The sequence below is a fragment of the Miscanthus floridulus genome, chromosome 2, assembly GCF_019320115.1.
Source record: "Miscanthus floridulus cultivar M001 chromosome 2, ASM1932011v1, whole genome shotgun sequence".
NCBI classification, from domain to species: Eukaryota; Viridiplantae; Streptophyta; class Magnoliopsida; order Poales; family Poaceae; genus Miscanthus; species Miscanthus floridulus.
Window position 1 is genome coordinate 167,448,464 of NC_089581.1, and position 71,223 is coordinate 167,519,686.

Consider the following 71,223-nt stretch of genomic DNA (forward strand, 5'->3'; position numbering starts at 1 on the left):
TTAGTCAGAGGCCCAGTGTCCGGTCGCAAGACCGACGCCAGGTTATCACTGCCATGCCTGACCGGATGCACCGGTCCCCCTGAGACCAGTGTCTGGTCAGTTGTAAAACAGCGAGACTAACCCTCTTTCATTACTATCTCCTTCACCCTTGCTTAAATGTGTCAATCACCAAATATATCACCTTGTGCACATGTGTTAGCATATTTTCACAAATATTTTTAAGGGTGTTAGCACTCCACTAGATCCTAAATGCATGTGCAATGAATTAGAGTATCTAGTGGCACTTTGATACCGCATTTCGATACGAGTTTCACTCCTCTTAATAGTATGGCTATCTATCCTAAATATAATCACACTCACTAAGTGTCTTGATCACTAAAACAAAATGGCTCCTTCATTTTATACCTTTGCCTTGAGCCTTTTATTTTTCTCTTTCTTCTTTTCCAAGTTCAAGCCTTTGATCATAACCATGCCATCACCATTGTCATGATCTTCGTCATTGCTTCATCACTTGGAGTACTGCTACCTATCTCATGATCACTTTGATAGACTAGGTTAGCACTTAGGGTTTCATCAATTAACCAAAACCAAACTAGAGCTTTCACCCACGCCTCAGATGCCTCCGCCGCCTGTTCTTGGGACTCACGGTGGGTGGACTCCAGCTGGTGTTCAAACTTGGCCATCTGGGCGTGCTCCATCTGAAGGAAATAGGACTTGCGGCATGACATCTCCTGCAGACCCTACAAAAACAAGAAGCAAATATGCTGAGGCAACCAATGAGAGACCAAGGGGTCAAGGACAAGCGCAGGAAACTCACCTCCGCGGCATGGCATAGGTTGACCATGACCAACCGCTGGATGGACTTAACCCGCTCCTGGGCATCCTCAAGCTTCACTGACAGCTTGGCAAGATTGAACTCTATGGCAAGTCCTCTCCCCCCAAGGATGTCCCAGAAGTGACACTCCTACGAATCCTGAAGGATGAACCAAACCTTGGCTGGATCCTCGGGGTAGGGCCACACTAGGTCGGTCTCCTCTAGCCCACTGGAGGGCCCAGCCTCCGACTAGACCATCGCCAGCTCCTGCGACAGCACCGGTGGCTCCACCTCGTCATCTGCTTCGTCATCCGAGGTGATCTCCACCACCTCGGTTTCATGAGCCACCGATGGGTGTTCTGGCTCCATCCCGGCTGCATCTCCCCTGGCACCTCCAACGCTAACTAGTAAGGTGAGCTGTGCAGCCCTCCGCCTAGCGAGGCAGGGAGCCCGGTCTCCCTCTCCTCTTCCACCATAGCCGATGGAGGAGGGGCCACAAGGGACACCTCTGACATGGCCTCCACCATCACCACCAGGATTGCCACCAACACTATCACCACCGCTGCCGCCATACTAGTGACTGACCCAGGGGGCGTCGCCCCCGAAAGGGGAGGATCTGCCGCCACCACCCTACTCTCTCCGCCGCTCACCGCAGTGCGCTGCAAGGTGGGCCTCCAAACCTCCTTCATAGGAGTTGGAGCGATGCTCAGCCCCGTCAGCATCCGGCCGCTGTCGAAAAAGTATAGGTTAGTCACACTCCAAAAAACTAACAGCAAGATCAAAAAGAAACAAAAAGGGGCATACCAGGATGAAAGCGGTATAACTCTAAAACCCTAACCCAATGATGACGGGCCCATAGGGCAAGGACCGCTCCTAGGCCATGACCCACGCCCCCTCGCTTTAACTAGGGGAGTCGACTCAACCGCCAGCTGCTCGGCCTACGAATCACCATGACCATCGGCTCAAGGCAAGCCGACTGGAGCAGCTGGTGAGGCATCCTCCCACTGTGAGTCACGTGCCGGCGCCGGCCCCAACAACACGCGGGTGCAAGCCCACTCCTCTGACCGCCTAGCTTGCTCCGTTGCGCCCACGCCAGGCGGGGATGAGACCGACAACGCCACCAAAGGGGCACAGTGACTGTGTTCGCTTCGCCTCCCGTTTGTCGACGGCATCCACGCTCACGGCATGCTTCCTCGATGTGGGAACATCGCCGCGCCTCTCTGCCTCCTGCTCATCGCTAGCAGACACAGCCATAGGATTGCGATGCTCCACCGAGGTCGCAATGACCTCCCGGCTTTCCTTCTCCTCAGAGAAGATCATGTTATACCCCACCCCTATGGGGTCCTCCAACTCGAGCTCTGACTCGACGTCGCTCCTATTTTCCCCGGTCCGCACGTGCCGGGTGATCTCCTTCTCCTTCTCATGCTTCCGCTGAGCGTCCTTAGCTTTTTTCTTCTTCCTGGCATCCGCTGCCTCCTTCTGGGCGGCCTACTGAGCCAGCCCTCTAACCCCTTCGGAAGGTGCGGCCGGGACTTGTAAACTCCAAGTCCCTACAAAATAGGTGACTCAATCAAAAATAGGAAAACAAAGGGGGAAAGAACATGGAGTAAAGAAAGGGGAGCATACTAGTTTGGACACCACCGAGGAGTTGAGAGGTCTGGGCTTTCCATCGATGTTCTCCTTGGGCTTCAGCTACAGCACCCAGTCGAGGCAACTCCAGACCTCGTTGTTCGGTAGCTCCTTCGGCAACGCGCGGTCGGGGTCCATCGGGCCGCTATACTTCCACATCGGCCGTGTCCTCTCCACCAATAGAGCAACCCGATGGCGGAAGAGGGTGTGGAACACCTGTACCCCATCAAGGCCGCGTCGCACAAGCTTCTTAAGCTTCGCCTCGATAATCTCCACCTTATGCTTCTATAGGTTGGAGAGGCCCCACGACCAGCTATCCAGCCTCTCCGGCCTCCTACTGATGAAAGGAGGGAACGGCGCCTCCGTTGGGTTTCTAATGTAGAACCATTCCTCGTGCCACCCCCGATTGAAATCACAGGGGATATACACAGGGTACGAGCCCCCCACGCTCGGTTTCTTCTGTAGGGCAAAGCCCTCCACCGGCATGGCCTCGAGCGGATTCCCCACCGACAAAGTTCGCCCAGAGAACATCCACCGAAAGAAGTCCACGTGTGGCTCCATCCCAAGGAAGGCCTCGCACACGGTGACGAAGCTAGCAATATGCAGCACCCCAGTCGGATTGAGGTGCTGCAGCTCCAAACCCCACTCGTTGAGAAGCCCGCACAGGAACCAGTGCGTGAGGTATCCTAGCCCATGCTCATGGAAGGCAAGGAAGGAAACCACTTCGTCGAGCCAAGGTTGCGGGAAATCCTCCCTCTCGGGAGCCCTCCAGTGCGCCACCTCCTTTAGTGGCAGAAACCCCATCTTGGTGAAGGCCTCCAACACCGGCTCCCTCACAACAGATGACCTCTAGTCCGACATTTTGCTCTAGGTTCATGAATGGATTTGTGAGTTTTCTCCTCTCCCTCACTCTCTCCCTTTTCTCTCCTAGGAACCGCCACGGCATTCAGACGCTCTTGGCGAGAAGGAAGAAAGAGAAGAGACAATAGATGAGGAATAGGCGAAGGAACGGGGTGAAAGCCCTCTCCCTTCTCCTACTTAAAGAAAAGGGCGCAGCAGTTGGGGAAGGCACGACGATCGGAGAAAGGCAAAACAACGGGGGCAAAAAACCCTCTCCCTTCTCCATTTAATGCAGATGGGATACGATGGGATGTGCCCTGACCGATGAGACGCACCCTACCCAATGGAACGACGCTTGATCAGACAAGACATGACTTGGGTATGGCCCACCACTACCGCATGACCGGGCACGAAAAACAAAGCGCCACCATGCACAGGCGCCCCTCCGCCTTCCCAGGCGGGACTTGGAAAGACCCAACTATGGGATCTCCGCCCAAGAGAGACCATCGGGCTCCCTAAAGTCAATCGAATGGCTCAAGAAAATGCCAAGAGATAGGTAAGGAGCAAAAGGATGTCCCATGTGGGCCATGCCGACTCCGTGACAAACGACGAGCATGGATCCCGGTCGGACATTTTTGATTGAAGCTCTTCAAACCCCATCACTCGAGTCATCAAGGTAACATTACCAAACCCCACTATTTCTTTATATAATCATTCATACATCCATACACGCATTCATTCCATACGCCCGCCCCCCCCGGACGATTCTACCCAAATTGCCCAGGGGCTCAGGAACTAAAGGCATCGCACATGTGGCTAAATGCATCACAACGCTCCATGTTGCGTCACGAAGCGGTAGTTGCCTCATTCGACATGAGCAATGACCGACTAGGGTTTGAAGGTCAGCCCACGAAGGGCTCGAGACTGTCTCGCATCAAACAGAGCCAGGGAAGAAAATGTAGATGAGCCCATGCGGCCCTCGCCCAGTCTGCCCCAAAGCGGACAGGGTCATCTCAACCTTCTTATTTAATCCTAAACCTCTACCAAGCTCACATAATCTCCTATTAAGGGGAGGCCAATGGGCCACCCAGGTCGGTCTCCAGAACAACCCAGGCATCTACCGAGTTACAGGTAAAGGAGCAGTGGAATGTCACAAGAGGGCTATGCCGACCCCGTCACGAATGATGGACTCGAATTCCACTCGATCATATCTGTTAGCGAGCTTCATCGAGTGCATCACTCGAACTCGAGCCATCGAGGCAAGTGATAAAGCTTAGCCCCTTCGGTTGTGAGAAACCGAGGATAGGGTAACGCACAAAACTCAAAGCGACCCCTACCAAGCCCAACAGGGCTCAGGGGCTCAAGACACCTAAAACTAACTGCCTCGGCTACGCGGGCCACACCGACGCCAGGATCCGTGAGCTCCGCCTCGCTCGATCCCAAAACTAACTGCCTTGGCTGAGCAGATGGCACCGACGCCAGGATCCGTGAGCTCTGCCTTGCCCGATCCCAAAACTAACTGCCTCGACTGCGCGGCTGCACCGACACCAGGATCCACGAGCTCTGTCTCGCTCGATCCCTAAACCAACTACCTCGGCTATGTGGGCTGCACCGACGCCAGGATCCACAAGCTCAACATCGCCCGATCCCTAAACTAACTACCTCAGCTACGTGGGCTGCACCGACGTCAGGATCTATGAGCTTCATCTTGCCTGATCCCTAAACTAACTGCCTTGGCTGTGCGGGCTGCACCGATGCCAAGATCTGCGAGCTCTGCCTCGCCCAATCCCTAAACTAACCGCCTCGGCTGCGTGGGCTGCACCGACGCTAGGATTCACGAGCTCCAGTCTCGCTCAATCCCTAACTAACTGCCTCGGCTGCGCAGGCTGCACCGATGCTAGGATCCACGAGCTCCGCCTCGTCCAATCCCTAAACTAACCAGTCATGACTAAAATGCACGCATACACGCCCACTAACAAAACCCCCTAGAGACGATTCTGCTCGAATCGTCTGGGGGCTCGGGGGCTACATCCGCTGGTGCGCTCGCGCGCACCCGCTGACAAAATGAAAACTTCCCCCGCCGGCAACACGAAAACTCTCCCAGACAATTCTGCCTGAATTGCTCGGGGGCTCAGGGGCTACACCTGCGAGTGCGCTCACGCGCACCCACCGTCGAGACAAAAATCTCCTAGACGATTCTACCTAAATCGCCTAGGGGCTCGGGGGCTCCTATCGGATTCATAAACCCGTGGTCCCTCGTGGACCGACTTTCCCAGCAAAGGCTCGGCCCGATAGACAAATGCTGCGAACAACGCGTAGCTATTAGGCTGGCCCAAGTACCTAAAATGAATAGGCCTAGAAGGGACGATCCAATCTTCGACCGGAAGGCCTGACCGAGGAGGAACGGTGCCCGCTTCCGACTCCGGCCCGCCTCTCCGACCGAAGCGCTCGCTTCGGTCTCCAGCCCGCCTCCGGACGGCCTCTCTGATTGGAAGGCCTAGCCAAAAAACTACTTTCGACTCTGACCCGCTTCTTCGATCGGGAATGCACCAAATCCCTGCTTACAGCTCCTCTTCGGGTGGCGCAATCATAGCCGACTGGGACCTAAACCGATCGGTAAGGACCAGGAAACAGGACGGAAGAAAGTAAGGACAATACCCTGCAACCTCCTCGACATTTTCCTCTATAGTATTGTGGGCACCATCAACTCCTATACCAGACAAATACGGTAAGGCTCCCCCACGTGCCTCTGAGGCATCGACAGTGTTGTGGGCACCGGCATTTACCGTACCAGGTGAATATGGTAAAACCCCTTATATGCCTCTGGTATCAATAGTGTGGCGGGCACCGACATCTGTCATACCTGAAGAAAAAGACGTAACCTCCCACATACATCTGACATTAAACAGTATTGTGGACGCCTACCATCATCTTGTATCCGCCGGCGTGGGCAGCAGGACTTAGCAGCATACGTACTCTCTCCTTCTCATTTGTAAGGCCACCCTCTTTATCTATAAAAGGGGATGCGCTTTCTCCCAAAAGACAGTTGATTTAGATCGATCAAGTTCACTAGGACACAACAACAGAATCACCAGGTTCAAACCGCGAACACACGCTCGAACATAGCGCATAACTGGAGCTCCCGTTACTCTCGGCCCCTCTGACCAGAGTCCGACCGGACCTCTTGTATCCCTCATTTTTCTCCTTCTCATTTGTAACTCCACTGCAAACTTCGAACATCTGGGCTCAGGAATAAAGTCACCGACCGACTCAAACCGGACGTAGGGCACATTGTTTGAACCAGTATAAACCTTGTGTCATTGAGTGCTATACCACCTCCGATCATAACATATGACAAAACTATAAATATTTACGTGTTGGTCATTTTCTACATCGACACGATGCAATGCCTCAACAGGCACCGACAAATTTCAGTCCTCGCATAACATAGGGGTCGTGTACGTGAGCGTTGTGTTTGTAACCGGATCTCGCAAAAAAAAGTGAAGTGCAAATAGAGTTGGTGCTGATTAGCATATAAAAATAAAAATAAAAACAAAATACGAAACTTGTGCATCTGTGGGCACCTGTGGGCTCGCTGGTGCTCCATCGGTTGACGGCCCAATTCCGAATCGAGCGGGCTCGTGTGATGGCCCCCACGCTGTCAAAACCCAGGTCGGACCCGGATCCCCATCGAAGAGAAATAGTCGGGCCCGGGCCCGAACGGGCTATCTTCTCTTCTTCTTGCGGAATAAGAAGAGGAAGTCGCGGCGGCGTGTATATTCGTGTGCCCGAGGTCCCCGAAGCGCACAGCACACACAAGCCTTGCTCGCGCACCACGCCCAGCTCCGGCGAGATCTTCCGGCGGCCGGCGAGATGAGCCGCGGAACGGGCGCGGGCTACGACCGCCACATCACCATCTTCTCCCCCGAGGGACGCCTGTACCAAGTGGGTGAGTGCCTCCCCCCAAAACCCTAGCCTTTTATTTCCCTCCTCCTCCTCGTCGCTCCTTAGATCTGGGGCAGACTGGTAGTCCATCTGACCTGTGCCGTTCCGTGTGCGCAGAGTACGCGTTCAAGGCGGTGAAGTCGGCGGGGGTCACGTCGATCGGCGTCCGCGGCGCGGACGCCGTCTGCGTCGTCACCCAGAAGAAAGTGCCGGTGAGTTGCTCGCGGACGCTCGCCTCCATCGATCGGGGCGGCGCGACTGACCCCGATGCGGGGTGCTGCACTGAAAAAGATTGTAGCTTTCTGTGTGTTATTGGTTGGATGGCTGTTTTGTGTGGCCTGACCTTGACGTGTTGTGCGTGCAGGATAAATTGCTGGATCAGACGAGCGTGACACACCTGTTCCCGATCACCAAGTTTGTCGGATTGCTTGCCACTGGCCTTACAGGTATTGTGCTATTTTGCTTTGGTGCACATCATTATTTAGTCAGTAGTGATATTATGGTATGGAGCTTGTTGTAGATGCCGTAGGCTATGAAAACTTGGCCCCATTTTGTTGAATTGTGGGTTCGATATCAATTTTGTGATAGATCAGTGGAAATTGACTAATCATATTGCTGGCACTAAATAGAATAGGACAACATAAGTTGGGATTTATAGTGGAAGTTTCGCCCATCATTGATTTTTGTTTGATTGAATTAAGCTGGATCTCTGGTGGCTTATTGTCAAAATCTCAAGTATATAGAGCTTCATTCAACATGAATCATATGTTTGAACTTTTAACAAAGGAGTTCAAGGCTTTTCAGTTTCATAATAGGATACTGCTAGTTTCAGATTTTGGACAAGAGTTTGTGTTATGATTTCGTAATATTCAGTCACGTGCTAATAACACCGGATGTCATGCCACTTTTGTTTATTCTTCCCCAAGGGATGTGACAATAAGTAGCGCTCTTCCTTGAAATCTCAATTGGTCTGTTAATGTGTATTTACCCTTGAGGATGCCCATTAATTCACGTTGGGCACTGGTTACCACCTTGCTTTCACGTATTGCACTATTTAATTACGCAATAATACATCTTGATCTTTACCAGTAATGGATATGTTGTTATATTATTCACAGCTGATGCAAGGTCATTGGTTTCCCAAGCAAGGAACGAAGCAGCTGAGTTTCGTTTCAAATGGGGCTACGAGATGCCAGTTGATGTGTTAGCAAAATGGTATTGAGCATTTTGTTGTTCAGGCTCCCAATTTGTTAATGGTGCTTTGTGCATACTAAGTAGTAACAAGCATATATATACATTACATATCTTATTTATGTTTCAGGATTGCTGACAAAGCTCAAGTTTACACGCAGCATGCATACATGAGACCCCTTGGAGTAGGTTAGTATCATCACACAATACACGTTTGCTATTCCATTAAGCTTCTGTCATTCTACTATGATGTTCTAGCATTAAGTTAGCTTATGGCTTATTGCCATCATTTTCATCTTCTTTGCTGGCATTCTTCAGTTGCTATGGTCTTGGGCTACGACGAAGAGAAAAATGCCCAACTATTCAAATGCGACCCTGCTGGTCACTTCTTTGGACATAAGGTATATGCCTATTTTGTTATGCTCCAGACGCCACCTTTCTCCTTGATGAATTTCTGCTGAATGTCTAGTTTGTCTGTCTCTGCTGAATACTCCTATTTGTTAAGAATTAAATAATTTACTGATATTTTATTTCAGGCAACTAGTGCCGGGCTCAAGGAGCAGGAAGCAATAAATTTTCTGGAGAAGAAAATGAAGGATGATCAGAAATTCACCTATGACGAAACTGTTCAGGTAAATGTTGCATGGCTTTTGCTTCAAACAGGCACAAAGCTCTAATTGCTCTCGATATTATACTGCTGCGCCAAGCTAGTAATCGAAAAAGCTTATATGTTTTCTCAATATGGTCAGAGTAATGTAGCCGTGCCATAGTTTCTGCAGCTACATTCACTTCTCATCAATTACTAAATACCCCCTCCATTCGAAATTATAAGATGTTTAGACTTTTCTAGATACATAGTTAAACTATACACTAAAAGCAATGTATCAAGAAAAGTCAAAACATCTTATAATTTGAAATGGAGTATGTAGAAGTTGAGGTATTTACTAACTTCTGCCTAATGTTTTCAGATTGCAATATCTGCATTGCAATCAGTTCTCCAGGAAGATTTCAAGGCCACTGAGATCGAGGTTGGTGTTGTGAGAAAAGAAGACCGTGTTTTCAGAGCTCTCACAACAGAGGAGATCGATCAGCACCTGACGGCAATTAGTGAACGGGACTGAGGTCATATGTTCATGTCAGCGCTCCACACACTGGGCCGTGCCATTGTGCTTCGGCACTGTCATTTAGTTTCATAGTCATCAAAGGAACTGAGTGTACCATTTCATGCCTAACACTGAAAACAAGCCCCCCTCGATGTACTCGTTTCATCTCTTTCTGTGGTTGATTGAATTTGGTACGTTTTGGTTTTGCGTTGCTAACTATATTTGCATGTCTGAGCGATTGGTAGTTCATGTCGCCAATACTTCTAACCGTTATATAACGGTGTTTGTCTGATACCTTAACCATCCAATCCTACGAAAGTCATTTTCCTGTAATATAGCCCATAATATTTAGCTCCACCTCCATACTTGAGAATTTGAGATTGGGAGCAAGCATAACGGCATTACGCACAATTTGAATCCGCCAGTAGCAAAGGTTGTGAATAACTTATGCATCCACCAGGCATTACGCACAATTTGAATCCACCAGCAGCAAAGGTTGTGAATAACTTATGCATCCACCAGGCATTACGCACAATTTGAATCCACCAGCAGCAAAGGTTGTGAATAACTTATGCATCCACCAGGCATTACGCACAATTTGAACCCGCCAGCAGCGAAGATATGCATCCATCGGCACCAAAGATTATGAACGAGAATATGATTGTGAAGATGCTATCCCCTTATGCATCCACCAGCACCAAAGACTGAACGAGAATATTCCCTAACTCCGCAAATGCTAACATGTACACATTTGCTGACAAAAAGCCTGATATATGAATGTTACATGAGCTATCTTAACGCTTCTATCCTGCTAGCCATCTCTGCCATATACAAAAAGTACAAGTCAACTTTTTTTCCCTCTTTTCATCTGATCCAGTTGCGAACAACAGCTAGGTTGGTTCCATAGCTAGAGCAGGACGCGGAAGAGGCCTGGTTGCACCTGGGTGTACTGAAGGCCATGTTCCATGAGGTACTGCTCGACGGTGTTAGTCAGCCTTGCTGGGGTGCAGGCGCTTGATATTATCATAGCCTGGAGTCGGCGACCAGTGGATCTCACGATCTTTCTTCGGTTGTTGAGCTCATAGTTCAGGACGTGTATCGCCTCGCTGACGTGAAGACCACAGAGATCGATTGGGGGATTTTGCTCCTGGATGAGGCCTTGCAACTCTGGCATTTGGAATCTGTTGGGAACAGACAATGTATTAGCTTTCGTGCAGTACTAACATCTCATGTGGATAAATGAAATCATGTTGCAGGGCCTTCGGCCTTCCTCCCATCACAAATTTTAAGTCAACATAGGTTGTCCTAAGTCAAAAAAAAAAGTCTTTGTATATGTATTAGCATTACGACATCCATATTTAAAGAACTTTTATAACAAATAGCTTTTTCATTTAAGATAATGTATTTTTATTAATATATTGCAAGTCAAAGTGTCGTATTAGAGACCGTGTCCATGTTCCTAACGAACTTATATTTGTGATGAGGGGAAGTAGCAGTTACCACGGTTGGACCCTCATAGAACATGACAACTGCTGATCACTATGGTCTACAAGAAAGTCACAATTCAATAGACACGTCTGGCTTGGCCAGTGTGCTAACAACCTCCTAACATGAAAGCTGCAATACCATCCACACATTCTTGCAAATTATGCTGAATATGAAAACTATATATGACAACCATCATCGTCCTATTGTGTATTATCATTGGAATTGAAAAATAAAAAAAGGGCGTACCCAGTGCAGAGAGCTCCCGCTCTGTGCGGGGTCTGGGAAATGGTGTCAGTGGCAAGCCGTATCCTCGCCTGTGCAATGCGAGGAGACCGCGACTCGAACCCAGGGACCTTCCGGTCACAGGCGGTAAGACTTTACCGCCTGCACCAGGCCCGCCCTTCATTGGAATTCAAAAATAAACACAACAAAATGGTTCGCAACCAAATAGATACCATTTACTACAAAATCTTTGTATCAAACTATCGATCACTGGCTACTGGGACTGAGTTACATGCTCATTTGCCACCAATTAAGCCCAATTCAATATTTGGACACCCAAAGAAAAAAGCATTATAAAGCCATAGTTAGCGTTCCAACTTCCAAGCAGAAATAGCACCTAATTGGAAGCCATACCATATATTTATCATATACTCCCTCCGTTCCAAATTATAAGTCGTTTTGACTTTTTTGGTACATCTATTTTGCTATGCATCTAGATATAATATATGTCTAGATACATAACAAAATGGATGTACCAAAAAAGTCAAAGCGAGTTATAATTTGGAACGGAGGAAGTATATGGCATCAAGGAAAATTTATATCTGACCTTTGTCGATATGTTGTTTCTCTAGCCTTCTCCTGAACCAACCTGGTTTGTATACTGTATAGCTCCTTCAATGTTAGATCCTTTGTTAAAGGGTTGTTGCCCGTCAGAAAAGCCTGTCTATCCTGCTAAAATTTTCGGCATATAGAAAACAGTTCTAAATGATTGGATAAAGAATGCTCATAACTGAGGACATACTTTTAGAAGCATGCTATAGATTGTGAAAAAATATAATCAAAATCACTTAATTAATAATATACTAAGCTAGGTGGTATCTGAGAATTATCCTTCCATCACCATAAAAAAAGAGAGAACTCCTTATCCGCCATCGGAAGATGACTTGGTGCTCTATTTGCCACTGAATAATTTTTGGTTCCTTATCCGTCATCCAGTTTAACTTCTATTCCTTATATGCCACTTCTGTTGCTTTCTGTCAGTTTACGTCAAAATGTGTCCCCTTTGAGACCTTACAAATTTGAGTGTTTGTATGATTTGACCAGAATGCCCCCATGGGACTACCCATCCACAAGACGGCAACCTGCACTGCCGTCATAATCTCACACCGCCCGTCCCCAGCCTGTCTGCGCTGGCCGCACCGCTCGTCCCCAGCCAATTATCACCACCCAAGCCCCTCCCCAAGTGACGGAGCTCCCCCTCAGGATGTCACAGATCTAGTCCAGGCCGACGCTCGCAGCCGATGCCGACAGCTCCCCACCAAGCTGGCGCCATCCGCATACCGCATCTGTTCCATACCGAGGACCCCCTCCATGCCGCCGGTGCAGGTGAGACCTGGATCGCAGATCTAGTTCAGGCCGACGCTGTCTGCAGCCGATGCTGGCAGCTCCCCTCCAAGCTGGCCCCGTCCGCATGCCGCATCTGGTCCATACCGAGGACCCTCTCCATGCCGCCAGTGCAGGTGAGACCTTGGATTCCCTCTTTCTCTCTCTCTCTCTCCCCCTTGGATCTGAAAGACCTAGTAAATTTCCTTCTTTGAGAATAGTTTGGGCTCCAGTCAGTTTCTTGTTTTATAATAATAGCTTGGTCCAAAATGCATTCTTGGTTGAGAATATAACATGTTGGAGATGAACAATTATTCAGACTGAGTTGTTTGAGCATGAAAAAGTCATTTTTCTTAACTGCACGGAACAAATACCATTTACTTATTCAGAAGTATGCTTGGTCTGGACAAATGCTTTGATACCTATACTTGTGAAGCTATCTATTTTTGCACCGAACATTGCTTGTACTGATGTATGCACTTCATTAAAAATGATGTGAGAGACCACATTTTAGCTTCTGTGCATGGCATCATACAAAGTCCAAAATAGCCATATATTTACATTATCAGTGGTAAGGAAGGAAACCAGGACAAATTTTACTACATGATGTACACAGGGAAGTGGCAAAAGTGTAACCAGGGCAAATTTTAGTCCAGTACCACTTAACAGCAATTAACTGAGAAATTGATGGACGTAGCGGATAAGGAATGAAAGCTAGAGTGGATGGCCGATAACCAAAAACTTTTAGCTACAAATAAGGCACAAGTTATCTTCCGATGGCAAATAAGGGATGCTGTCTAAAAAAATCAGATATACATGTGGACCATACCAAATCAGTCCAAAATTGTAGCTACAGATCACAATGCCAAGTATGTTTATATTGTCTAACATACAATCGAAGGTGATCACAATTGTAATGATAAAAGATGAGCAACACTGTCGGTTGATCTGTTCTATTTACCACGAACCATTAGTCAACTCTAGTTCTCCTGTAATTCATAATGTTACTATGTCGCAACAAATATCACTGTTTTCAGCAGTAGAACCATTTTCTATTGGATCCTTGGAATTGAATTCATTTTAATAATCATAATTTAGACACAGATTAATTAAGCTAATATGGTTGTATATGGAATATATTTATATATTATTGTGGGCCATACGAGAGATACTTATGCGTTGCATTTGTACCGGAGGGGAGCGAGTTGAAGAGCGTGTTATAAGTTGCAAAGTAGAAACATCTATAGAATCAATTTCCATCTCCCACCCTATGAATTTGAGATAGGCTTATATGTGAACTTTGGAAAGTAGAAAGTTGTGGAATGTCAAATTCCAAGCCAAATAGCCTTGTGTATTAAGTAGATTCCAATTCCACCAAAATGAAAGGATCCAAACGGCCCATAACAGAAAAGGGGCTGATCATAATTGAACTGAGAGTAAGAATTTGTGATATCAAAGCAATTAAAAGTTAATGTTAAACAGAATGTGGATCAACTACCAGCCTCAATTATCTGCAAAATTTAAAATGCCTGCTCCTATTGACATAGGATGATTGCATTCACTTACAGTTACAGAGCAGTGATACTAAAAACAGCACATACAATATTTTTGCTTGAAATGTTTTGAATAGTTCAGTATCTCACAGTGGTTTATCTACCTGTTCAAGAACTGCATGTCGCAGGCTTGCAAAATCATGAACTTCATCCTTTGATTCCAAATAAGCGCTTGCTGTCATCACAAACAAGTTCAAACCATAAGGAAATACGCATGCCACGCACATTTACTAGCATATCATAAAAAGTATATTGTAATTCAAGAGCACTACCCGCAGCATCACTTTCAAGCCAAGCTGGTCCTGTCTGAATTCCAGCCATGTTTTGTAGGGTATTGGTTGAGATCATGTCATGATTTCCATTATATGAGCCACCCAACAGCTGAGAACCTCTGCTTGAACCAAGACCAGGAACAGGCAAACTAGTCATCTTGTACCTTCCTCTAGGAACATCGAGGGATATGTGTTCACGTCCAGCTGAAAGTGAAACAATATCATCTGCGAGTATAGCTGAATGAGATCTATATGGACTGTTTGGCAGACCAAAAGATTCATTACTATAGTTTCCAAGACCATTTTGGGCATATGATGCTGGTGATGGAGGACTTGAATTTCCAAATGACAGTGACCTGAGGTTCTGACTGAGTCGTCCATCAACTTTACTCTGCTATTAGGCATACAACAATACTTAGCAAATATATGTAGAAGAATTCATGCAGTAAACAAATACAATAGCCATTTCCATGAAGCATGCTCAAAAGTAAAATAAAATCTTGTGCAAGCATGGCGCATGCAATTTTGTTAGCAGAAGGAAGATTTGTTTCATTATTGCTCAAAAGTAGAATAAAATCAGAGTATATGGAGTCACAGTGAATAGATTGACCTGGAGTGAGAGGGGGGGGGGGGGGGGGGGGGGGGGGGGGGGGGGAGTTCAGCGCCTTCTAGAGGTAAGCAATTTCCTACATTTAATAATCTACTAGTACACTATGGCCGAACATAGATCCGACAGTATGAATGTATGTACAATCAATCTGCACTAAAATAAGCCAGTTTACAGTGTTCTTGGAAATTTAAAATAAAAAAGTCATATTTTAAGCAATGCTTTGAATTTCAGAACAAATCATCCAATATAGAACTGGATAGTGAGACTGATACATTAGGTGCACAGTAGCTTCTCTTTAAGCTGATCTTTCGCATAGATAGTTAAGTTATAAGCTGTCAGCGGCATGACAGTTTCAGGACAGTAGGTGTGCAACTTTTGAAAAGAGAATTTGATACAAACAGCATAGTGGATACCAAGAAACATGGCCACATGGGACAAAACAACTTTAGACGAATAGCATACTTATAATTTAGATGCATAGCAAAATGGATATACCAAAAAAGTCGCTTTGACATTTTTGGTTCATTCATTTTGCTATGTATCTAGACATACTATTATATCTAGATGCAAAGCAAAATGGATATACCAAAAAAGTCAAAGCGACTTATAATTTAGAACGGATGGAGTATAAATTAGGACACTGAGGACAGACCTCCAGCTGACTCATGATATCCATAGTCGAGCTTAAGCTGCGCCTGCTTCCATGATACACATCAGTAAGGTTGTGCAATGAAGCTCCTGAAATTTTAAGGAAAAATCTTAGGCCTAAAGGACCACACCCTCATGAAAGAAAAAAATTACAAACCATCACCATACCAATGCTAGAATCTCCATTGTAGTGACTGGCATCCCTTCTGCTTGTGTTATAATGTCCCCCATTCCTCGTAGTCTTCACCCATGGAGCAGCATTTGGACTCATGGAACCTGCAGTTGGACTCAAAATTGTGGCTTGGGACCGTTCATCCATATAAGTTGGGCCAGACAAGTTAATCTTTGGGCGTGTACTCAGTTTGTCCCTGATAAAAGGCGAAGCACGGTGCTGCACGCTCAGTGTCTGATTTGGAGAAAATATTGATGTGCCAATGCCATCATTTATGGACAGGCCTGTGAGTGATAGACTGTCAGGTCCAGTACTTTCATCTTGTCCCAGGACTTTGAAATCAGGGGTAATGTCGTCAGGGAGCTGTTGCTGCCAGTACTGATGTGCTTCTTCATCAGAGTTACTTCGTAAAATGGACTCTGGCTTGTCTGTGCTGGATTCTTTAGATGGCCCTGAGACAACCATAGTTGCATCTGATCTCTTGGAGGAATCATTGACAGATCTAAGGGATGAAGGAACAAATTCCTCTGCATTTGGATTTAGCGCAGTGCTCTTGCTTATCATACTTATCTTCCTCTCTTCTATGGACATTGCTGACGGACAGATGTACCTCTTCTCAAGAATGGTAAGATTGCTACAAAGAGTATGACACACGAAGGAGTACGAGTCTTCTAGAGTGATTGTTCGTCGTGCCTATTAGACATAATTGGGCATGGTAGTAAAAGTTAGATTTCTGCAAATAGAAACTTAACAGAAGCACAGACCGCTCCTAACTCCTAAGAATGAAGCTACTGGCCTAGATCATGATATATTTAAGCGGAACTAACTTAGAAAAATAACGACAAAGAAAACTCAAAATCACTGACCTCTCACGGCCATGCTACCACAGATACTACATCCTTCAACACGACTAAACAATCAGGTCAAAAGGAAATTACAGCAAGATAATGTCATAAATCCAAATCACTAAGAAGAAATTGGGGGACAGTATGGATGAAAAAGGTCTCATGCCAAATAGAAATTGGCTTTATGCTGAAAGTGGGAAAAAGGTAACCTAAAGATTCAGATTTATGCAGAAGAAATGGACAAAAGACACCAAACATGTACAAAGCGGAACTATGGTACTGAGCTGAACATCCCTACGACACTAATCACTCCTGGATTGGATTTCAAACTAGAGCAAGCACAGTGTCATTCATATTTCACACTTGAACAAAAGTAGAAGATTAAGAACTCCTATTGCTTGGGGGATCCAATTATGAGCAAATGACTTTTATTGTAGCATTGGTACATCAGATATCTAGAGAACACAATCAAAAGGCTGTTGTATTCCAACATAAAGTATTTAAAATGTAATATTCTGATCCCAAAACAACTCCATGATAGAAGAAAACATGTGCCGCTAAATTCCTCATTGTTCTTTGTTGACCAAGCAGAACGATTCTACAATCATCACCGTGCACCGGATAATAATAATTGAACTATATGCTCGCCAGTACCTATTCTAAAAGTATTTGACACCAGCTACTGCACCATTAACCATCCATAAGCAAAAAAACATGGAGAATTGGAAATTTGGAAGAAGACAGAACATTCAAAACCAGCATCTTTACTATATTACTATAAAAAAGCAAGCTCAGGTGCGACCCAACAGTAACACGCCCCTCAGGAAGCAGGGACGGGCTTCACGTGAGCCCCAAAATTTTGGAAAACAAGCTGCACCAACACCTTGATTAGGTAACAAGAAAGCAAGAATTCGTACACTGTCAACTCATGTCGATCTTGCCCGTTTTCAAGAAGAACAAGAATCTAGACAGACCACGGATTGATGTGTTGGATTAGCAGGACATCAGGCAGCACACAAATCTACAACCAACTGAACGAAGCAGAAGAAGTATTTTAGGGTTCGATTGCCAACAAAGCCCTTTGGACTAGGGAATCCAAGCATCCAAGCAAGCTCGGATATGATTGCTTACCAAAACGAAGGCGAGACTACCGCGCCCGGATGGATCTCTACCCCGCTAGACCGAGAGAGGACTGAGAAGCGGCGGGCTGAGGACAGGCGGGGGGAGGGAGGGAGGGAGGGACCGGCGGCGATGCGCTCGGCGGCGTCGCGTATAGCGGCGTGTGCGTGGAGTGAGTGCGGAGGCGGATTGCAGCCACACGTTGACACTTCACCTGTTGCCTTCGCCCTACGCCCACATTGATTTTCTGTGGCACCACTTTCTTTCCTACTCCAACCTTGTAATCACGGTGTGGTACGCAAATGCGGCTACTACTCCGTACCAATTTTTACCCGATCGGGTGTTTTTAGTTTGTCTTAGGTTGATTTTTTTTTCTAATTTTATTGCATAAGTTTGTAGACAAAAAAAAAATTGTTTCGCTGAAATTTAGTTTGCTTATGCTGATTTGTTGTGAGAGAAAAATATTGTTCGTTCACTGAAAAATATTGCTGAAGTAGCTCAAGCAAACAAGGGCATTTGTTATTAAATTAGTCTTAAAATATATATCTTAATAGTGTATTTATTTGGTGTTATGGATGTTAATATATTCTTCAATTTATTTTATCAAAGTTAGCAAAGGTTTACCTATGAAAAAAATTAAAAAGACCTACCATTTAGAACAAAAGAGTACTAGATGGCATTTGCTGTTTGTAGTTATCACTCTAATGTTAGACACAGGGTGGATCTAGCATCAGGTAGGGATGAGCTTGAGCCCACACTACTCCTACTCGGAGCACGAAGCCCATTCTACAAATTCGCTCCTATAAAAGCTTTAAAGTAGAAGTTTAGAGATGGAAGATAATAAAAGAAGCCTCTCGTACAAATTTGTTCCTATAAAAAAATTAAAGAGAAACTAGTGATGGAAGAGAATGAAAGAAATTCCTCTTGACTTGTTTTTCTAGATTTACCACTAGCACCGGCTATAATAGAGTATACACAATACCACATTAGCATTAAAAAGGTTAGCACACTACATTTTAGCAGCTAAAGTTTTTCAAGTTACTATAATGATTGGAATACCTGCATAGCGGCTGCTATTCGGTCCTAATAGCAGTGCATTATTGGCATATCGTTAATATCTATTTCTTTATTTTAAATTGTCATCTTATTATAATATTGCATATATGTGTTGTCATCTTATCATGTTGTACGAGTTATGCTCCTAAAATCTAACTATTTTGCAACCAAATTGGCACCACATGCCATCTTATAGAGAAAAATAGCATCATAAGAATATGATGTTAACATATGTCCTTAAATTTAAATTTTATCAAGATGTATATGGAATGACCTTTTCTAAATGTGATGTCTTACCCTACTCATGTTTGCCAGGATCTCAGTATGTACGGGATTTTATGGCCTTATAGAGCTGATATCACATGAATCGGTATACACACTTTTGTAAAATCATAATATGTCGAGGATAGAAAAATGATACTATTGGTGGGATCGTATCCAATAACATTTCGAACACCTAAATCGTGTCAAAGATATGATTAGTTTGGATTTCATTGGTCAATTTGATTTTTTTATTACTCCTTTACATGTCCTATGTTAAATAATGTTCATAATTTGTGTATGAGACCTTTTAAATGGTTGATCATGATTACATAATGTCACTAATCTTCCTGAAAAAAATGATAACGCCATACCTATTTGGATGGGCCAAGGTTGAATTTAACTAATACCTTACGTAGCTCATCTCTTTTAGCCCATCCAAATAGGTCTTATGAATTTGTGGTGCTAAGAAAAAGACAAATGACTCTAACCCCGGAAATCTTGCTTTTGGGGCCATGTCTATTTGATTTTATATTCTTTTAGTTAATTATGTATATATATAGTCAAATCTAATCAAAATATTTTGAATGAAATATAAGTGTGTGTGTGTGTGTGTGTTTGGCACGAGACATGGAGGAAGGAGAGAGTGTGTGTTTTCTTTTGACTTGCTTTGTTTGTATCGTGAAGACAGCCGCGGGCCCACCTCGTGCCCGTGTCCGTGTGGCCACGGACCCGGGACCACCTCGGGGGGTTGTTGAGCTATAGGAACTGGCACGTGGGGCCCACCGGAAGTGGTGCCGGGGCTGCGAGATGCGTTGCCCTACTTTTTATCTCCTTGTTCCGTGGGCCGAATCATCCACACCCAATCCTGCTGCACCTTTGTAATTGTACCCCGAATGAAAATCTGATTCTTCGTTGCAAGCCATTTTATGGTCCTCGGTACAACCGTGACTAGTGTATATTAATCAAGGACAGTGCAAACAAAAACAAAAACAAAACACAGAGATACTGTATCGAAGTGTATACGGTTTGCGACTTTGTGCCCTTCGATAGTTCGATCTGATGGCTTCTTTTTAAATTCCAAAATATATATTGCCTTGCTTGCATTTATTGGATACGCGTAAATAAAAAAATTGGGGGCATATTTGCGTGTTGCTTTCTGCTCAAGAGACGAGCTGGCAGTTTTGTTTAATTATACAGTGACAGTACCGCTAGCATAATCGAGCTATCACACTCGTCCTTAATAAATCGCACACACTCAAAGGTACTATTCTTCTGTATGTGGACCCATGAGGAAAACGTCGATCACCTCTCTGTTGACTGTTGATGCCTTATTTCTTTGTGCTGCTATTATTTTCCGACACAGAACTGAAAAGTGTTTGTTTATTCAACGCCCTTAGTTTACTTTGGCTCAAACCTCAAATTTGTCCTAGCTACTGCTCTCCAATTTCCAAATTATAGGTCATTTTAGTTTTATCCTATATCCTATATCAAACTTCTTTAATTTTAACTAAAAGACTTGTTTGGATCATATAAGATCAACAATTAGTAAGGTTCTATTTGGATCTCAACTAATAAACCAGAACGAGCTAATGTCTTCCATACCACCCAACTAACAATTAGCTATTAGCTAGTTTTGCCGACTAACACATCTAATAGTTAGGTGGATTCATGCGGGGTAAGCTTATAGAAAATGCAATAACATCTAAAACATTAAATTGGTTTTATTAGTTCTTTATAAAATATGTCTTGACAGTGCATTTATTTAAATATATATATAAATTACAATATATTTTTAAAAAAAACTTTAGTCAAAATTAGAGATTTTTTTACAAAGGAAAAACCAAAATAAGGTACTCCATATGTTTTTAAGAAAGTATTTTTAGCTAAATTAAACTATACTAGTTTGGAACACAAAGGATAGTACAATTTAGAATTTAGAACAGAGCTAGTAGCATAATACTCCCTATATCTGAGTAGTCACTCGTCAAACTGGTGCATTGGCTAGCCGATCGAACACAGTTGAGCAACTATTTATGCCACTACATACCGATACATTTGGAGTCAGGCGAGTTCCCATTTGTTATGCTATATAATCTTTAAAAAAACTGCACAGAAAATCACTTGACGAGAGCATGAAAAAGGCAAGTGAGGCGTGGCATCGACAAGTAGGCCCAAACCTGTCCAGACAGGCACCGGTACGTGGTACCACAGTGCTGTGGTGGAGCATATATGTGTCCAGTGCTGGCATCTAAGACTAGCCACCACAGTGTTGCCGGTTCTAGAAGATTTCTCTCTCTTCCACCTCATACAGATGCTAAGATTTTAAATATAGCCACAGCGTGGGCACCGGTGCTTGGGTTGACTGTGGACCCTGCCAAAAAAAAAATCCTGTCCTTCTCCTCATCCATCCCCTCCATTCCAGCGGACGGCGTGCTCCTCTCACCTTCCTCGTAGTTCGGGATTGAATTTTTTATGTTTCAGGCACCGTGGAACGAACATGTCCCGATGCTAAGATTTTTTGAAACTGGGCACCGGCCACCGCGTTAAGCACCGGTGCTTGAACGCTCTCTCTCCTTCCTTGGCACCGGCAAAAGCCCACATTGTGGCCAGTCTAATGCCAAGTTATCCCCTGACGTGGCGGCACCAACTGGTGTTCCCATCATAGGTCCTCTTTCTTTCTTGGTTGATGGAATAGCACCGTGTGGAGCCATTGAATCATGCGTTGGATCCTAAACGTATTGTTTGTTTGATGTAGGGAACAACCCGTCCATCGTCACACCATCCCCCAGCATAATCATGTCATCTACTCGTTCCTCCAAAAATAGTTGGTTGAACCCATATAGGACGTGTTGATGTCGGATGGAGACTCCCCAAACCAAATAACCTTCGAGATGTTCGTACTTAACAAAAATAAAACATGTTATGACGTGGTGCTATGGTAGCATGACAAGACACCAAGTCCGTTGGGTGTTCTTTTTTCAAGAAAAAAAACTCGGACTATGGGGAATAGCATGCGTACCCAGAGCATTTCGCATTAAAGTAGAGAACTTGATGAGTACAGGCCCGATCTTCCGAGAGGTAGCCGGTAAGTTCGATTTGTGGAGATCTCGACGTTGGCGATCCGGCTTCAAATCAGACACGATTCGAACCCTGCAACCGTTACACCACTGCTCCGTTGGATATCAACCAAGCACAACTTGATTGACCTCGCCAAGAAGGCTTTTCCTGCAAGCGAATCGAAGAGCACAAGCAAGAAGGTAAAACACGCAATCTGAAATTGCAAATATGAATGACGCGAATATCAATAGAGGATTCAAGAACTCGGTTCCAAAGGACTAATCGACACAGTGGAGGAGATCAAGAACGGGGCCCTGGATCACTGTAAAAGGATTTGTCACCACAATTACAATGAACAATTCAGTTTCTCGATGGAAAACTAAACTCTAAACAAAACCCAATTGTGTAGCAGCGGCGGCGGCTGTGTTTATAGTCTAAGACTCGACCTAGGGTTGGGGACGGCCAGGGGTTGGGCGCCCACAACTTGGGCTTAAGGCCCGACACGATACATGGCCAAGTTGGCCCAAATAGGTGACGTAGCACCTTGCCGTGGTCACACAGAATGATCCACAGACCTTCTGGAGCTAGGACCAGATCCAAAACGACGGCGTCGTCGTCCCCTTTCCAACGCATCCAAGAACGGCCCGTTTCGATGTCGCATGAGGAAGTTATGACCGAAACAGTGACGACGTGTCTGCTGAATCTGAGGGTGACGTGGCAGCTGAGTTTGGAACGAATTGGAACTTGGGGAAGACCATGGCGTCGGTGTGTCCAGCGTGGCGATGTCCTCATCATCCTCCCCTTCTCGAATTGGAGTCGTCCTCGACTCCATCTTGGCGATGTCCTCATCAGAACTTATCACTGAGTTCGAGAAAAATCTCCGAACCTCGTACCCCGTCCGCACATAGGAGCTCGTTACCTTGCCGGTGGGCTGGTGCCACAAACCTATGCTTTGGGTAACACGGGGCAGATGAGGGTCTTTTTTTACCTCCGGCACTACAATTTGTCCCCGTGGGGGATCGAACCCAGACCGCAAGGGTGCCACTGGTGTCGGTGTTTCGAGTAAACACCAACGAGTAAATTTGTATTATTGCGCGTTTGGCTCGGATGGTATGCTAAGAGGACACAAGGTTTATACTGGTTCGGGCAGAATATCCTTACGTCTAGTTCGTTGCTGCTGCTCATGTTACTAGCACTGGAAAGTTCGTAGTAGGGGTTACAAACGAGCGAGAGAGGGACAGGTCCCAAGTCTCTGGTGGAAAGAACGAATGGGTACTGAGAGCTCGGTCGCTACTCGGCTATGTGTTCGAGGTTTAATGCTAGTGGTCTTGATATGATGTAGTGCGATATGCGATGCCCCTTAGTGGAACGTCCTGTTTTCTCTTTTATAGGCCAAGGAAAAACACGAGTTACATTGGGAGAAAAAAGGAGAACGAAAGGTAGAGGGAGTCTTTCAGGGTCATCGGGCCTCCCTTTTTCTCTATGCGGGCCCTGCTGACACGACAGGGGGTGACAGGGACAGCTCCATGTCGGGTGCCTGTCCGCTGACAATGCCATGCCCTGGCATTGTCAGCAGGTCATCACGTCCCACTCCGCCCCCCGCGGGTGGCGCGATGAACCAGCATGCTGATCAGCGTTCGTACATGGAGTAGGCAGCATAGTGACCATATGCCCATCACTGTAGGCAATGTGAGTTCCCTGGAATGATATGTCGTGGGGACGGGTTGTGCTGAGACATGACCGCTCCGTGCACGATGCTAGAAGTTTGACCTTGGCTTGTACTTTTCTAGCCCGTAGTGGTTGACGGCGACGCGAGCTTCCATTAGGAACCGTGTTCGAGGGATCGAGCGAAGCGGAGCCAGCCCTCTAACGTCGGTCGAGGTGGAGCCTATCCTCGAGGGTCGGCCAAGGTGGAGCCCACCCTTAGACGTGGGTTGAGGCGGAGCCAACCCTCGAGGGTCGTCCGAGGCGAAGCCTATCCTCAAGAGTCAGCCAAAGCGGAGCCAACCTTTAGACGTCGAGCGAGGCAGAGCCAGCCCTCAGACGTCGGGCGAGGCAGAGCCAACCCTTGGGGGTCGGGCGAGGTGGAGCCAACCCTCAGGAGTCAGCCGAGGCGGAGCCAACCCTTGGGGGTTGGACGAGGCGGAGCCCGCGACCTCAGCGTCCACCGAGGCAGAGCCAACCCTCGGGGGTCGGACGTGGTAGAGCCCGTGGCCTCAGCATCCACTAAGGCGGAGCCAACCATCGGGGGTCGGACGAGGAGGAGCCCATGGCCTCAGTGGTCGGACGAGTCAGAGCCCAGCAAGAGGTGTAGTCACGCTCTTGACCACTCGAATGAATCAACGTTGATTGTTATTAGCTTCTTCTCTTCTGGTACCCTAGTATTGGTCCCTGACAACTAGGCTTCTTGACTAGCCGGTCTAGCATCCATTGCCTTTTTTCAAGAAACATATAAATAGTTATGATTTGGTATTATTTGGCACTATCACACTAAAAGAGCAAGTAAACCATTCTAGGAGAAGGTAGCTGGATAGCCCAGAAAAATAGTCTGAAAGTTTAGGCTCCAATTGATAGTGCTTCTAGAGGCATCCATGCGTAGCTCCGCAACTCTGCTCACCAAATGGGTCGAGGGTCCCCACTTCACACCGCTCCAGCCACTGATTCATGCTATCTAGAGCCAGGAGCATCCCCCTGATGACTCCTTCGTCCAAGCATATAGGGCTCCCCAAAATGCCTCGGCTCCATGCGAGTGAGATGCAGAGCGTACGAAAATGCCAAGGCAAAAGCGAATGGGGCATCGACTCTAGGTGGGCGTGGCGCAGGAGGAAGGGTGGGGTCTCCATGGGAGACTTGATGGGAGGCGCCGCAAGTGGATAAGGAAGAGAGGGAGGGAGGGCAAAACAAAAGATCGGAGAGGAGAAAAAATAAAGAAAGAAAGATAAAGAAATGACAAACATTTCATCTTTTCTTTTTCCTATCACGAGGAACTATTTTGTTAAAGATTTTACCAAAGTGTTTCAACTCCACCAATAAAGCTGTCGGTGTTTTGGGTCTGGTGGATACCCAACCAACTAGTGAAAGTGTACTACGTGCCCTAATCCCGGATGGTGATGCAAAGAGACACAAGGTTTATACTGGTTCAGGCAATAGGTGCCCTACGTCCAGTCTAAGAGTGCGATCTTGTATTCCTTACACCGAAGTGCTTGTAGTAGGGGGTTACAAGCTGAGCGAGAGAGGGAGCTAGTCCTAGGTCTCTACGTGAAGTGGTATGGGTTGCTTGAGATGTTGATCTCTTGCAGTCAGGGAGCGCGTGCGTGTTACGGAGCGTTGTGCGTTGCTTGCCCGTCTATGTGTCTCCGTTCTCTAAAAGCGGCCCTGGTCACTCTCTTTTATAGTCGAAGGGAGGCACGGGGGCGATACATGGATTTGCTACGTGATGTTTTTGTGAGCAGAGGTGGCATGTCTGAGCCCTGTAGCTCGTCACTATGGTGGTATGGTCGGCGAAGCGACCTTGTCCTCGGTGCACTGGAGCGACGCGCCGATCACGCCTGATCATGTGCGACGTGGGAGCTCCTGTGGTGGCATACGTGCCTTCTTCTGTTGGCGGTGTGCTGGTCACTGTATGTTTGACCGGCGCAGAGAGCCGAGGCTGGGTAGAGGCGACGACACGGGTGTGCTGACTCCGAGGATACAGGAGCTTGGCCCTGTGCACGACGTGGGAGCTCCTGCGGCTTGGCGCAGGGTATGGTGCGTACTGCGGACGACGTGCCGGTCGCTGTAAGTTAACAATGTAGAGAGCCGAGGCCCAGCCGGTGCAGAGGCTGAACCATTATGTGGGGCTCAGCGGGTGCGAATCCCGAGGCTATAGGGACCCCGAAGCGGATAGCCGAGGCTCGGAGGGAGCAGTTGGTCTTTGTATGTCGATTCCGAGGCTACAGGGACCTGGACATGACTCTCCATGCCGCGCTGTCCTTGGAGCAGGGGTTAGGCAGCACAGTGCAGCATGGGTGTCAGTCGCGGGCACAGTGCTAAGCACAGCGGCCGGTAACCACTGCCCCGTCCTATCTCGGACGGCATGGCGTCGATGTGACTCACGTCTTGTCGGCCACTCCGCTGTATCGAGCCGTCGTTCGGCTGACGTCGCGGGAGTGGTTGAACGCGTTAGTTGGACGTGACGTCCTGTCAGAGAAGTCGGTCAAGGCGGAGGCGACGGGGTTGTTGCCGAGCTGGCCTCGGGCGAGGCAGAGAATCGGTACCTCGTCCGAGGCCTCGTGGTTTTATTTTGGGCCGAGCCCGCTTCGGGTGAGTCCAGATATTGTTCGAGGTGGGCAGGGTGGTCCAGCCGAGCCTCGAATGAGGTGGGGGTTTGCCGGTGGTTGTCTCTTAGCTTTGATTTTTATAAGGTCTAAGCGATTTTTTCGGTTCTTGCTTAGGGGACCCCTGTAACAGAATCGACCAATTATACAAAATTAAGTAAGAAAATCATCCGCCAGAGCAGACAATTTAGCAAACTTAAGCCTATATAACCCGGTAGTCCGTGAAATCACGAAGGATTTCAAATCAACTTCCATTCCAGCCAAGATCATAATAAGTTTAGCGGTCACCATCACATATTACATAAAAGTTTGCATCTTAGATACATCAGAGTTTAAACATAGTTATTACAAAACAAGTTCAAATAAAAGTAGCGGAAGCCATTTGTTCAAACCACACACACTCACACGGAGTTCAAATACAGTGCCAGCTAATGATCATCTCCAATAAAAGCATCATACGAGACGTAAGAAATAACCATGCCCATGGTCCTAAGCATCACCCATCGCAGGATAAAGGCAGTTGATACATTAGCCGTAATACATCTGTCCATCTACAACAAGTGGGAATAAAACTCTGAGTACGAGAATATACTCAGCTAGACTTACTCGACGTAACCAAAAATAAGTGACACCAAGGATTATGAAGGCTTTATAGTAGGGTAGCTGACTCATTTGCAAAAAAAGCATTTTTAGCATTTCAAGAACCTTTCCAAAAGCATTATTGTCAAGTTAATTATTATTAACCTGTCGACTAGATTTGCACCTATACTAGAGCAAACATGTGATTAAGCCAATAAGGATAACCAATGATCATTAACAACTTCCATATTGTCATATTCATTATAACTGTCCAAGTGTTCCATTAACATTATTACGATGAAGTAACTCAAGTCAAGTGCTCACTATCCAGGAGCGATGGCGATTCGAATCGATTCCTAACCAGCCGATGATTTATTCCTTACATAAACCTCCTTTTTATGGTACCCGACAAAAGCTATTCGTAGAGTAAAAAGAATGGCTCCACAAGTAAAACGGAGTTGCACCAAACAAGACCTTGATATCCTTGCTTAGTTGAAATTTTGGGGGGGCTTCATCAATTTAACACCTACCAAATGACAACAATAAGCATACATCATGTTCGTTTGGCTGGGCTTGTTTGTTGCTGGATCGTAAAAAAGTAATGCTGGCTGGTTTAGTGTAAAAAAAATATTGTTTTAACTAAAAATTTACGATAATTTACGATTGAATAATTCCAGCTGAACAGGCCTGGTAGCTGTCGCTGCCAGCTCAGCAGCCGCAGTTTCATCAAACCCCCCAACACCAAGCAATTCCCACCTCAATCATTTGCGATGCGGGCCCCATGCGAACCCCCTCACCACACCCTTCTCCTTCCTCCCGCCATTTTAACCGACGCTGCCGGCCTCACTGACTCCCCCCGTTCCATTCCAGCTCGTCTCCTCAAATACAAAAGCCGCACACCCACAGAGCGACCAGCTCCACCAATCGCAGCACCGCTGCCCTCCAGGCCTCCACCTCCTCCTCCATGGACGAACCGCCGCTCCATCCACCACTCCTGCCCCACGCCCTCACCACCGGCGAGTAGCACCTCTTTGCTGCTGCCCTTGCCTTGACGGATTCGAATTCGGGGAGCAGAAGCTTTGTTTCCCCTGCCTTCAGCCGTACCGCGCCGGCCGATTCTCTAGGCTTCTCCCCGATGTCCGCGGCGGCGGCGGTGGCCGGGCAGGAGGTGGCGCCGGCCATCGTGGCCGTGGCCGAGGCGGAGGAGTGGGAGGTGTGCGCGTGCTGCGGGCTCAGGGAGGAGTGCACGCCGGCGTACGCGGCCGGCGTGCGCGCGCGGTACGGCGGGCGCTGGCTGTGCGGGCTCTGCGGCGACGCCGTGGGCGAGGAGGTCGCCGCCGGGGGCGGATCGGTGCTGGAGGTCGAGACGGCGATCGCGGGGCACGCCGCCTTCTGCCGCGCGCTCGGTGGGGGGACGCCGGCCGCGGCCGAGCGGCTCATCGCGGCGGTGCGGCGGCTGCTCCGCAACGCCGACGCGGGCGGCAAGCAGAAGGACAAGGCCGTGGTGGTGGTGGAGTTCCAGGAGGCCGCCTCTTGACCGCCTGAATCTGAATGGGACGGATCAAAGATTTGTTCTTGCAGGCGGCGCTAGTCCTCTTTTCGTAATTTACATTTTTATTAGTTCTGAATATTTGTATGCTTAAATTCGGACATGAGCGCTGAAATTTCTCCAGCCCTTGTACAAGCCCTTAGGAGATGTGGAACATCAGAAATTTTGGAGAAAAGGGGCCGTGAGAGATTTGAAGTATATATAAAAGCTAGTACAGGATGGGAGAATCCCATCTTTCGTGTCATTTAGTTCAAATTCATCCAATCTGTACATTTATGATTTAACAGTGCTGAAAGTTGAAGATGCCAATCATTTCTGGCTGAGGATTGAAGATGCCATTCCTTGCTGAATACATATAGGAAACCGAAAGACACAGAGGCAGAGGTCCGGTCGATTGGAACTACTTTTTTTTTCAGATTAAATCATAGATGACATAGAACTACTTTCAGATATACTCTGCTGAGACTAAGTCAAATCCAGTAGGCTTCTACTAGCACAAGACAAACATTCGTGCAAGTGAATACAAAGTATCTTAAATTTCAAGATTAGCCGGCTATAATAAGTGCTGGTTACATGCCATGGATTTTTTTTTAGTAACAGAGCATGGAGGACAATACAATCTACAGTCATGTGGAGCAATTGTTTAGATCACGCGAGAGTCTGAGGATCGCTTTGAGTAAATAATTCAGAAATATATAGTCGCGTTGCATATAACGACTTTTTTACTCATCTAGTAGCATCACAGATACAGTGCAACACTGCAACTTGCAGATGCTAGCCACTAAAGTGTAGTCCAAAGCAAGGATTGATATCTAAATTGCACATTGCAATAAAGCCAAGTCACTGAATACAAAATCATCCAGATTTTAAGGTAAGTCACTGCGCATAAAGTGATAACCATTGTGTTACTTAATTTGTTGGTGATATGCTTGGCCTTTTCAAGTAAGATGTGTTCTTATCTGCTGCCCTCCCAGAGGAAATCATGTTAATGTTCCTTGCTACTACTACTACTACTTTGCTACTGATTCTTTAATCAGAAGAGGAGTAAGATTGATGAAGCCAACTTTGCTGAAAAATAAATAAACTTTGTGAATCATCTGGCTTATAAAAAAATTATTCGGGGGCCTGCGACTGACGGGAAACCACTCTTGATGTTGAACTAATGGTTGTTGATTGGTTGAAGGAGATGCTAATAACCTTCAATGATTTTGTTGGGCTTAATGGAGTGGAGTGAGTACCAATCATGCATGGCTATTGGCTGTGATTGTCAATGTGATGCTCATCTTCACGTGCGCGGTGCGCCAAACTGAGCCCAATCAGGATCCATGATTTCTTCCGCAATTTTTTTTTTCATCGCGCGTCCCGCGTCCGACATGAAGAATCCATTCCTGTGATTTTAGTGAGGATTCAGGGCTCTCTGTCTGTCCTATGGACATTCAGACAGCGGTCGTTATCACATACATAGGCAATTCATAAACTGCCGGATCCTACGCGGCGTGTTTACAAAATTTACTAAATTTCCAGTTAAACATGGCTTGCTTGAACATCACGCATTAATTCTCTTCATCAGGATTTCATACTACCACACAGCATTCAATTCGAAATTTGGGGCTGAAATAATTCGGCGCTTCTGTTGCTGTTCTTTCTTCTTTCAGCTCAGAGCGCTGGTGGTCAGAGTTGATGATATCGTTGGCGTATTGGCGAAGCCGAATCTTCCATGCGCGACGTAATCATCGATAGCTTCTTGATGGAGAACTAGACCAGTGCACCAATGGCGTGAAGATCATGATGTGGCCACCAATTACCATCCCCTTTCCCCGAATTTAAAACATGATTTCGTATGAGTTTTTGTCTTGACCAGGGAATTTTTACAGAATTGCTACGCATCAACCGGTTGATTTGTGAGCCTCTGTCAACCAACTGTTTTGGCCGTCAGATGGGCGCGGATGGCTCGGGCGGACGGCGCGGCCAGCAGGGGGTGCGGCCGGCGAAGCAGCAGGCGTGGCCGGCCTCGGAGCTCGCTACTCCAGCCATGGCGGGCACGGCGCAAGGCCGGGGGCCATGTCACACCCAATTTTAAGGATAAAATTGAATGCACAAAACTCATGTGTGCCTAGGAATCAGTCACACACACAAGTCGACAAATCACATAAAGTATCATCACAGTGTCTCTTACATCACAAATAATAACATTAAGTAGTCTTACACAATACAGCGGAATAGTAAAGGATAACACTCTCGTGGAACACCATCATAGGGAAGGTCAACTGGTTGACCACAAGCCTAAAAATCCTTAGGGAAATCCTCATACCCGTTGTCATATGTTACCCATCCGGGATTTTTATCCAAATAAAGAAAATAAACAAGTGTAAGTACATTTCATACTTAGCAAGCTAACATGGGGTTATGAAGCTCAAAAAAGATTGACTCTGGTTTACTGCAGTTAGCATTTTTAGTAGGTCAAGCTTTTATTATCAGATATTATCAAGTTTTGCTTAAGCTCCTATTTAATCCCATAAGAACATATATCAGTGTCAAGTGTACCATATATCATCATAGAACAACTTAAATGATCAACAACAAGTATTCTGTTATTCTGTGAGTTTTCCGGGCCGCTCGTAACCATAAGCACGGCTGTTATAATAGTTTGTTACCCTCTGCAGAGGTGGTGCACATTCACCGCGAGTCGTGATCCCCATATGCCCGGGTTAATTACTTCCATGTCACTACCAAGGTGAGCGGGTAGGGTACACTATGAAGCCATTTCATAGGTTTCCCTAACAAGTTAGGGCCGCTAGGTTTCTTTGGCAGGCAGATGTAGGAACCCCCCTTTCCTATGGCACATATCCATCGCGGCTATACTCATAGAAACAGAGGCAGCCCTATACCCAATGTGGCAAGCCCCATTTGCGCCAAAAATGTAACCTCTAACTAGCTAGGAAAGATCCTATTACTGAGCTAAAGTCAGAGCCATATGACTCTCCCGGTTGCACTGTCAGTCCCAGCTTTTACCGACAGATAAGTCCTTATGGAGAGCTAGGAGCAACATGAACAAATGTCATTTGCATCTTCGCCCTATGGAACAGTTGTTATGAATCATGTTAAACTCTTAGTTCCATAGTATCATTCATCATCATGTATATCAAATTCAGTTAGAGCACTAGCAATCTACCCATATGCATTTAACCCATAGGAAACAAGGAACATGATAAACAATCACTAGGATGTCTTTACGGGTATCAAAATTAGACACATGCAAATGAGTAATTGATTAAAGTGAAATAGGATATCAAGGAAGGCCCATGCTATACTTGCCTTGGTTCACAAACTCGTGCTGGTCCTGCTGGTCGTCGAAGAATTCTTGGTCTCCAACGTTTTCCTCATCGTCTGAACGTGACCAACACGGCAACATACAACATTCCAAAAGCATTCATGCAAAGCAAACATTCCTATCATTAGAACAGCATACCAATAGTATTGAAAACAAGATAAATGTTTGTAAACATAATCTACGTCTCGCTACGATCACGTCAACGCGAAGTTCACGAAAAACGGAGCTAAAATGCGAAAGTTATGATTTAAACGGATTTTCCTATAGCAATATATTTAATTAAATCTAACCATGAATTTAAAAAGTTCCAAACTTGACTAACAGTGGTTCTAACATGTAGGTTATGGAATTACGAAGCTAACGCGATTTGAATGGATCAATTCGGAGCTAAAACGACAATTTTATAAGCGAAATAGTTCAAATGGCATTTATGTAAATACTGAAAACGTATTTTTGACTTAAACCGTGAAGTTTACGTTTTCCAAATGAGATTGCGCACTCGGGAAAATACGCCTTGGACCGCGGGTTAGGACTTAGAAAAGTCCAGGGTCTCTTTTGTAAAACAGCCACGCGAAGGGGTATCGGCTGATCTCGGCCGTTGGATTAGAAACGAGCGGTTCAGATTAGACTTGGGGAGGGAGAGAGAAGAATTCTGGCCGGGCACAGTGACGCCGGCGGTGAGGCGCCATTGCCGGCGGTGTGGAGGTCTCAGTCGCGCGCGATTAGGGGCTAGGGTTCACCAAATGCGAAACCGAGAGCACCGATGAGCGTGGGGGAGGAAGGGGGTCTCGGCCATGCCGTTACGGCGGCCGGGAACGGCGGGTAGCGCGGTGGCCGCCATGGCCGGCGATGATGGCTTGCAGAGCTCGCTGCTAGGGCTCAAGAAGCCAAGAAAAGAGAAAGTAAGGGCACCGGGAGATAGAGGGGTGCCAGGGGGTTCTCACCGTGGGGAAGAAGGATGACGGGGAAGCTCGGCAGCGGCGGTCCGTGCGAAGGAGAAGACAGCGGATTCCGGTGACCTTCGGCTGTGGCGGTTGCGGGCTTCCTCGGTGCTTGGCGAGCGCGAAGAAGAGAGCGGGGAGCAGCAGGGTGCGCGGGGAAAGGCTTGGCTGCTATTTGAAGCGGCCGGGGCGCGAGGGGGATGCTCCCACGACGCCAATCGTGGGTGGCAGTTGCGGCCAGGCCGGGCTCGAGCGGTTCTGAGCCGCACGGGGAAGAAGGCGGCGCCGATAAGCGGGGCCCGGGCGTCAGCGGCAGGGCACGGGGGAGCGTGGGCGACGATTGCCTGGCGCGGCTTGCTGGGCCGAGCGGCCGAGGCGCGCGGCTGGGCTACGGTTGGCGGGGGTGCTGGGCCGCGGGGCGGGGAAAGGGGAGAGCTGGGCTGGGGCTGCGGTGCTGGGCCGAGCGGAGAAAAGGGGAGAGGGGGCCAGCGGGCCAATTTCAAGAAAGGGAAAGGAAAAAAGATTCTTTCCTTTTCTATTTCTTCTATTTTCCAAAACCCTTTTTAAATTCAAATTTCAATTCTTTTTGAAATCTTTAACAAATTTCCAAGCATTCACAAAATGATATGCAGCAGCATGTATGCATCAAAAAGTTTCTAACCCTATTTTTAAATTTTAATTCCATAAAATTTATTATTTCCCTATCTTTTAATGCACACACCTTTGCTTAAATAAATCATATTTACTAATTTTAAAAGAATGCAAATTTTAGGATGTTACAATTCTACCCCCCTTAAGATGAATCTCGTCCTCGAGATTCGGGTGATTGCTTACTCAAACAGTTGGGGATAAGTCTTTCTCAGATCATCTTCTCTTTCCCAAGTAGCCTCATCCTCTGTATAACGATTCCACTGCACCTTGCACATCTTTACTGTTCGGCTTCTCATAACTCTTTCGGTAGTTTCCAAGATCTTTATCGGATACTCTTCATAAGTAAGATCTTCCTTGACAGCAAGTTCTTCTAAAGGAATCTGTTCTTCTGGTACCCTCAGACACTTTTTCAATTAGGAAACATGGAACACGTCGTGCACACTGGACAAACTCTCAGGCAATTCCAACTGATAAGCTACCTCTCCACGTCTCTCTAGGATCTTAAAAGGCCCTATATACCTTGGTGCTAACTTTCCCTTCATATTGAATCTTCTCACACTTCTTATTGGTGACACTTTCAAGTACACATAATCACCAATCTTGAAAGTCAGCTCTCTTCTGTGGGTATCAGCGTAACTCTTCTGTCAGGACCAAGCTACTCTCAAATTGTCTCTAATCATTCTCACTTATTCTTCCACGTCTCTAAGGACATCAGGACCAAACACTTGAGTTTCTCTAGTCTGATTCTAGAACAAAGGCGTTCTACACTTACGTCCATACAACACTTCGAAAGGTGCCATCTTGAGACTCTTCTGATAACTGTTGTTGTACGAGAACTCTGCGTAAGGCAGACTCTTATCCCAACTATCACCATACTGAAGTGCACATGCTCTCAACATATCTTCCAAAATCTGGTTGATCCTTTCAGTCTGTCCATCAGTTTGTGGGTGGTAAGCAGAACTGAAATTCAACTTTGTCCCCAAAGACCTATGCACTTTATGCCAGAATTGCGATGTAAACTGAGTGCCTCTATCTGACACAATCTTCTTGGGAACACCATGTAAGCACACTATTCTTTCCATGTACAACTCTGCTAGTCTTGCACCATTATAGATAGTCTTGACTGGTAAAAAGTGAGCAACCTTGGTGAGTCAATCCACTATTACCCATATTGAATCATAACCTCTTTGAGTGCGGGGCAGTCCTACAATAAAATCCATACCAACTTCTTCCCATTTCCATTCAGGGGTCTTCATTGGTTGTAGTAACCCTGCAGGTCTTTGACGCTTAGCTTTCACTCTTTGACAAGTGTCACACAAAGCCACATATTCTGCCACATCTCTCTTCAAATCATACCACCAATACTTCTCCTTGAGATCTAAGTACATCTTGGTACTCCTGAGATGTATAGAGTAAGCAAACTCATGGGCCTCTTGCAGAATTGCATCTCATATAGCTTTCACTTCAGGTACACATATCCTTTTCTCGAACCAAAGAGTACCATTCTCATCCATTCTGAATCCGGGTGCCTTTTCAAGCACTACATTCTCTGCTATCTCCTTAAGTTTTTCGTCCTCTAATTGACCTTTGCGTATCTCTGGCTCCAATGTAGGTTCTATCACCAATTCCATTGCATTAGTGGCCAGGCTCAAGTTGAGATACTCCATTTCAGCACACAACTCTACTAACATAGATGTTATCTAAAGTCCATTGGCATAGCTCTTTCTGCTAAGTGCATCAGCTATGACGTTTGCCTTTTTCGGGTGATAATGCACTTCTAAATCATAGTCTTTGATCAATTCCAACCAACGACGTTGTCTCAGATTCAGATCTGATTGGGTAAAGATATACTTCAAACTCTTATGATCAGTATAGATATCACTCTTATGTCCAATTAGATAATGTCTTCAGATCTTCAAAGCATGAACCACAGCTGCCAATTCTAAGTCATGAGTAGGATAATTCAACTCATGCTTCCTTAGTTGTCTAGATGCATATGCAACCACTCTTCCCTCTTGCATAAGCACACATCCAAGACCCAAATGGGATGCATCATAATATATAGAGAAGTTCTTGCTTAAATTAGGCAAGATTAATACTGGAGCTGTAGTCAATCTCTTCTTTAACTCTTCAAAGTTTGTCTGGCATTTATCCGACCATACATACTTAGCATTCTTTTCCAACAGAGCTGTCATGGGCTTGGCTAGCATGGAAAAGCCTTCAATGAACCTTTGGTAATAACTAGCTAATCCTAAAAAGCTACGAATCTCACTTACAGTAGTTGGTGGTTTCCAATTCAGTACATCTTACATTTTGCCTGGATCCACTGCTATTCCACCATTGGAGACTACATGACCCAGAAAAGAGACTTCCTTTAACCAAAACTCACACTTGCTCCGCTTAGCGTACAATTTATGTTCTCTAAGCTTTTGCAAGACCAACCTTATGTGTTCCACATGTTCTTCTTCAGTCTTGGAGAATATTAGTATGTCATCTATGAATACTACCACAAATTTATCCAGAAACTCCATGAACACCTTATTCATCAGATACATGAAGTATGCGGGTGCATTGGTCAATCCAAAAGACATAACGGTGTACTCATATAATCTATACCATGTAGTGAATGCTGTCTTGGGTATATCCAAGTTCCGAATCTTAAGCTGATGATAACCAGATCGGAGATCAATCTTGGAGAACACATATGCTCCTCTCAATTGATCAAACAAATCATCAATCCTAGGCAAAGGGTATTTATTCTTGATGGTAACCTCATTAAGTGAGAGGTAATCCACACACATCTGTTGACTACTATCCTTCTTATCCACAAAGATCACAGGGCCCCCCCATGGGGAAGAACTGGGGCATATGAAACCTTTTTCTTGCAACTCTTTTAGTTGTTTCTTAAGCTCTTCTAATTCATTAACTCCCATTCTATATGGACATTTAGCTATTGGTGTAGTTCCAGGTAATAATTCAATAATGAATTCAATGTCTTGGTCAGGTGGCATACCTGGCAAGTCATCAGGGAAGACATCCGGGAACTCCTCCACGACATGATCTTGTTCATTGACTTCACCATCTAGCTGGTTCACTGTGGCTGTAGGCTGAGCTTGCACTACTACTTCTACATAGATTCTATCCCCATTGAGTGATGTCACAACCACAAATTTCTCCTGACACTGAATCACTGCCTGATGTTGTTTCATTCAATCCATTCCCAGGATAAGATTAATTTCCGCTGTTCTCAACACAATAGGCTTCACTTTGAAGTCTACCCCCCTTAAGGAAATGCTAGTTGAGGGGCTCCAATAAGAAGTAGGCATACTACCTCCCGGGGAATTCACTGGTATGGGGTTTTTCATGGCACACAAAGGTATGCTATGCATTCTAACAAAAGCTTGGGAGATAAAAGAATGCAAAGCACCAGAATCAAAAGTACGGTAGCAGAGATAGAGTTGACGCTGAACGTACCCAACATGACCTCAAGCGTCTTCTGAGCTGCATCAGATGACACATAGTTCACCTTCGCTGTGTGAGGTGGTCGGGCATTGAACTTTTGATTATTGGTCTGGTTCTGAGGTGCTTGTTGGTTCTGCTTCTTAGGACACTGATGAGCGTAGTGACATACTTCTCCACATCGGTAACAGGCATTGGGATTGTTGGATGCACCACTCTTCATAGGAGCATTGTTAGGCACTCCCTAGTGTGTTGCAGGATTGCTGGTCTATTGCGGGGGACGCTGATTTCCAAACTGTTGCTGGTACTAAGGGCGTTGCTGGAACTGGTTCCGCTGAGGATACTGACTACGGTTTCCCTGGTGAGTTGGTCCTTGATTCCTCTACTAGAAACCTTGCTGGGGATAAGCACGTGGGCGAGTGTTGCTTTCAGAAGCTTGCCCTTGGAGCCTTCTCTTCTTAGCTTCCATCTCCTTACGCTTATCGTCAATCACGATTGCGTGATTCACCAAAGACTGGAAGTTAGGGTAAGTATTAGACATTAGCTAGAGCTGTAGTCCATCATAGACTCCCTTGAGGAAACGGCGTTGCTTATCCTTATCATCCACTACATTATTAGGAGCGTAGCGTGATAGTTGGGCGAACTTGTCCCGATACTCCGCCATAGTCATTGATCCTTGCTTGAGAGATCTAAATTCTTCCTGCTTTAGTTTCACTAGTCCATCAGGAATATGGTATGACCAAAAATTGTCCTTGAATTCCTACCAAGTGATAGCAGGAGCATTATTGGAACGTCCAAACTGGAATGATTCTCACCAATCCTGAGCAGCTCCTTGGAGTTGTCCAGAAGCGTACAACACCTTCTCAAGGTCATTGCATTGTGCTATGTTTAGTTGTTTCTCCACAGCACGCAACCAATCATCTGCCTCCATAGAGTCCGAGGCATGGGTGAACACCGGTGGACGACCTTTCATAAACTCTCCACGCTTATCTCTAACCTAAACAGGTGGTGGCCCTCTTGTAGGTTCATTGTCCAAGCGCTGCATCATAGCTTGCATCAGCTGCGCTTGCATTCCCAATATCTGTTCCATGGTCACAGGTGGCGGTGGTGGATTTAGAAGAGCATCACACCCACGACCATGGCCTCTGCCTCTTCCTCCTCTTTCGACCATCTGTTTTCCAACAAATGTGCAAAATTTAGAGATTTTTTTCCATTTATAGAGAGCTTACAAAAGATAAGACACAATACTGAGAATTTTCTGGACAAGACTCAAATTCAGCAGTTCAGTAAAACTATTATATCTCAAGTTTCAGAGATCCAACAGAGGTGCACCAAGATTTGTTAGAAAGCTTAGGACATAAGCTACAACTTTCATTTAGACCACTTTTACAGATTCTGACACGCACATGGTCAAAAGTAGAGCTAAACCAAAACTGTTCTGAGTTCCAGACAGCGTAGGAACATCAACTTGTGACGGCTAGATCTCCCAAACCTGAACAGCTATTGACGTGATTCTAAAGACACTCGAAAGATACAGAGGTCTAGTTATTTCCACAAAAATTTCAGAATTTTTATCATCCTAGATTTCGAGATACCAGAAAAAGAACACAGGCTGCTCCAGAAATCAGCACAGCAGAGATAAGATAAAGCGAAACATCTGCATTAAGATTTCATTCTAACTAAAAGTTCCAATCTAAGGAAGTTGTGAACATGCCCACAAACTTCCAGCAATCAAGCAAAATACCAAATCAACCAAGTTCACAGATTAAACATCTAATCAACCAAGTTCACAAGACCAACAAGACTAAATAAGAACACAAACTAACGACGTGGTAATCTAGATCAAGGCACCTAACACCTATGGAGCGGTGTCAATCATGGTGAAGGACCGGCGCTTCTTCTTGTAGATGGAAGGCTGTCCAAGTTGTGCTCGAAGTTCATCCACTTGTTTCTGAAGACGTCTCTACGCCCTCTGAGATGCACGCAGTTCTCCTTTGACTTCCTCATCCACTCCCTACATAGCGTGGACATGCTGCACCATTGCCTCTAGAGTTGGGTCATTCTCTGGTGGAGCCAAAACCTGCCAAACACCCTCATGATTATTTCAAGAAAGGAACCTGAAGCGATCCTCCCTCATGGCCTCAAAGTGACGACCATGATAGTGGATGTAGGCATTCTGTGCTGCATCCTCCATGCCATCCAAAGTATGGGCTCTCCTGGCAGGGGCACAGTGGACAGTCTCCACCTCATGTCCATTCTTGATATCGTTCCAAGCGGTGACCACCAGCTCTACCTTCCAGAAGGTAGCCTCCAATGGATGTTGGTACTCGGCGCAGTGGTAGCTGATGGAGGCGTGCAAGTCGGGGTAGTAGTCGTCCAGCACGTGGGTGAGGAGAGTGTGGTAGTAGGCTATCTCTAGAGCTGGCTTGAAGTAGTACTTGCACTTCCAGCCAATCTCCTCATCCTCCACGGGAGCAGCTGGGGAGGGTGCAGGTGTAGGGGAAGTAGCCGTCGACTCCTCAGGCGTAGCTACAACAGGATAGACGGGCACGGCGACTGGTGTAGTAGCAGGTGTAGGCGTCGGTGTAGCCATCTCCTCATCGTCGGAGATGATCACAATCTCCCTCTCTGCCCGTGGGGCACGCGGTGTGAACATGGCACGATAGCCGGCGGTGCTGAGTCGAGCAGTCTTTGGATTATGAGACATCTATAGATTTAAAGTGAGATAGAATTAGAATCAATAAATTTAAATAATAGATTAAGGTATGAAAAGCATAAATGTTTTAATAAAATAACAAGAATAAGACAGTAAGCAAGAAACCAGAGGAGCAAAGATGCTAAAACGACCATTTTCTAACTAGGCTTGCGTCCTACAGTCAACCTGGCTCTGATACCAATTTGTCACACCCAATTTTAAGGATAAAATTGAATGCATAAAACTCGTGTGTGCCCATGAATCAATCACACACACAAGTCGACAAATCACATAAAGTATCATCACGGTGTCTCTTACATCATAAATAATAACATTAAGTAGTCTTACACAACACAACAGAATAGTAAAGGATAACACTCTCGTGGAACACCATCACAGGGAAGGTCAACTGATTGACCACAAGCCTAAAAATCCTCAGGGAAATCCTCATACCCGTTGTCATCTGTTACCCATCCGGGATTTTTATCCAAATAAAGAAAATAAACAAGTGTAAGTACATTCCATACTTAGCAAGCTAACATGGGGTTATGAAGCTCAAAAAGGATTGACTCTGGTTTACTGCAGTTAGCATTTTTAGTAGGTCAAGCTTTTATTATCAGATATTATCAAGTTTTGCTTAAGCTCCTATTTAATCCCATAAGAACATATATCAGTGTCAAGTGTACCATATATCATCATAGAACAACTTAAATGATCAACAACAAGTATTCTGTTATTCTGTGAGTTTTCCGGGCCGCTCGTAACCGTGAGCACGGCTGTTATAATAGTTTGTTACCCTCTGCAGAGGTGGTGCACATTCACCGCGAGTCGTGATCCCCATATGCCCGGGTTAATTACTCCCATGTCACTACCAAGGTGAGCGGGCAGGGTACACTATGAAGCTATTTCATAGGTTTCCCTAACAAGTTAAGGCCGCTAGGTTTTCTTGGCAGGCAGATGTAGGAACCCCCCTTTCCTATGGCACATATCCATCGCGGCTATACTCATAGAAACAGAGGCAGCCCTATACCCAACGTGGCAAGCCCCATTTGCGCCAAAAATATAACCTCTAACTAGCTAGGAAAGATCCTATTACTGAGCTAAAGTCAGAGCCATATGACTCTCCTGGTTGCACTGTCAGTCCCAGCTTTTGCCGACAGATAAGTCCTTATGGAGAGCTGGGAGCAACATGAACAAAGGTCATTTGCACCTTCGCCCTATGGAACAGTTGTTATGAATCATGTTAAACTCTTAGTTCCATAGTATTATTCATCATCATGTATATCAAATTCAGTTAGAGCACTAGCAATATATCCATATGCATTTAACCTATAGGAAACAAGGAACAAGATAAACAATCACTAGGATGTCCTTACGGGTATCAAAATTAGACACATGCAAATGAGTAATTAATTAAAGTGAAATAGGATATTAAGGAAGGCTCATGCTATACTTGCCTTGGTTCACAAACTCGTGCTGGTCCTGCTGGTCGTCGAAGAATTCTTGGTCTCCAACGTTTTCCTCACCGTCTGAACGTGACCAACACGGCAACATACAACAGTCTAAAAGCATTCATGCAAAGCAAATATTCCTATCATTAGAACAGTACACCAACAATATTGAAAACAAGATAAATGTTTGTAAACATAATCTACGTCTCGCTACGATCACGTCAACGCGAAGTTCACGAAAAACGGAGCTAAAATGCGAAAGTTATGATTTAAACGGGTTTTCCTATAGCAATATATTTAATTAAATCTAACCATGAATTTAAAAAGTTCCAAACTTGACTAACAGTGGTTCTAACATGTAGGTTATAGAATTACGAAGCTAACGCGATTTGAATGGATCAATTCGGAGCTAAAACGACAATTTTATAAGCGAAACAGTTCAAATGACATTTATGTAAATACTGAAAACGTATTTTTGACTTAAATCGTGAAGTTTACGTTTTCCAAACGAGATTGCGCACTCGGGAAAATACGCCTTGGACTGCGGGTTAGGACTTAGAAAAGTCTAGGGTCTCTTTTGTAAAACAGCCACGCGAAGGGGTATCGGCTGATCTCGGCCGTTGGATTAGAAACGAGCGGTTCAGATTAGACTTGGGGAGAGAGAGAAGAATTCCGGCCGGGCACAGTGACGCCGGTGGTGAGGCGCCATTGCCGGTGGCGTGGAGGTCTCGGTCGCGCGCGGTTAGGGGCTAGGGTTCACCAAATGCGAAACCGAGAGCACCGGTGAGCACGGGGGAGGAAGGGGGTCTCGGCCATGCCGTTACGGCGGCCGGGAACGGCGGGTAGCGCGGTGGCCGCCATGGCCGGTGATGACGGCTTGCGGAGCTCGCGGCCAGGGCTCAAGAAGCTAAGAAAAGAGAAAGTAAGGGCACCGAGAGATAGAGGGATGCCAGGGGGTTCTCACCGCGGGGAAGAAGGATGACGGGGAAGCTCGGTGGCGGCGGTCCGTGCGAAGGAGAAGATGGCGGATTCCGGTGACCTTCGGCTATGGCGGTTGCGGGCTTCCTCGGTGCTTGGCGAGCGCGAAGAAGAGAGCGGGGAGCAGCAGGGTGCGCGGGGAAAGGCTCAGCTGCTATTTGAAGCGGCCGGGGCGCGAGGGGGGCGCTCCCACGACGCCAATCATGGGTGGCAGTTGCGGCCAGGCCGGGCTCGAGCGGTTCTGAGCCACGCGGGGAAGAAGGCGGCGCCGACAAGCGGGGCCCGGGCATCAGCGGCAGGGCACGGGGGAGCGTGGGCGACGGTTGCCTGGCGCGGCTTGCTGGGCCGAGCGGCCGAGGCGCGCGGCTGGGCTGCGGTTGGCGGGGTGCTGGGCCACGGGGCGGGGAAAGGGGAGAGCTGGGCTGGGGCTGCGGTGCTGGGCCGAGCGGGGAAAAGGGGAGAGGGGGCCAGCGGGCCGATTTCAAGAAAGGGAAAGGAAATAAAAGATTCTTTCCTTTTCTATTTCTTCTATTTTCCAAAACCCTTTTTAAATTCAAATTTCAATTCTTTTTGAAATCTTTAACAAATTTCCAAGCATTCACAAAATGATATGCAGCAGCATATATGCATCAAAAAGTTTCTAACCCTATTTTTAAATTTTAATTCCACAAAATTTATTATTTCCCTATCTTTTAATGCACACACCTTTGCTTAAATAAATCATATTTACTAATTTTAAAAGAATGCAAATTTTAGGATGTTACAGGCTAGCGACGAGGAGGTCGAGCGCAGGGTGCGGCAATGGTTGTGGCTCAAGGAAGGCCAGAAGGGAAGTGATAAGGGTGGGGAGGGTGGGTCCCACTGGAATTTGTTTAAAATTTGTAATTTATTCTGAACAATTTGTGAGTAATTTGATATATCTTCACTGATATTTGTATTCCATAGAAATAATTTATAAATTTGTCTGAAAAATTTGACATATATTTGTATTATCTCCTAATTACATCACTCTATTTAATAAATTACACTAAAACAGTCATTGTAAATATAATAATAAGACGATATAAATATAGTTATAAAACAATATAAGTGCATGAAAAAAAATCAGTTGATGAGATGGGCTAAAACTACCGGTCGTTGAGTAGACAGATCCAATTTTTATAGGCCCCGTTTCCATCAGGTACCTGGACCACTTGATTAGAACCAATATACGCGTAGCTTTCGATCCTGCCATGCATAGATCTTTCTATCCTCCGCATAGTGTTCCTGGCATATTCGCCTGTCATGATGACCTGCCTCCAACCCCAATTTTCAGAAAAGAACAAAGGGACATATTATGATGACTTGGCGGCTCATTTGTCAGGTTTTGATATCTAGATGAGTACGTATGCATCAAAAGTGTGAGCTAATGCGCCGGTCGCACTGGACACTTTCGCCACTTAGCTGTTGTTTAACATCTTTCTTATGATGATCTTAGCTGTTTGCTTAGTATTTGAGTGCTGCCTTTGGTCATGGGCTTTATTCCAGAGAAAAGAAAACTCAGTAGTAGTATTGTGATATACTATTTTCGTTAAAAGACATCGTTATATATATACTACTAGTAGCAATCAAGTCATTAATTTGAATTTTGTTGGGAGCCTGGAATGTTCCAAAATATGCCATGGTTGGTTGCTTAATTATAAAAAGGAAGCCAGTGCACAAGCATTGTTTTCCTGGCGAGGAGAAAGCAACCGTTGGTAGCTTAAGATTTCTCAAGTTGCCCAGTTGCCTGACAAAGTTATGTAAACAAGAGCATTTACTGATTGTTTGATTTATTTTTGCTGAGGAATACAAACTGTGCCATTTAAGAAAAAGAGGAACACAAACTGGGAATTAAGGAGGTCATCGGCACCAAAATAATTTTCATTAGGACTGGTTATACAATAGTTTTGTTGTATAAGGTCGAGGTTACCAATAGTGTTATAACATTACTACATTCCGGTAATAAGACATTAAGCAGAATGTACTAGGAATATTTCAAGTATGCCATGTTTCCACAAACCACAAACGAAGCCGGTGATCATTGTTCACAAGTGTTGTTTTCATGAAAATAAGAGAAAGCAACCATTGATGTGCATATATAAGATCGAGTTGCAGCGAAAGATCAAGTTGTGGCAACTTGCCAAGTTGCTTGAAAATTTTACGTTAATCAGGTCAATCACTGATTAAGATCATCTCTAAGAGTTTTCTTAAACTCACTCCCTAGATCATTATTTGAAGAGGACATTTGAAGAAAAGTCATTCTCTATATCTTTCGACCCTTTAACAACTTCTCTATATCATGTATGCACTCTAGAGACCTAGCCTCGCTCTCCATCTTTGACTAGCGGAAAATCCAGAATAAAAAAATGACTATATTTGAAGATCTAATTAAAGAAATTGTTGGAGGGTACCATTTTCATAAAAATCTCTATTCCTATCAATTAGGCAGGATATAAAGATATTTTTGGAGTTGCTCTAACCCTCCCCCCCCCCCCCCTCCATATTGGGAACAATGAATGGGAATTAATAAGGGCATATGCGACATAATAGCCTTCTTTGGATCTTTTTTCAAACGAAACAGATAGGAGAACTATCAATTATATTAAAAGAGAAGAAAAGCTCAAACTGGACGATACAAAAAAAAAAACAACCACAACAATAACGAAAACCTAGCTAACAAGTAACAATTGTAAGCAAAAGAAAACGACAAACACAATGATTGATTGGATGGGGACCTCAACTCACGCCACACAACACCGTCGCACTATCACGGTACCACTTTAACTCCGCAAACAAACTTTGCCAGTCTTATGAGGAATATCTCAGTTTTTCTCTAGTTTTTTTAAAGAGAAGCTGGTAGGGAATCTAACGGTCTATGTATTAATAGAGAAGGTGAAATACAGAAAAAGAACACAACTACAACACACAACATCCACGCATGAAAAACGATACCACGAGACAACAACCTATGAGATGGAAGAGAAAAACAAAATATGCGAAAGAAACCATTGGCCGTTTCAATCCTTGAGGAAGGAGCTAAAACATTTCACCTTTGAATCCCCATGTTGCAAAATTGTGTTTGGAACCTTTTCTAGCAATTCTTGTGAGGAAGGGATCTGATTCTAGCATCCAAACGTGGTCTTAGCGTTTTTGGGTTGATTTTTTTATATGAGAGAAACAATATGCCCAATCTTTAGAGGTGAGTACGGAATATGTATATATATACATAAGAATTTGGATTTTTGATTTCTTCGACCCGTTAAGTGGTGCTATTCCTGAATTCTGATATGCTTACTCAATCATGTAAAATGCTAATATGGGGAGAGGCAATATCGCCAATATCAGATTATGGGAATATGACCTGAGCATCTCCAACAGTAGGAGAAAACTCCAACTAAAAAACTAGTTATTGGGGGAGATACAAAACGTGTTTTTGGATTTTGAAGATCTTTCCTCTAGCAGAACGAGAAAATCCAATCTCCAATGAGAAAAATAGTGGATTGGGGGAGGAGAGGTCTCCCCTTTATTTGAGGGGTGTGAAGCTATGATTTGAGGGATTGAGAATTTTTTTTTCTCATTAGAATTGGGTTTGGTGAACCGCTAGAGCTACAGGATCTAAAATAACAGTTTTTTTGTCATTGGGAGTTAGGCTATCCACAACGTCAGTCACAGATCCATGCTATACCCACGGCCACTGAGATCACCAAACAAACTATGCTCAAAGCCAATTTACTGCTACAGGCTAACATAAATAAATAAAAGCTAATATGAGCTCTTACTACAACCCTGCAAGGTGAAAAGCTAGAGAAGTAGAAAACTGGGGGAAACTATAAATAAAAATATAATATTTGCACACACCCAGTAAGCGTAGGCATCCATCTAAAATGTACCGCCTCTCATGCAGCTGCCCACCAAGGTGCCTAGGTACACACCTGAACCGGAGATCGGAACCACCAAACTTGGTTGATCATCAGACAACTGCTGGATCAGTATATATACTGCAGATATGTGTGTTTCGTTGTGTATTCCTATCTTTAGGCCTCTGGTGTTTATCACCCTCAGCCTGTTCCCAGCCAGCGCTTATCAGTTAGTCAACAGTATTTTTCTCTCACAACAAATCAGCACCTTCTCTCACAACAAATCAGCACCAGCCGAGCTTATTAGCTCAGAAACCAACCAGCAAATAGGCCGCCTGTTCGCAATCAGCTTATTGGTAGCATTCCACCTCCGATAGTACAATGCGGGGTTTTGTCAGTTTTGCGCATATCAGATAACTTATTGACAGCACCATGTTCGCTTGATCGTTTCTATGGCTTATAAGCCGACTGATGCTGTTTTGTTGTATGAAAAAAATACTGTATCATAACTGATAAGCATAGCTGATACGAAAGTGAATATGGTGTTCGTTCTGTGGTTCTCCTTTATATCTACGTAGCCTGATCACTGACGCTCCAAACCCCAGCGGCTCAATTTAATTCAGGAGTGAAGCTCGCACAGATTTGCTTCAATAAAAAACAATAGTAATACTGCATATGCCCGTAGAAAAAAAAATTGAAAAACAATATGGGGCCCTTCATGAATCATGAACGATCGATGCATTCATTCATCATATGGAGATGCTGTTAGGCACGCCGCGGCACGTGACTCCCGGCGGCGAGCTGGGCGCCAGCAGCTCGTACGGCAGCACTCCGGCGCCGCACCGGTTCTTCCTGCGCTGGTCCGCGTTCCGCCTCTCGATGGCCTCCTCGGCACGTCGCACGTCGGCCTCGAACATGGCGTGAGCCGCCACGGCGGCCGCGTCGCCCGTCCACGGCTCGTCGCACCCCTCGCCGAGGTACTCCTCGTCGGGGGAGTGCGTCGACAGCGTGTCCACCACCGCCATGAACTTGGTGGCCTCCAGCACCCCGGGCATCGCGTTCAGGAAGAACCGGTGCGGGTCCGCCAGGAACGCCGCGTACTCGGCCGCGTCGCGCTCCCGGTCCGGCAGCAGCCGGCGCATCAGCGGCGGGCGGCTCGGCACGTACCCGCCCAGCGGGTACTGCCCGAAGTTGAGCGCCGCGTGCTGCGCCGACGCGAGCCAGATGAGCGTCGTCAGGATGGACGCGAGGTCCGCCGGCGTGGAGAGCGAGGGCCACCAGGGCGCGTGCCGGATGTCGGCGTGCCCGACGTGGACCGTCTCGTGGTACCACCCTTGGAGCTCGTCGTCGGACTGAACGGTGCCGGCGTCCGGGTAGTAGAGCTGCACGTACGACTCCACCCAGTTGCGAATGGCCGACCACAGCAGGAGCCCGTCGTTTGCGTAAGGGTAGTCCTCGATGAGGAGCCTGATGCCGTGAGGCTGCGACGCATCCTCCACAGCCACTCCCCTGACCAAGAGATGACGAAGCACAGGCGGATAAATGTCAGTGGCCATGACGGTGAAGAGAGCTTCCTGTTCATTAAAATCAAGCAACTATAGATAGGGAGGGAGGGGGCAACGGCATGCATGCCTGCGGACGAGGTCAGAAGGGAGGCCCTCTAGGTCGAACCGCCAGTGGTTGCGGTAGTATGCAGCGCTGATCTCGAAGGAGACAGGGCCAGGGGTGAAGCACGACTCGATGACACCGTCCGCACTGATCAGGCTCTGCCGTGCAAGCGCATTGATCTCCAGCGTGTACCGCATGTGGGGGTGTAGGAGCTTGAAGACTGGGTGCATTGCACTCATACGCAGATGCGCTGCCAATATGAACGGCTCCATTATAGCATGTGTCCTCAGCCTGGAAGAGTTTATCAGAGAGTATAGTAAGTGTTTCAGGATCGACATTGTTTACAAATCCACCAAATTGACAGTGGTAATGCGCATGTTCACTATATAACAGTTCATTCTGGAATCCATACCAGTGATTAACGAGCTGGTGAACACCTGCATCATTGGAGCTGACATGAGCCTTTGGCAAGCATCCATAGCCAATTAGAGGTAGCATCACTGGGAGGGGTGAGGACCTTGCTTGGCATGGGGCTCGCCTGCCTTGCTTGGAGGAAGGCTAAGTTCAATAGCAATTGGTTTCAATGTGCCAGCTTTGGTAAGAAACAAGATTGTCCGGGTTGCATATGCCTTCCGCCCCTCTATTGCATTAATCCGGTCCAAGAATGGCAGATAGACATCATGGTAGTCCAATATAAACAGCTTTGCCTCGTCCACTGCCTGCACTCATGTTGCATGATCAGAATCAGAAGAAGAAACTTCATTCGTAAAAAAATGGACATAACTTTCAACTTGATCATATTGACAGTACCTGTTGTACTGTGAGTCCGTTGAGCTGACCAGCGATGTGCGCTTCTGTGATCGATGATTCTGGTGAGCCATAGATTGCAGGATCCAACTTGCTCACTGGTGGGAAAACCTATTTCCAAATAACCGCTCAGTAAAGTAGTACTGTATAACAAGGCTATGTATTACTGGGGTTGATCGATATTAGCAGTATATTTACTTATGTAAACAATAATCATGTTTTTAAGTTCATTACCGTGAGCCTGGTGATGCTAACTGGGTTTATTCCTGCCACAGTCTGCCGAGCAAACTCATCATCACGGAGCCATGCAAACTTGTCCTCTGCATAATCAAAGTATGAGCATTAAAGCAGCAGTTCTCTGGACACGAAGGCACTTGAATCTGAAGAACATCTGGCATTGGACACACCAGTTTAAAGCCAAAAAGGTGATAGATTTTACTTACTGGAAAGAATTCTAGGTGTATCATAGCGAAGCATCCCCTCACTTGATTCCTGAATCTTCTGAACAAGGGGTATTTTCTGGAACAGGTGCTCCTGGAGACCCAACTTCAGCCTGAGGCCCTCCTTGTAGAGATTATCAACGTGGTGGAAACCTTGGAAGCTGTGGGTTTCAGCTGAGATGGTTGCAATCATCGATGGGATAAGGGTGTGAAGTACTGCCCGCAGCCTCCCTGATGAGAAGGCACCTTGCTTCAGCTCCTCAAATGCCTCATCCCGAGGTACGTATATCCGGTGTGGTTTCTCTACTCTGCTCTCAGCCAGCATGTCTACACCACAGGTAAATGCACAAATTAGCTACAGTGTTTCTATGAGGTGAAAGACAGGCACGCTTAGTATTCAAAATTTAGATCAACCATTTTGTAGTAAACAGCTTGATTTAAATCTTAAATGCCATAATTTACCATAAGAGATGGTTGATAAAATTTAGGAAAACCCTTCAGTGGCAAATCATTACACGGCTGGAAAATCAGTGTCATTCGAAGGATAGAAGAAAATTAATGGAGAGAAACAATGACGAATACTTTTTTCTGTACTCTAGTCAATATCATGGAGAGCATCCAAGAGACAATAATATGCCCAAGAATGGAAAAGGGAAAATACAGGGAATAAAGCTTAGTGTGGATACAGCCTGTTGGTGTTCCTGGTTGCTACTACCTTTTGGTCATGTACATCAGTACATCCAACCTAACTAACCGAAATGTTCAGTACTTATTGAGACTCTTGACCCATGACATTTCCGTGATCCTGATCTGAATCCGTTGAATTGTTCTGCTGAAACGTGATAACTCAAATTTTATTTTTCTCCAAGAAGCGTGTGGAATAGATTCTGCAATCAAATGGCCCTAATCTAATTTCTGTCTTCCTCAAGTTAGGTGTAAAGCAAAATTCAAAAGTCATGTTATCTTGTTCAAAATTTGGACATCATCAACCCATGTGATGAAGGTGGCTGATGAGTGAAGCTGTCAAGTTCCGAAAGTGACAAGGCATTTGATCAAAGTAGAATTGGACATGCACATATGATTGTGGCTATAGTTGGAAAGTAACAAGCATCATTTTGCCTTTGGCCATATTCTAATTGCCATTATATGCAAACATTTTTTCCTAAAGGTAACAGAACTTACTGGTTTTTGAGAGAACAACAAAACTTACTGGTATCAGTTGGTGGACGACCAGTTCGGCATCGCCGTGGGTAAGGGATCTTGTCACCTCCAAGGATTGGCCTGGTGAACTCTTTTCCCCGATCTGGATTCCCCAAATCATTGTATGTTGCATAATCATATATTCTGTCAGATAACTTCCGTACTCCTGTGCCATCTCCTCTAAGGTCCTTCAGCTCCTTATCCCTTAGTTCTCTAAGTCCAGGTGGTGTTTCAGATGGTAAATACGGCTGCATGAGATTATCTAGGTCTTATCAGAAATATGATGCCACAAATTCCCATTGGGTAAATTCTTAATATTAGTTACTCTCTCATAAAGAGGAAAGGTAATCCGTTTGATGCTTAAAGGCAACATATGGGGGTTACACCCTAAATAAGGCTAATGCTACAACTACACATAATTACAGATTTTCAAAGGTTCTTGACCTATTATCTACTAAACTGTAATTCACAAAAAAAATTACAATTTTACTAAAAATACACATGAACATAAGTGCAATGGATTGATGACCCACTAAGCTCAGGTACTGCAGATATGTTCTACTGAGGCCTACTCAAAAGCTGGTCATTTGAACAGCGCATAGACAACAACATATCAATTCATCATGGCTTTAGACTGGGCTCCACGTTTTATAGTGAATGGCCTCCTTTCGCTATCAACATCGAAGAAAAGGATGCATGACCAGCTTGCCAACAGAAATGGCGATCATTTGTCACAGGATTGATGTAGCAGGCACATACTAATGACGATCGATGATAATCTAGTACCAGAAAGTCCAGGTCCAGGCATAGGTTGACAGCACGTTTTTCTTTAACTAGGAAGGAAATAAAATGCTTACTAGTACGACCTTTTCCTTTAGCAGAAAATGCTTATTACCTTGTTACTGAAGAACACCCTCTTTCCGGGCAGTTCCCTGGTGGACTGCACCCAAGAATTGCAGGCAAAGTGCACCGGACCACATGGCAGCCCACCCTCGACGACGATGCTCTCCAGAAAGAACTCCCGGTGGTGCCGGTTGGCCACGGTGATGGCGCCAGGCTCGCCGAAGTCTGAATCCACCATGAACTCAGCCGTGTACACAACGTGCTCTCCCTTGACACCCCTCTTCTGGCACCAGTCTTTGATCGATGCCTGACCGCTCTGCAACGGTTTCTTGGTCCCTGCCAATGATTCACGTGGCACGACCCGGGAATTGGAAGGTTAGGACGACCTTGAGAAGAGAAGTCAAATATGGAGACATGGAAAGCGACTTGTATCAGCTTTGGGTGGCGATCACATGGTGATAATGGAGAGACGGGGAAAACATGTCTCGTTCATTCAGTATTGCATAGTAACTCATTTGAGCTTGAATTATTCTGCAGTGATCAGGACGGGGACTACTGCTAAAAGTAAAGGGAGGCTATGATGTTTTGCTTTTGCAGTGCTCTGAAGACTGGGAGGTAGGAAGTCCTGTAAAAGATCTGCTCCATTTGTTCTCGTCTTGCAGAGATCATGGTCAAGCGAAAGATGCCAGCGGTTAAAAAGTTGAACGGCTCCAGTTGTCTACGTTGTCCCATGTTTGTTGTGATTAAACAAATTGTTGGAAAATGCAGAGCGAATATACTAATGCAGAGAATCGCACACACGGACGCGCCTTGGTTATCATGCCTCCATTATTGAAGATCCGCAGAAAGATCTGTTGATCATGTGCATCTAGTTAGCATCTTCCTGATTGCCGGTGCCACCTACCGATCAGGGCGGTCAGTCAAGAACAGACTGGAGACGCCCAAAAAGGCAAAAGCTTTGCACGTCGACCTCCCGATAGCTCTAAAATTGAGAGGCAGCTCGAAAGTTTGTCGAGACTTATTAAGAGCAAGCAGGCAGGTCAACTCAGAGCAAATCAAGTAGCGAGAGAAAGAAAAAGGGGCGGACAGACGGCGCGCGGTGGTGGATTGGACAAGGACGAGGAGCGAGGGGGCGGTGTGAGTGCTTACTGGCGTGGATCTTGGTGCTGATGAGCTCGAGCGCGACGCTCCGGCCGACCATGTCCCAGAGCGCGTCGAGGTGGCCGGCCAGCGCCTCCTTGAGGTCCTCCTTGTGCTTGCGGCGCACCGTGAGCTGCGGCCCGCACCAGCACCTTCTCGGGCCGCCTGCCCTCCGCCGCGGCCTTCCCGGTCCCGGGCGCCGCGAGCCTCGGCAGGTCCTCGCTGATGGCCGCCATCACCTTGAGCCCCCGCCGCTGCCGCTGCGGCGCGCGGTGGTGGAACGGCGCGAGGCAGAGCTCGTTCGCGCCCCGGCGGCCCGGCACCGCTGCGGCTGGCCCCCGGCGGAGGCCCGTGAGCTCCCTGCATGCCGCGGCCATGCTGCTGCGCCTGCGCCTGCGCGCTTGGGAGCTTCGGTTTTGGCTGCGCTCAGGCGGGACCGCGGGAGCTAGTGAGGTGAGGTGGTTGGCGTCGTCGTGATGGAGCAGCAGCACTGCAGCAGTGACTTAGGATTTTAGCGGAGGAGGCGTGCCGACTGCCTCGCCCTCGTGCGCCTGCTCTTTTTTTATAATTTGCAAGTCTGGGCAGACGGAACGGAACGGAGTCTTGGTGGCATTGCACGGAAGCTGGCTTGCTCCCTCTTCCGGTTTGACCTGAGAAAACAGGCATCTACCAGCCTGTACAGTCGTACCACTGACATTGAGCAGCTTGTTCTAATCTGCTGTGCATGAAAACCGTCGAATTGTCAGAGCAGCAGCTGCTGGCATTCATCTGAAACCGCGTTTGTTATACTGGGCATGACAGACACATTCAGATGATAATCATCAGCAGCCGTTTGAATTCAAAATTGAACAGCCTGGAGTCATATGAAAAGGATGTTTTTGGATTCCTTTCGCGAACCGCAGTGGTCGGTTGCAAGTCGTAACCATTTGGGAAAGCCGAAGCTTCCTCGCTACTCGTAGCCCGGTAGCCGTATGCTAGTAGTAGTAGAAAGTAGAAACGCACTCCTATTTGACAGTGGAAGCTACAGTGTTTTTATGGTGGTGTGGTTTGGACTTTGGCTCCGGCAAGAGCATATGCCATGTGCTCCTGAACATAACACCGAGGAGCCGCCCACGGTTTCGGATCCATTCGGCCGAAATTTCAAGCTGTGTACATAAACAAAAACCGGAGTCTGTGTCTCAGATTCCCCGGTCACCAAAAATCGTGTAAAAAAGCTTTGGCTCATTTCGGCACGTTCCTTTTTCCCTTTATGTGCTTTCACTAATCACTAGCTTATTTAAATTTCACAAGAAGTTACTTGGCGCGTGGAGTGTGCTTAGTTTGCTGGTCATCGTGCGGTGTACTATATTGCACGAGTAGTATATAAGACGAAGGCTTATTTTGCGACGTTTGCAGTATAGTGACGTAACTGGAACCGATGTGTTGGAGAAGCATCTGCAGGCATGTGCGCATGCGGATAAAGAAAAGGCACATCTGGTCTTTTCACGAGATGAAAAAAAAGACGCGTACCCTGTTTAGGATTCAGGAACGATGCTCTGCAAAATACAGGGAATGGTTAAAAAAAAAAGCAAATATCGGTGTTAAGTTAAAATTCGGGCTTGCTAGTGCTTGATGTCCGTCCAGACGTCCGCGCCTGTAGCCGTTTTTCCGCACCGTTTCTCGTGCCCACGTGGGGCCCACGCTACCCCGAACATCACCAGCATCGAGAAGGAGGTGGAGGGTGCGGCGGATGCCCAGACAGACAGCCGGAAGGAGGTGACACCGAGGTGAGACAACTAGAAAACTGAGGAGGGAGATGCAACACCCGATCTAATTTTGAAACATCCAGATACGACAATTGTAACATACGTCTGAAGGCAGATAAAACACTTGAAACATGTATCTGAAATATTTGTAAAAGCACATGAAACACTTGAAAACGATTGTAAAACATACGCTACATCCAGATAAAAATACTTGCAACATATGCGTGAAACATATGCAACATCCTAAATAAACACACTTGTAACGTACGTATGAAAACACACACAGATGAAACGTTGGGAACATAAGATTGCAATATACGTGTGCAACTATTGCAATATGTGCTACATCCCGATCTACTTTTACAATATCCGCACAAACACACCTGCAACATGCCTCTGAAACATCTGAAACACTAAAACATACGCTTGCAACATGCACTCTCAACGCAATATTTCCTTATTGTTTTGGAATGGAGACTCGTCGGCGCATGGAGTTTACTGGTGTAGAGCTCGCCGCTCCGGTGGAGAAAGTCGCGGCAAGTTCGGTGGAGAAAGCCGCGGCAGGTCCACGCGCTCTAGAAGGCCGCGACGAATTACCAGCTTCACGCGATAGCCACCCACCCGCGCGGCGACATAGGTCTCCATCGTCGTGCTCGTCTCCCACGCGGGCTTCCGGAGCCATCGTTTCCTCCCACGTGCGTGGACCTCGGAGCTACCATCGCCTTGCTCTCACGCCGGTAGCCGGCCGCGGGAAGCGCAGTTGTTGTTGGACATACGGGCCGCACGAGCGCAGAAGGGTAGCAAGCCAGCTGCCGGACGCCGGAAGCGCAGTGATTGCCTGAGAGCGGCCCCCAGCTCTCCCTGTCGTCGAGGCGCTGGGGAACGAAGATGTGATGCCGTGCGCGAGGTGGATGTCATTGCCTCTGTGGCTGCATCGCTAACCCCACGCCACCGTCACCGAATCTTCGATTCACCACAGCAGCAGCTCCTGGAGCTGGGTCAGCATCTCACCCACCTCCTAGTTCGGTGATTAATTGATGAGACTAGCATGTTGGAACGGATAAGGCTACACAGACCACCGCTTTAGCCTGTTTTTTTCAGTGGCGGTTGTTGGACTGGCGCAGGCGGCCCACCATCGGAAGCATCCGCCGTGGACGGATGCCCTATACTAAGAATTACAGAAAATTTAAACTCAGATAAACATGTTTCGTCACAAAGAATCTAACCATATATAAGATGCGCAAAGTTACATATAAATAGTGGTATGCTTGATGCTTCAATTGTCCAATCCAACTAGCAAAGTAGCCTTCCAGGCTCCAGCACCCGCGCTCCGTGCAGATGCAGTGCAGGTGCAGGTCGACGCGGCCGCCGGCCGTTGCCCGTCTGGGCTCGTCGGATGGTCATGCACGCGCGACGTGGACAGTCTTGTGAACATCTTTGTGGCTGATGGCGCCGGTGAAATAAAATGGAGGCTGGGCTGGGGGGAGAGGGAGAAAGAGAGGGACGTGTCCTTGCCTGCTCGTCTTTAGGCCGGTGCCATCCCAAACCCAACCCGTTTCTTCCACCTCCTTTTGCCTTGTGCTGGATCATGGCCACCACGGCACGACTTGCTTGAGTGCGTTGACTGCGTTTGGGAGTAATGATGTTCTTTTCCCAGGAACGCACTGGCCTTTTTGACGTTCCTGGGATTTTCCTGCCGGGCGTGTCCTCCCACTCGGGAATTGGGGATGTTTTCAAGTACCGACACTGTGCGTGCGTGCTGCACGCTTGCAGGCAGGGCATTGCTGCGACGGTGCGACCGCCGACCAGACTTGACATGCCTCGCAGGTCGCAGCCTCGGCAGTGGGCACTGAACGAAGAAAGAAAATCACTACTGTAGCTCAGATACCAGGCCAAGAGCCCAGTGCCATGCATGTGCCATCACTTAATTTTCTAATAACATGCTATCATCAATAAGATTAGTGGCGATTGGTGGATAAATATAAAGTATTTAATGCAAAATATGTTTCTGTCTAAGACATCTTATATTTTAGGATAAATTTTGAATACTAAGATGTGCTATATCAGTGGACGGAGGGAGTAAAGAATAGTTCCACTTTACGAAATACAAGTCAAATATTTTGGAAAAAAAAAACATGGATACGGTATGCAGCGCGTCGCCTTGCATACGTAGCCTTCATGACCGACGAGTGTTATCCTGGACGTCGTGGGTTATTGGATGCACGGCTCAGCTCGGCTGGAACTGAAGCACGGCTCGCCCTGCGTTTGTCCCTAGCAGAGGACCTGTCGGCGCAGCGTTGGATCGTGAGCGGAGACACGTGTCAGCCAACGACGCTATGTATGCACGACGACACGCTACATACAGTATTCATGCAATTTTTTTCCCAATATTTTGGCTCTATGAAATACAGATAGATCTGTCAGGTCTATGCAAGCATTGAATCGACACGACACGTAAAATATCGGGTTACATAAACGGCTATTTAAATCTAGATTAGACTATACAACTTCAGGAATTCAAAATATGTTTTGAGATTTTAAAGACATAGATGATATAGATTATTTTTTAGATTCACTGTTGATGCTTCATCGCGTAACGTAACGTGGCTGCCGCGCGTGGCTACCGCGGCCAGCGCCTGGGCTGTGTCGCACCAGGGCCTCTGCCCGTCCCCCGGCCCACTAGTAATACTTATATGGTCTGGGCTGGCTTGATTTGAACTATGTTGTTACGTTGGGCACTTGCGCTCCTTACAGAAGTTGGATTATCCTATTCCACAAATAGATTTGGATCATTCGTATCTATTAAAAATTCTTCTCTGTATTCTCCACATTTGGATTCAGACAAAATCAGTGAATTATCCACGCCAATCTCACCCCTAGTTCAAAGCCCGTCTAAACTTCTTTTTCCAACGAGCAGCATCTCTGGGCTTGCAGGTTTGATTCTCTATACTTTCTCCTGCCCAAAAGTAAAACAGAGAGAGAAAGTTTGCTTAGTGAAGAAGAGATCAATGTCCTACTTTAGGAAACAAAATAATTACGAACTGCTATATATTCCGTAGCATGATTAGATACCACTTATAGAAGGGATAAGCTGGGTTTAATCTCCTCAACCTTGTGTGTACATCACAATTCGCAAGGCACGCACTTAGCACTGACGTACAGCATTCAGCGAACAAACTACAATCTGTATGATTAGGCACGTAATTAGGCAATAGTCCGTCTTGAGCTAAACTTAGACAGTTCAAAAAGGTAAAGATAAAGTAGTTTGGTAGCCTAAAGCAAACATGTTCAAAGATTCTTCGTGTGGTATTCAGCAGCCCTGCATACTCGCCAAAGCATTATCGCCATGTCTCTCGGCTTGCTTCAGATGTCATACTTCATCCACATTGCTTGGCTCACAAGGATCAACGAGTCCACAGCCTCTACGGGCAATCCCTCCCTGTTAGGCAGGTACACAGACGAGTCACGAGACACATCCACACTCAAATGACTCTATTTATTCCTTGCTTTCATTGCCAAGCCAATGTGACTGTGTGCATTCAGAAGGACTATATATCTATCTTCTACCTCAACTGTAAGAAAGATCGAGCTACATTCATACGCGCGTACCATGGGTGCATACACAACCATAGCTCCGGTTGTCAGCAAGATCTTCTGCAGCTCCTCGCACGCCGTGCTGATGGTGCGCAGGCGTCCTCCGACCGTCAACGGTGGCGGCCTTGTTGTTACAAACCAGGATCAGAGGGCCGCTTTCAGCGTCGATGGCTGTGGAATCATAGGTGTTAGTGGGCAGTTGATCGTCAGGAATGGTGATGGCAGTGCAATCCTCTTCATTCACAAGAAGGTGAAAATTCAGGAGCTAAGCTGAAAGCTTCTGCTTTGTTTTCTGAATGTTTCCATCAAACTTCCTGATGTTTCGTTTCTTAATGCAACAAAATCTCCAGCTACTTAATTCAAGTTGTTGATGAAAAACTAACGAACTGAAACTTGATCTCACAGGAAGGTGTCGTTCAAGCGTTGAGTGTCAACAACTGGTGGAGAGGATATCTGTCCGACTATGGTGAGCCAAGCAAGCTGGTTTTCAGCTTGCAGGATCCTAAGCCTGTCCTCTGCATGAAGGGTGATGTTCGGGTCACCGTGAAACCCAACGGGAGAAAGAGGCACTGGGACTACGAGGTGACTGGATCCTTTGTTCAGAGGTCTTGTGCCATCAAGAACCGAGCAGGCCAGGTTGTAGCGCAGGTATAAAAAAATAAATAAAAATAAAAAAAACTCCACGGCCAGGACTATGAAGTTTGGAGGAATTTAATTAGAAGTAGAATTACGTTATGCTTATGATCCAACGGGTGATGCTATTTTTTGCTCGATCCACAGATTGGTGCGAAGGGGATGATGGCAGGCAGGGACTTCTACCAAGTGGTGGTGCAACCGGGCTATGACCAGGCCTTTGTGGTTGGCATTATTGCCATTCTTGACAGCATGCATGGAGAGTCTACAAGCTGTTAATGTCACAACTTACAAGATATGACTGCTCATATCCCTCTGTCGATAAGATTCATTCCATTGGCGATTTGTTAGAATACAGTTGTGTAGCTTGATTGTTTTATTGGACTGTACATTACTTACTCTTATCTTTTCATTGATAGGTTACCATGTACATGATAATATGATATATATGTGATATCAAAGTGTGTTGTATTTCAAATTTAGTTTACATGCAAAGGATTTAAGTTCTTGATGATAGCTTATCGTGAATACTTTTCTCCAGGTTGCTTCTTCACTATTGTTTCTTAATGCACCCACATATCTTGACGTTACAAATTGGAGGCCCTCAACTTGGTCTCCATGTTAATGTTCTTGAGACGCGCTGTAAAAAGAAAGAAAGAAAGAAAAAAAGATAGTGCTACAAATTATCAAAATAATCGAAAAACCGCTAGCCATTAATTTAGTAGGATCTAATATATATCTATACAAATACATAAAGTAGCTACTAAATCTACATCTAAATTGCCGGCGTCTGTCATTATGAAAAATAATTTAAAATAACACACTAAATTTGCATACAAATTACCCATGTCTACCATTGAACTATCAATATCGAGCAAATTACCATCTAGCTGGTTTCAAATGTGTTTTTTTTTTCAAAATAATTAAAATTTAGCTTTTAAAAAAATCATAAATAATTCAATTAAATAAAAATATGTGAAACCACTATAAAAGATCTTTCTAAAAATATTGTATGTCTATATTGGTGCTAGATTTGGATTTGCTTGGACCTTATTTGTAGTCATTCCTAGTGTTTTATGCTCGCAGTCGGTGCCAACAATATCAGTACTAGTTGCAACCTATATGTGGTGGAGCTTGGCCCTATGAGGCCGTGAAAGTTCCTAATGGCTAGAGGGGGGTGAATAGTATATTAAAAATTCTACAACAACACTAAAGCCAAGTGGTTAGATAATTAAGCGGCGAAGCGAGTGTTGCGCTAGACGCCTAGACTACTAAAAATGTAAGCCACCTATTCACAATTCTAGTTACTATGATCACTATATCACACAAAGGCTAAGTCACTACTCTCTAAGTTAGTGAGCTCTTCAAAGACTAACTAAAGAGCATCACTAACCAAACTAACAAGCTCTCAAAAACTAGCTACACTAAAGAGCTTGACTAAACAAGAATATGAAAGTAAGTGCAAGAGAGGTAGTGAGGGTTATACCACCGTGGCAAGAGACAATCAATCAATCACAATGAAATCCTCGGAGACAAGAGGACACAATGATTTTTCACCGAGGTTCACTTGCTTGCCGACAAGTTAGTCCCTATTGTGGCGATTCACCCACTCGGTGGTTCACGCGCTAATAGGCATCACACGCCTAACCCACAATCGGGTGCCGCACAACCAACACAAGATGGGGATCCACAAGCCACAAGCAATCCACTAGAGCACCTTTTGACTTTCTGCCCGGAAAAGGTCAAGAACACCTCACAATCACCACGATCGGAGCCGAGACGAGCACCTTCCTCCGCTAGACGATTCTCGCTGGACCAAGCCATTTTGGTGGTGGAAACCACAAAGAGTAACAAGTGAATCTCACAGCGAAACACAATCACCAAGTGCCTCTAGATGTGTCAGGTGCAGAAAGTGACCAACACGTAAATATTTGTAGTTTTGCCATACGTTGTGATCGGAGGTGGCCTAGCACTTAATGACACAGGGTTTATGCTAGTTCAGGCAACGTGCCCTACGTCCAGTTTGAGTCGGTCGATGACTTTATTCCTGAGCCCAGGTGCTCGAAGTTTGCAGTGGGGTTACAAACGAGAAGGAGAAAAATAGGGGGTACAAGAGGTCTGGTCAGACTCCTGCCGAAAGGGTCGAGAGTGACTGGGAGCCCCGCTATGAAGTGTTCGAGCGTGTGCTCGTGGTTCGAACCTGATGGTTCTATGGTTGTGTTCTAGTGAACTTGATCGATCTAATAAATCTAAATCAACCTGAATCGACTTATCTGTTGGGAGAGAGTACATCCCCTTTTATAGATGAAGGGGATAGCTCTACAAGTGAAAGGGAGAGAGTATGTATGCTTCTAAGCCTTGGTTCCCACGCCGACGGGTACAGGATGATGGTAGGCGCCCACAACACTGTCGATGCCCAGAGGCATGTGGGGGAGCCTTACCGTATGGGAGTTAATGGCGCCCACAATACCGTAGGGGAAAATATCGGCGCCTACAATACTGTTTGGGCTCTGTCGTGCTAGGGAGGTTGTAGAGTATGGTTTCTGTAGGTGTACAGGGTACGGTCCTCAGTATTGTGTTTTTGACTTGTGCGCCCTGGTCGGTGGGTCCTGATCGGCTCTGATCGCGCCAGTCAAAGAAGAGCAATGAGCAGGGGTTCGACGCACCCTTGGTCGGAGACGTGGGTCAGAGTCAGAAGTGGTGCTTGGCTAAGCCTTTCGATCAGAGGGACCATCCAGAGGCGGGCCGAAGACTGAAGTAGGCGCTCCGATCAGATAGGCGGGCCAGAGTCAGAAGTGGACGTCGTTCCTCCTCGGTCAGGCCTTCCGGTCGGTGATTGGATCGCCCTTCTGGCCTGTCGTTCAGGTACTTAGGCTAGCCTATAAGTTGTGCGTTGTCTGCTTGGGCCGAGCCTCCATTGGAAAGCCGATCCACGAGGGTCCCCGGGTTTATGAACCCGACAAGATGCAATCACTCAAAGTAATGCACTTGGATGCTCTCCAATGTCATCAAATGATGAATCAGTCAAGCAAGATGTGTGAGAGAGGATTGGCTAGACTCACTAGGGTGTATTCTCAATAGAAATTGCCAAGAGGGCGAGCCCAAGCCGGCCCACCACTATTTATAGAGCCCCCAATGAAATAGAGTCATTGGGCTCAAAGGGAGCCCCCTACGCACTGACCGGACGCACCGGTCGGGTTGACCAGACACACGCCCCCAGCGTCCAGTCAAGCAGATGCTGCCACGCGTCCATGTGAATCAACGTCAGCCGCTCGATTCAAACGGTCAAAACATACGTGCCAAGCATTTAAGTGATGACCGGACTCAGCAACGCACGATCAGACTCAGCAACGCGCGATCGGACTCAGCAACCCTGCGTTCGGTCCTCCTACGCCCGCGCACCCAGAGCCAGTGACCGGACCCACCACTGAATGACTGGACTCATGCGTATGTGGAGTCCGATAGACTCCAGAGAGGGTCTAAAGCCAGTTTTTGACGACCGATGACCGGACGCACTGTAGAATTCGGTCCTTCTCCTCCTCTGCTGCAAACTCAACTGTGCTGCCACGTCATAGGGACCGGACTTGGGAACATTGTTCTCCCAGAGTCTGATCATCTTCAACTTTAGAGTCCGTTCATAAGACCAAGACCACACCTCCTCTATGCAAAACTGACCGGACTCACCCGGTGTAGGGTCGAGATGGCGGACTAGAGGGAGGGTGAATAGTCCTTTCTAAAATTAAACACGCCAGCTAACTCGAAACAAATGCAGAACTAAACTAACGGTCTAGCCAGGACTACACCCCTCTATCTAAGTTAACAAGCACCTTACAAAAGATCCTAAATAGGCAACAAAGGTGCCAGGCTAGCTAGAGCCCACCTAACCAATCTAGCTTGCAAGGTCACACAAACCTATGCAACTAGTACTTCACACAACCGAGGGAGCTCCTACACAAACTAGTGAAGCAAAAGCACAAAGCCACCTAAGCTCACTAGCAATGCTCAATAACATGGCTACACAAGCTAAATTATAGAGCGTAAATTACTTAGCTACATAAACTAAGCAATGTGACTAACAAGGTTACTCAAATCAAATTAGTCATGCAAGGGAGCCACTTCTATGCTACATAAGCAAGAAGGTAATAAGCAAGCTACACAAGCTAACTAATTACAAGAGTAACTATACAAGCACAATGTATGTGAAAGTACTTACAAGCTTGTGTAAAGGGGATACAAACCAACGGGGAGACAAGGATGACACTATGATTTTTATCCTAAGGTTCACGTGCTTGCCAACACACTAGTCCCCGTTGTGTTGACCGTTCACTTGGTGGTTCAGCGGCTAATTGGCACCACACCAAGCCCACACATTGGGCGCCACAAGAACCCACAAACCAAGTGAGGGTAGCCTAATGACATGCTCAACTAGAGTTGCTCTTCGTGGCTCCCGCGGGGTGAGCACAGTACCCCTAACAATCACTTCTTCGAGGCACCGCATAATCTTCCTTGCATGCTTCGACGAAGACCACCACCAAGCCATTTAGGAGGTGGCAACCTCCAAGAGTAACAAGCACCACCGGCTTGCAACTCGAACACCTAGTTCCACGCGATGCAATCTCACAATGCAATGTACTAGAATCACTCACTCGCAATGGATTAGCACTTCTCGCAAGCACAAGTAAGTTAGAGGGTTCTCAAACCAAGCACACACAAGGGCAACACATCCCCAAGGTGCTCAACCTCAACCAAGCCCGAGCTCCACCTCTATTTATAGCCACCTAGCCAAATAGAGCCGCTGGAGCCAAGTAGCACATTTCTACGTGGTCACCGGACAGCAACGTGCGGGCACCGAACATAGGGTGATGGTGCCCAATGGTTAAATTGCAATGGCTATTTCAAACTAGCCGTTGGGACCCTAGCACCGGACATAGGGGGGCGGTGCACCGCCCTAGGGGTGGTGGTGCCCCCGACGAGTTTCCCCCCCCCCCTCTGAAAAAGGGGCGGCGCCACACTGCCATGGTCATTGGACAGTTCGGTGACCTAAACTTGCTCCAAATCAATTTCCACCACTTCAAGCTTGTAGAACTACTTGTTAGCTTTACAAAAAGTCCTAGATAATCAAAATTGGAGTTTGAAGCTAGGAGTTATGCCTAAAATACGAAAGGGATGCTACTGCTATTTTTGGCATCAGCCCTAGGGTGGCGGTGTCCACTTTCTGGCCACTGGAAAGGGCGGTGCCACCCTCTATAATGGCTGCGATTTGGCTATGAGTTAGGTTGCAACTTGTGACCTCTGAACAACCAAAACCTTGCCCTTTTCTTCTCTTTTTCAACTCTGAATTCACCAAGTTGATCCAAATCAACTCCAACACCTTCTCCTTTTCAAATATGCTAACACCACCAAGTGTTCACCATCTTGTGCATGTGTGTTAGCTTTTCACAAATATTTTCCAAAGGATTAGTCACTCAATTCACCACGCCACTCAATCCTAGCAACGATACAAAGTTAGATCACTCGAGTGGCACTAGATGACCGATATGCAAATAAGTTTGTCCCTCTTGATAGTATGGCCATCTATCCTAAACTCAGTCATAAACTTCTCTACACACATATAACCGGTGAAATAAAATACCCTATAGGTTATATCTTTGCCTTACCCATCCCGTTCCATCTCCTCCAATGTTAATGCAACATATGCACCAACCATATCACGAATAATATGATCCACTTCATATCATCACGTAACCTTGTTGGTTCATTGATCTTGACCTCACTTGCTTTTCATTGTTGCCTTTGTCCATCGATGTCAAGTCTTGCTTAAGCTTCACCGTCACGCGGTCCATTGCTCCAAAGCCTCCAACTTGCCCTTCACGCTTGCAACCGGTCTATCAAGCCAAGCCTTGTCTTAATCTTCTCTACCTTGATAGAGGCGGCACCAGGGGTATTCCTATGTATTCCATAGAATACCCAAGATTTTGGTGAGAAAACAAATATATATATATTACAGTATATACATGTACCGCCTATAATTTAATTAGACAAAAACACACGAATCAATCAGCGACCCAGTAGCCTGCAAGAAACAGCCCAAACAGCCTTTGCATAACTTGCTTCAGAACCTCGTGACTCAAGTATTGCATGTGCATCGGCGGAGCCATGTTATGGCCATAGAGGGCTCTGGCCCCCCCTTGCCATGCAAAAAAGAAATAAAGATCTATGCTGCTGTGCAATGTATCTAGTGTTGTTGTGCAAGTCTGGATGGCTAGGCTAGCTAATTCAGCCCTACAAGGCATAGGCGATGGGCCATCGACCACATGCAAGCCAGCCCATTATGCACGCAGGAGCCACATGACTGGTGGCACCTAGGACCTAGCATTGCTCAACATGCAAAGCAAAGGGGAAGAAAATAATCCACATCCACCGAGTGGCCAATACGACCGGTGGAGGCTCATAGACGACGATAAGGCGACGAGCCAGAAGCCAGAGGCTAGAGCTGTCGATGCCTCGCGGCGGCCTTCCTAGTTGACTCACCGACTCATCATCGGCCCTAGCCGGCGGGCAGGCGGTGCCCCCATGCCCATGCTCGTTAGGCTCTGTTTCATAGACCATGTAGTTTAGAACCAAAACTTATTTCTATGGAACTTCTCTATATATTGTCTCAGATTTGACAAATGTCCCCCCTATATTAGGCTTCATGCTCCGCACTGTGCATGCATACATATGACTCCACCTCATGACTCCTATCCCAAGCCCACTGGCAGCAGCGCATCTGCATCCAGAAGTTGCTTGCTGCACCGAGACAACGATGCCCGGTGGCCAGCAGAGCATCGCAGACTGCAGTGTCCGTCTATCGTTGGTGGTGGGCGTTGAAGCCTTTAAGGCTCCAGCGAGATCCATTCTCTAGACAAGGCCTCCAGGCACCACCGCACTCGGTAAAAATTTCAGCTTGTCCTCTAATTTAGAACGAATCATAATCTTAATTGATAAAATTGAGAGCGAAACACTATGTGTTTGCTAAAATGTTTTTGGCAATTCTTGTAAAAAGGTGAGAATCTTGTATAGCTTAGGCCGATGAACTAATTGATAAAATGTTATGGTGTTAGTACACTTTGAATTATTGTTATTGACCTATGGTCCAATATTTGTATATTTCTATTGTAATTTTTTACATGGAATACCCTACTATAAAATTCTGGCTCCGCCACTACACCTTGGTCACATGGCTCAATGTCATGTCTCATATGCAATGAGCTCCTTCATCATATGCGTGAGCTTTGCAACATCTCCGAGCCATTTTCACCTCTATGGCATATGTTGCTCACACACATGTATTTATGGACTAATCACCTGTGTATCTCATATTAAACACAATTAGTACACCTAGGTTGTCACTCAATTATGACCTTTCACTCGGGGAGGGTCCGATCCTCCCAGTATCAGAGTTCGGTCACTGTTTTTGCCTTCTTTTCATCTCCTAACTTCACCATCCTTGCTCCCAAGTGCTAATCACCAAGTGTATCGCCAATGTGCACTGTGTGTTAGCATTTTTCACAAGCATTTTAAAGGGTGTTAGAACTCACTAGAATCTAAATGCATATACAATGAGTTAGAACATCTAGTGACACTTTGATAACCGCATCTGATTGTCGTATTACATATTTTTTTTGTTTACTCATAGTCTACTATGGATTATCTTGGTCAATTCTGGGTATAATATAATACAAAATGATGATTTGAATAAATAATAACCATAATTACTAATAATAGAACACCAAGAATAGGAACAAATATAATACCAATAATAACTCCCAATAGAACACCAAAAATATATTATATTTTTAGAAAAAAATATGGTATCAGTTTTGTACTTTTTATTTAAAATAAATCATTTCCTATTTTTTTTTGGAAATAGACCAATTTTATTGTTTTTTATAAAATACAAAACAACCTTTGAAGCCAACTAGATGAATAGATTTATCCATATTGATATTTCAGTTATCGAAGTTTTTTATTTTAATATTGTATGAGCAAAAATAAAATTGATGAATAGTATTTTTAAACTAAAATCGATGAATAGTTTGATGTTAAAAATGTACGGAGTACTCTCCTCTGTTACAAATTATAAGTTGATTTGACTTTTTTCGCTACATCTATTTCTATTATGTATCTAGATATAATTTGAAACGGTGGAAGTACTTTTTATTTAGGAGGACCGTGATTAGCAGGTTTAGACGAATGCCTCACAGAGTAGGCCCATATTAGACTGTTTTTTTTTTAGTGGAGCCCATATTAGACTGTTGCCTCCGGCTTGTTTCAATTGTCGTATTTGAGTCAGGATGGACCTCAACTCCGGAATTCCCGCTTACGATTCGAGGCCCACGTGAGAGCCACGGCACTCCTGTTTCTCACCATTCCGATAGAGATTTGAAAACATGGTTTGCAAAAAAAAAAATCCACATTACCTCCTTCAACTTTCGTGAAAGTCCGCTTTTCGTCTCTGAACTCTAAAATCGGGCAAAACACCTCTCTTAACTTTTAAAACCATTCATTTTAGCTCCTTACCCTGTTATAAGCGGTTTTAAAGGCGGCTTTGTCTTTTTCTTTCTTTTTATTTATTTTGGCTAAATCTTTGAAAAATTATAGTAAATCATAGAAAATTTATAAAATAGGAAAATCCAATTTTGTTGGACTCCACATAAGTAGATCTACACAGTGAACATATAATATGGTATGCTTTAGTATAAAGTTATTGTTGTTACTTTAAATCTATGATTTTATGTAATTAATTGGAATAATTCATAGCTGCAGTTTCTATGGTCCAATTATGATGAATTTTTTATGGTGGAACTAATTATTGTATGGTTGAACTGTAGTAAAAATTTTATACTCATTCGATCATGTATAACTTAGTTATAGATTTATTTATATTTAACAAGCATAAACCTAAATAAAATCTATAACTAAGTTATCCAATGAGTATAAAATTTTTATTACAGTTCAATCATACAATAATTAGCTCACCATAAAAATTTCATCATAATTGGACCTATAGAAACTGTAGCTATGAATTATTCTAATTAATTACATAAAAGCATAGATCTGAAGCATACCATATTATATATTTTCTGTGTAGATCTACTCATATGAAATCCAACAAAATTAGATTTTCTATTTTATGATTTTTCTGTGATTTACTATGATTTTTCAAAGATTCAGCCAAAATAAATAAAAAAGAAAAAGACAAAACCGCCTTCAAAACTGCTTATAACAGGGTCAGGAAGGTAAGATGTACGGTTTTAAAAGTTGAGGGAGGTATTTTGCCCGGTTTTAAAGTTCAGGGAAGGAAAATCGAACTTTTGCAAAAATTGAGAGAGGTAATGTGGACTTTTTTCAACTTGCAATGCACATACACTTTCATATCCATTGAGTATTTCGCTATTTTCAAACTCCATTGTCCTTCGCCATATCGATCTGCCAAACCATGAAGAAAAGTAACTAAAAATGTCGATGCTCATGTAAGTGTGACGAGATGCTAAATCCTATATGTACATACACACTACGCACGCTTCAAAATACTACCGTAAACAGTGAGTTTGCCGTGTGCCACAGGCACTCGGTAAAGAGCTATTTGTCGAGTATTTTTTATCACGCACTCAGCAAAAAAAAGTGGTTTGCCGAGTGTTTTTTCTAAAATACACTCGGCAAAGGATTATTGTTTGTCGAGTAACACTCGGCAAACCTATTTTTCAAAGGAAAAAAATATTTTTTTCTCAGCATACTGTTACTGTTTGTCGAGTGTTTTTTGAAATTACACTCGGCAAACCTATTTTCAAAGAAAAGAAAAAAATATTTTTTCTCAGCATATACTACTGTTCCAACTAACGGGCACATGCCAAGCCCTGTCTGCCAAATAATCCTCCGAAAACTCAAGTAGGAGGCGCCGAAAGGGATCTAACTTCTCAAGGGACGATGCCTACCCATCTAAAGCTCCCATTTGGCACCAAGTTTGTCGGATCCAAATGCCAATTTCTCTCATGAGCAGAGGCACCAGCTGCACCGGCAGAAGCTGGGGCAGGAGCAGCAGCAGTAGCAGCCGCATCGCCACCACGGGCACCGACAGCACCAGGAGCAATCGAACCAGCAGCAGCCGCAGCAACAACACCCGGTGTCGCTCCTCCGTCGTCATCTCCATGAAGGCCAACACGGGGGGCTCGAGCTGCGGCGGCGGTTGCTGCTCGCGCTCCTTCTCCAGCGGCTGGTACAGCGCGCTGTTGACGACGTCCTTCTTTCTCGGTGACGTCTCCGCCAGTCTGCATGCAGGTGATTGCTTAATTTGCACGGTCGTTGCCGACAAGACAAGATCAAGAACGGGCATCACGGTGCAGTGTAGTACATTGGGACGACAGCTTAGAGTCCGCCGCCTCCGCCATGGCCTCGTAGTAGTAGAAGTCGAAGTGTGACCTGCTGCCGGGGTACAGGTCGCTAGCGCCCTGGATGCTGAAGAGCGACTCATTGGACGCCATGCTTTACTCGGCCTACGACACCGACATCCTGTTCTGGAACATGTACTGAAGTCTGGACTACCCAGAGTCCTCACAAACATAATACATAATCTTTATATGGTAAGACACATAGTTCAGAGAGCACAAATCATTTTAGTTTAATTGTAATACCACCGAGAGTGTGAATAAAATGTGTGGAACTGAAAGAAAATGTATAGTTCAGAGAGCACAAATCATTAGCCACACTCACCTACTACAACCATTTCATTTCTGGTTATAAAGTGCAGCAAAAGGTAACTCACCCTTGAACACACTCACCTAATACTACAATACTGCTGCAATTAAGCAACAAATTAGTGAATGTCTAGGAGCAGATATACAAAAATGTAAATTACACCTAACATCATCACGCCCTAATTAAACATCCCCGAGGTTGCATAAATTACAATTAAATAGTTCAAATGTACTGTAATCCATGTCCTTTCGATTATGTGCAAGGTTAAATAGATGACAGTGTAGATATGCTAAGTTCAGTACAAAGAAATACTTCAAAACAGAGAATCGATCTAGAGAACTAGCAAGGTACAGAAGCAGTTCTACTGCCGACACACATGCATCCTATTTCAAAGCTAGAAAAGATTAAACAAGTATTTATTTCCAAGCATGTATGAACCGAGCACTAGAATAATTAATTAGAGCTACAGGCAAACATGTCACAATTACTGGATGATTGGTCGGTGAAGCACAAAAGTAACAATTGACAGTTTGAGAACTGAAACTTGTTGCTTACCTGCTCAAACTGATGAATTCACAGCAAGGTGCTTATACTGCACAAGCACTGAATCCATGTCCAGCTGCTGCTCTGATTCCAAAGCATTGCAAACCTGCACCCTGTGGCAAAAGAAAGAAGCCAGCCAAGTTGCCGATTGAAAATGGAATTAGCAAAAGCCTACTGCTGCTGAAAATTCAATTAATGTGAACTGCTGCTCCTGCTCTTGGTGTTGTGCGTGCACGGTTTCTTTTTTTTTGATTGCCTCTCATCTGGGTACAATTGTAGAATCTGTTCGTACACACGCACGCTTACACAACACACGCACACAACTTACACCACCCGTGTACAAACAAACCTACAACTATACTCAGATCTGAAGACCGCGTCCTGGTTGAGATCACCGAAATCCCCTGATTTCGTAGGCGACGGGTACGTCACAATCCCATTGTAGCATCACGCGTGAGAGGCACCAATCCAAACGGAGACTCTTGAAAAATGGGAACAAAGTCCCGGTGAGCACCTGCGTGAGCTGAGACTCGAACGTAGGCGGGCGTGGACGCGCACCTGGCGTCGTTGCCAACCGCACTACGTGCGGTCCTCCGTGCACGGGTTCTGGATGAGCACCGATTGGTACTTGGAAGCTGAGCACGGCCAACCAGAGGCGAATGAGCTTCAGCGAGGACTGGACACTGCCGCGCCGAACTGCAAACAGAGGGAGGGAGTAGGCTCGGGTCTGCACGAGCACACACATGTTTTGACCGGTGAAGGCACCAGCGCCTGCGAGCTGCATCTGAGAATTACGAACTGGGACCGAGCGCAAGAAACAGACACGGGCGAGCGCCAAAAATCCGACGGGAACTCGACCAAAACAAAAGGATTCGTCCCCAAACTTTGCACAGGCAATCACAACAGAGTAGGTAAGCTATTCCCAAAAAATCATCGCTCAATTCGTGCTCAAACTCCAGAAAATCCGTGCGAGAACTCGAAAAATCCCCAAAAACAAAATCGTGGTGCTCAAGTGAAGGATTTGTTAGGGGATCACCCTAGCCTTATCACACATGTCCTAGCACCAAAATCCCTCGAGAAGTTTCACCCCAATCACAGCCAAATTCGACGAACCAAAAATCACTAAAAATGCCTCCAAAAATCACACAAAAATAAAAAAAACTTCAGTTTTGAAGAGGGGAACAAGTGGTGCACGAATTTGATCATGGGATTAGCTCAAGATGTCGGATTACAAGCCACTTCAGTTTTGGCGGCCGGGGGCAGGAGGGCGCCAGCGGCGGCCGGGGACGGGTGTGCCTGTGTGCGTGTGCGGCGCGGGTGGGTGTGCGCGTGTGTGGCTGTGTGCGGCCGGATGCGGGGTACATGACTGGGGGTTTGCCGAGTGTGTCAGATGGCACTCGGCAAGCCTCTTCTTTGCCGGGTGTCAGAACTGAGGCACTCGACAAATTCAGTTTTTTTTTCTTTTTCTTCTTTTCCATAACATATTTTTTAAAATTTATTTCGATGTACTTTGAAAAAATCTTGTTAAATTCACTCAATAATATATATTTAATTTTTCTACGAATATTATTATATTATTTCATGTCGTTATAACTCAAATTTAATTTATATCAATTAAAATTCTATAATTGCACTTAATAAATTAAAATGATCAAACGGATCCAAAAAATTACCAAATTTTCACATGAAATAATCTATGTTCTCTATTGCCTATACAAAAAGTTTTAAAGTCAAACCATAATTCGACCGTCACTTTGACTGCAAATCTTACCAAATCCTTCTCAACGTTACTATTCTTCTTCTAAGATGCTTCGGTTTATAAACATCGTACGTGACAAAACATGCGAAACCTTATCAATTTTTTACCACAGCCTACACGTATGATATCATCATA

The 71,223-nt window shown here is 45.7% G+C and overlaps 4 protein-coding genes and 1 pseudogene across 15 annotated transcripts; 3 read left to right on the top strand and 2 right to left on the bottom strand.

Annotated features, from left to right (window-relative positions):
* Positions 1-7,022: 7,022 nt before the first annotated feature.
* On the top strand, positions 7,023-9,738 carry LOC136535618 (proteasome subunit alpha type-6). The gene is made up of 8 exons (XM_066527957.1): positions 7,023-7,232; positions 7,346-7,440; positions 7,593-7,674; positions 8,347-8,443; positions 8,550-8,608; positions 8,738-8,820; positions 8,956-9,051; positions 9,388-9,738. Exons 1-8 carry the CDS (start codon positions 7,157-7,159, stop codon positions 9,538-9,540), a joined length of 741 nt encoding a protein of 246 aa, XP_066384054.1. The 5' UTR covers positions 7,023-7,156; the 3' UTR covers positions 9,541-9,738.
* Positions 9,739-10,165: 427 nt separating this feature from the next.
* Positions 10,166-18,004, bottom strand: LOC136535617 (polyadenylate-binding protein-interacting protein 7-like). Of its 12 annotated transcripts, none has more exons than XM_066527953.1 (9): positions 17,847-17,989; positions 17,633-17,746; positions 15,867-16,563; positions 15,703-15,788; positions 14,726-14,831; positions 14,441-14,644; positions 14,273-14,343; positions 11,840-11,964; positions 10,166-10,703 (listed from the first exon to the last, which is right to left on the bottom strand). In XM_066527953.1, the coding sequence occupies exons 3-9, from the start codon at positions 16,459-16,461 to the stop codon at positions 10,430-10,432; spliced, it is 1,461 nt and encodes a 486-aa protein (XP_066384050.1). In that variant the 5' UTR covers positions 16,462-16,563; positions 17,633-17,746; positions 17,847-17,989; the 3' UTR covers positions 10,166-10,429. The 12 variants fall into 12 exon arrangements, 11 of the variants coding, with proteins under 11 accessions (XP_066384050.1, XP_066384052.1, XP_066384049.1 ...); XM_066527955.1 differs by having other exon boundaries at positions 14,441-14,640; positions 14,725-14,831; XM_066527952.1 differs by having other exon boundaries at positions 14,726-14,834.
* Positions 18,005-27,989: 9,985 nt separating this feature from the next.
* Positions 27,990-29,067, top strand: LOC136540541 (uncharacterized). Its single transcript, XM_066532543.1, has one exon. It carries the CDS (start codon positions 28,242-28,244, stop codon positions 28,641-28,643), a length of 402 nt encoding a protein of 133 aa, XP_066388640.1. The 5' UTR covers positions 27,990-28,241; the 3' UTR covers positions 28,644-29,067.
* A 17,310-nt stretch (positions 29,068-46,377) lies between these two features.
* LOC136535619 (probable lipoxygenase 6) lies at positions 46,378-52,613 on the bottom strand (annotated as a pseudogene).
* Positions 52,614-57,417: 4,804 nt separating this feature from the next.
* Positions 57,418-58,420, top strand: LOC136540542 (protein LURP-one-related 6-like). Its single transcript, XM_066532544.1, has 3 exons — positions 57,418-57,666; positions 57,822-58,064; positions 58,197-58,420. The coding sequence occupies exons 1-3, from the start codon at positions 57,433-57,435 to the stop codon at positions 58,326-58,328; spliced, it is 609 nt and encodes a 202-aa protein (XP_066388641.1). The 5' UTR covers positions 57,418-57,432; the 3' UTR covers positions 58,329-58,420.
* The last annotated feature ends 12,803 nt before the right edge of the window (positions 58,421-71,223 follow it).

Coding starts and splice junctions, on each gene's coding strand:
- LOC136540542 (XM_066532544.1), top strand. CDS start 57,433: ATGGGTGCATACACAACCATAGCTCCGGTTGTCAGCAAGATCTTCTGC. Junction 57,667..57,821: donor TCCTCTTCATTCACAAGAAG/GTGAAAATTCAG, acceptor TTGATCTCACAG/GAAGGTGTCGTTCAAGCGTT. Junction 58,065..58,196: donor CAGGCCAGGTTGTAGCGCAG/GTATAAAAAAAT, acceptor CTCGATCCACAG/ATTGGTGCGAAGGGGATGAT.
- LOC136535617 (XM_066527945.1), bottom strand. CDS start 16,461: ATGTCCATAGAAGAGAGGAAGATAAGTATGATAAGCAAGAGCACTGCG. Junction 14,835..15,702: donor ATATCATGAGTCAGCTGGAG/GTCTGTCCTCAG, acceptor TATGCCTAATAG/CAGAGTAAAGTTGATGGACG. Junction 14,344..14,440: donor GCTTGAAAGTGATGCTGCGG/GTAGTGCTCTTG, acceptor TTGTGATGACAG/CAAGCGCTTATTTGGAATCA.
- LOC136540541 (XM_066532543.1), top strand. CDS start 28,242: ATGTCCGCGGCGGCGGCGGTGGCCGGGCAGGAGGTGGCGCCGGCCATC.
- LOC136535618 (XM_066527957.1), top strand. CDS start 7,157: ATGAGCCGCGGAACGGGCGCGGGCTACGACCGCCACATCACCATCTTC. Junction 8,609..8,737: donor CATGAGACCCCTTGGAGTAG/GTTAGTATCATC, acceptor GGCATTCTTCAG/TTGCTATGGTCTTGGGCTAC. Junction 8,821..8,955: donor GTCACTTCTTTGGACATAAG/GTATATGCCTAT, acceptor ATTTTATTTCAG/GCAACTAGTGCCGGGCTCAA.